Here is a 72,089-nt window from a genome sequence, read left to right as displayed (position 1 = left end):
GCTCTTAGGATATCTTTCCGACGGATGTATGATATGAAATTGGGGTTCGACGTCTAGTGGTCCGCCTATTCACGGTTGATTTTACAGTGGTCTCGTTGTGTCTTAAAGAGTCCTTGGCTATGCCGACTCGGGGACGCTTCGTATGTCATGTGCACTGCCTTGTACATGATGGTGCTGTATGATTGAGCCCGTGTAGGCCCCACCACGAAAACTTCGGACGAAATCTCTATCATATGTTTGTTCCGGCTTATTCGGCAAGCCAATCCTTCGTTTTGTTTTGAGTTGTGGTATTCGAGTTGCTTCGAAGTCAAATGTTGATCCCATACCTTTCCCAAATGGTGTTCTCATACTCCTATGTGAATACTAATCCTTCATGATAATCCAGATTGTCATGTCAATCCTTTTTTTAACCGATGTACTTCTCTTCAAGTGGATCCGATCATTTCAACAACCGCAAGATCAAGTATCGGTTCTTCTCAATGGTGTTTGTTTCATCCTTCTCCAAGTTGCCTTTGTTTTCCCACCCTCCCTCCCTTTGTTTCTTCAAGGACTCAGATTTCTTCATCAGGTATCCATTTTTTTCTTGTGAAGTCTCTCCATTCTTTTCCTTCATGTTCTTACCCGGTGATTCTAAGGAAGATGCTAACGAAGCTTCAAGTTCGTCTCTCGTCACTCATTTTCTTCTCCGGTGGAACCAATTCAAGCTTTCGGTGTTGATCATATCTTTTTCCTCATTTCAAATACCTTCTCATGCCGGTGCACCTCATATTCATTCACGTCTCGCTATTTAATTGTTCCGGAGTGCTGAAGATATCTCGAAGATTCGTGTATCCACTCTTCTTTCATTCAAGCTATTTCGAGGATGTTATATCATTCAAGCCTTTTTATTCAACCGGTGCATTCTCCTTTTCAAGTAATCATTTCAACGGTGTTTCTTTTGAGTGGGCCCTAACCCACAGGTCATTTTCCAGGATCTTACCTGACTCTTCTTATTTTCCCGGAGTTATTCTCAAATTCTTTTCGAAGTTTGACGTAAGAATGAATTTTTTTCATCAGTCAGATGTGTTTCTCCAAGATCTTTCAATTTCTTTTCATCGTTGGCTCAACTTTTCCATTCTTCATTCCAGAGTGTCTCAATAATTCATGGTGGTGTCTCTCATCGTCTTTCATAACACTTGAAGACCGAAGAAGAGTTTTCCCTCCATTTCTTGCTCCATTCTCTTCAAGATTCATGGTTCTAGCTTGTTGCCATCCTCTCGGTTGTTTTCGATTGTGATAATTCTTTTCACCTATCCGGAGTAATTCAAGATTCTTCTCAGTTTGTTATCCGGAGTCCACCAATTCTGGATTATTCATGTCAGCTTCCAGTTATCATTCTCCAATCATACCAATGCATCATTCAAGTATATTCTCTAACCAGCTCATGATCTTTTGTTCTCGTGGATCTAATTTCCCTCAAGTATTTTCATTCGTTCTCTAATTCCATTCTGGTGATTTATCCCTTTACTTCGTTCTTTGTCAATGCTTATGGTGGTTTGTTCAAGATTTTTCTTCTTTCTTATCATATCAATGCATTCGTTGTTTCCTAATTCTACCAGTGGTTCGTCGAAGACTTTCTCAAGTTTGCGCTATATCTATCTTAATCTTTCTACGAGGATAAGTAGTATGCCAAATCCGTTGCTTGTCAGCAATTAAATTGTTGAAGGATGCGCATAACATAATTCTTATTCTTGTTCCATCCAAGTGATTAATTCTTTTTCCGGAGTGGTTCATCAAATTCTCGATTCGAGATGCTTTATCTATCCTTTTCCTGGAGCTCCAAGTTATTTCAATTATATCACCACGGAGATTCATCTAAATCGTCGCAAGGCTTCGCTTGTGTTTTCAACTTCTCTTTTCGTTTTGATCATTCTTTTATTACCGGAGTTCTTCATGAAGGTTCTACATGATGGTTCATCAAGGATTTTATCCCTTCTCGAAGTTTTCATCGAGATTCTTTTCTAAGGAGATCAAGTATTCTTCATCTTGCAATCTGGAGTGCTATTCTTTCAATATTATCTTTTGAGGTGGTGTTATGTCATTGTTGACAATTTCCCTTCGTGTTTCATGATTCACAAGTTGTCCCGAATGACATATTTTAAACCCATCATTTTCAATTCGTTCATGAGTTCCTTGGTAACCCATCAATCTCTTCATTGGAGTTATCTTGGGTTATATTTCACCTAAACCCTTCCCTAAGGATTGTTGCTATTTATGGTGCTCATAAATGACCCAAGTTCTTCATTTATCCTCCCGGTGAAATAAGTTCTCGTCTCCTTGTTGATATCAATCCAATCTATTGTTTTTCGTTAGTGGCAGAATTTCACCTCAAGTTTTTCAGATGTTTTCATAAGCCCACGAGCAGCTTATTGTTTTCGTTGTTGATTTTTAACAACTCCGTTCAAGCCTTATTCATAAGGATGTTTTCTTTCAAATTCATCTGTGGGAAGAATTATCATTTTCTTCTCCATAATTTAATTCCAATGATCTACCTTCATTCCTTCATCCGGAGGCATTGTGATGTTTCTCTTTTCTCTCATCATCTCGAATTGTGAGGATCGTGTTCTTTCGTGCTTATCCATTTAACCGGAGTGTCATGCCCTCTTTCCAAGTTCCTATTCAATTCCTTTCTTTTTAATCGGAGTGCTGCCCGAAGTTGTTTCTTCCTTGTTCCTCTTTGCTAACGGAGTGCTTTCAACTTCATTTATCCCTGTTGTATTCTTTTTCTCGAAATGGCTTAACCTTTTCAAGGTTCTTTGGTTATACTCATTTGTCAAAGAAGCAACTTAGTTTTACCTCTTCTCTTTCTCTTCCGTTTGCCCTCCGGTGCCATTCTAGATCTTGGGACGAGATCCTCTCATAGTGGTGGAGTGTTGTAACGCCCCGAGACTGATGTGCCAGGTGTCCTCCAGTTATTCGCAGTCGTTGCCATGTCATTTGCTTGCGTGTCGCATCTTGTCATGTCATCATGTGCATTGCATCATCATGTTTTCAAAACTTGCATCCGTCCCGGCCTCCTCGTTCTCTCTGTTGTCCGTTCTGAGCCCAGACACACTTGCACGCGCCCGCGGCATGTCCGAAATAGTATTTTATAAGTGGCCGGAAAATGTTCTCGGTATGGGATGAGAGTTGACATGTGGTCTTATTATAGTGTAGATAGACCGCCTGTCAAGTTTCATCGCATTCGGAGATCGTTTGATGCCCCAACGGATAACTATAGCGGCAGTATAGCCGGTCTAACGTCGGACGTTTTCGTTCTCCGGAAACCGTGCCGGGCTGCATCTCTCCACTCTCTTCTCAGACCAAACCGCTCTCCATAGTCCTCCTAGGCCCAGCCTACCCCTCTTTGCGCCGCGCATAGACCTCTTGTGCGCGTCCGAAACTTACTCGGACCCGACCCGAGCAGTCGTCACTGTCGTGTCCAGATCATCCCCAAACATCTACAAAATATCACTATTTTCTTAATTGGGCTCCCTAACTATTTTATTCGCGACCGTCCGATTACGATCGTAGGGATGAGGTAGCCCCTAACCTAATCCACCTAATGTATATATATTGTCCAACCCTAAAATCTAGGGGGTTTGTCCCTGCCGCTGCCGCCACACTACATCTCCCACCTCGGGATCGATCCCCATCCAATCAGTTTGTGCGTCCCCGATCCAAAAATCATGTCGATCTCCCCCCACCAACCAGCGCCTCCCCTGATTCCCTCGTCCACCTCCTGCAGCCCCGAGAGCCCGAGGCCCCAACAACCCATGCACCAGCCGGCCACCGAAGCTCCTCCGCGGCCTCCTTCCTCGCCCGACGACCAGCGCCGCTGCCGGCAACCACCACCAGGGACAGCTCCACCCGGAGCGCCTCTGCTTTCACACAAGCTCCGCGTCCACCTTGCCACCGGCCGACCGATCCAGCAGGACCCGCCTCGTCTCCGCCCGCGGGCTACCTCCGAAGTCAGGACGGTGCTCCACCGTCGCCTTGGTTTCGGATCCAGCCATCTCCGACGCCTCCTTGCCGGAGCCTGTTGCAGCTCCGCCCCGCCGCCGTTTGTCTCCTCTACCGTCAGAGATGCCACGGCCGCACCCGAGCTGGCCTCATTCCCCAGCCGTCCTAGCGAGCCTTCGGATTTGGCTCGTCCACGCCGGGGTTTTCCCAGTCGTCGCCTACCTCGTCTTCATCGCGCCAAGGTAGGCGCCCATGTGCTCAGCTTGCCTCGCTGCTGCTTCCCGTGCCTGCTTCTGCCAAGCCTCGCCATCCTTCTGCCGGTGCCCACCCGGAGATGAACGCAACATCGTCCCGTTCGCCTCCTTCGTGCACCTGCACTCCATGCCGAGCTCGTCCTCGAGCCCGACGCAGGTCCCGCCGACAAGCCCTGCTCCTTTCCTCGCCATCTCTGTTTCCTTCTCCTGTATCTCTCTCTTCATTTCCTCCCTCTGTTCTTCCTCGCAGGGAACAACCAGAGCACCTCAGTGATCGCCGCCACCGGGATTCGCCAGGTCCGGCGAGGCCCTGCGTTCCCTGCCTCCTCCCCGCCAAGTTCGCTGCCGCCATCTTGTTTCTTCCCGACGGGCGCTTCGCCTCTGCTTCGAGGACGAGCCAGGCGCGCCCCGCGTTGACCCTCTGTATCGACCGCGCCAGGTAGCAGTGAGATTCGGCCCAAGCCGCTTCCCTACTACCACATCCCCACCGAGCTGGGCCAGGCCCATGGTGAGCCTCACCGCTGCGCCCCCTCCCACTGTTGGGCTGGACAGATCCGGCCCTTTTAGTATTTTTTTTCCTTGGGACGATTTTGCTATTAATCCAGAGTTTGCCTATTTTACAGAAAACCCCTTGTGCTTCATGAATTTAATAACTTCTCAACTGTGCATCATATGGAAAAACTTTATATATGAAATATGCTTAGAATTGCATCTAGTTTCATAATATGTCATTTCCATCCATGTTTAAAATGTTTAAAATGTTATTTGATTAATTTTTGCTCTATGCCATGCTAAAATGGTTTAATTCATAACTAAATAACCGTAACTCGGAATTTAATAAATTTTATATGTAAATGGGGTAGAAAAATGTCTAGTTTAACATGGTGTACTTGTTTTGCATGTTTAACAACTCTAAAATATGGTTTAGGGCAGAACAGCACCAAATCTAAAATATGCACATGAGGAGTTTCCGGACTTGTGGTTTGTTGTTCCGGCCTCATTTAAACTTGCCTAGTTAGGTAGTTTAATTATGCTTCACCCTCTTGCCATGCTAAGAACATTTAATATTGTTGGGTACATAAACGAGAGAGAACTAAATAAGTCACGTGGTGTTCCGTCAATATGCAACTCGTTGCATATTTGAGCTCCACTTAATTTGTAGGATTGTTTGTGCACTTTGCCATGCCATGCTTCATTAAATCGGACATGCATCATACTCGATTGTGCATCATGCCATGTTGATGTGTTGGTTGTTTACTATGTTGTTTGCTTCTTTCCGGTGTTGCTTCTTCGGGTTGGTTCCGATAACGTCGTGTTGTGAGGATTCGTTCGACTACGTCTGTTTGTCTTCTTCATGACTCGTTCTTCTTACTTGCGGGATCTCAAGCAAGATGACCATACCCTCGAAATCACTTCTATCTTTGCTTGCTAGATGCTCGCTCTTTTGCTATGCCTATGCTGCGATACCTACCACCTGCTTATCATGCCTCCCATATTGTTGATTGTATTTGGATGATGTAATGCTTTATTCATGTATTTGTGTGAAGTGGCGATTGTAAGCCAACTATGTATCTCTTTCCCTTATGTATTACATGGGTTGTGTGAAGATTACTTCACTTATGACATTGCTTTCAATGCGGTTATGCCTCTAAGTCGTGCTTCGACACGTGGGAGATATAGCCGCATCGAGGGCGTTACATACGGAGTCGAGCTCCTCAACCCAGTGCGTATATGATTCCTTCAAGGATCGCACCAACTGGGTTTAATGCCGCTCATAATAAGACCATTTGCTTGTTCGACTTGACCGTTTGTATGGGGTGATAGACGGAGGCATAATCGAGCTTAATGCCCATGTTGCCGCACCAAGTTTTTACCTCATCAGCTGTGAAGTTCTACAACCCCGGATATGAAGTCTATCACTGGTCCGGACTCGACCGTTTTAACTGGTTTGACTTCTATCCATTTGGTGAATTTATCCACCATGACCAATAGGTACTTTTTCTTATGGCTTCCTCCTTCAAGGGGTCCGATCATATCAAGTCCCCAGACCGCAAAGGGCCAAGTAATGGGGATTGTTTGGAGAGCGGTAGGTGGCATATGGCTCTGGTTTGCAAAAAGCTGGCAACCGACGCAATGTTGGATGAGGTCCTGTGCGTCTTCTCGGGCTGTCGGCCAGTAGAAACCTGTATGGAAGGCCTTGCTTACAAGAGCCTGAGCTGCCGCGTGATGGACGCCAAGTCCAGCATGAATTTCTGCCAAAAGTTGTCGTCCTTCCTCTTCGGAGATGCACCTTTGAAGTACTTCGGTAGCGCTTTTCTTATAAAGCTCTCCCTCGTGGACCTTGTAGGCTTTAGACCGCCGCACAATGCAACGTGCCTCGTTTGGGTCCTCAGGGAGTTCTTGCCTATTTAGGTAAGCCAAGAAGGGTTCTGTCCACGGGGCGATGACAGCCATAATCACGTGGGCCGAAGGTGTTATTTTGGTGGCGGAGCCTCCGATTACGTCAGAGTGTTCGGATCTGGTGTTGTGGCCGGATCCGGACTGTTGTTGCTGGTCTCCCCTTCCCACACAACGGATGGCTTAAACAACCTTTCCAAGAAGATATTAGGTGGGACAGGGTCGCGCTTAGCGCCGATGCGGGCGAGGATATCCGCCGCTTGATTGTTTTCTCGGACCACATGGTGGAATTCGAGCCCCTTGAACCGAGCTGACATTTTGAGGACGGCATTGCGGTAAGCCGCCATTTTTGGGTCCTTGGCATCAAAGTTTCCATTTATTTGAGATATTGCGAGGTTCGAATGCCCACGCACCTCTAGGCGTTGAATGCCCATGGAGCCTGCCATCCGGAGACCATGCAACTGGGCCTTATATTCTACTACATTGTTGGAGTCTGTGTATAATATTTGGAGTACGTATTGGACTGTATCTCCGGTGAGGGATGTCAGGACGACGCATGCCCCCAGACCAGCCAACATCTGAGAGCCGTCAAAGTGCATGATCCAATTGGAGTACGCGTCATACTCTTTAGGGAGTTCGGCTTCTGTCCATTCAGCGATGAAATCAGCCAGCACTTGCGACTTAATGGCTTGTCGTGGTCTGTATGTTATGTCGAACGGGAGGAGCTCAATAGCCCATTTAGCAATCTGGCCCGTGGCATCGCGGTTATTTATTATGTCATTGAGTGGTACTTCAGAGGCCACCGTAATTAAACATTCTTGAAAGTAGTGTTGTAGTTTCCGGGATGCCATGAAGACCGCGTATGCTATCTTTTGATAGTGTGGGTACCGTGATTTGCATGGAGTGAGGACAGTGGATACGTAGTATACCGGCTTTTGAAGCGGGAACTTATGTCCGTCCGTCTCTCATTCGACGACGAGCACTGCGCTTACACCCTGGTGTGTTGCTGCTATATATAACAGCATTGGTTTGCCGATATTTGGCGTGGCCAAGATTGGGTTTCTGGCCAAGAGGGCTTTTATTTCTTCCAATCCGGCCGTGGCCGCATCCGTCCACTCGAATTTTTCGGTGCATCGAAGAAGGCGATAAAGAGGTAGTGCTTTTTCTCCCAATCGGGAGATAAAGCGGCTTAAGGCAGCCACGCATCCAGTTAATTTCTGGATTTGCTTGAGGTCTGTTGGGATAGCCAACTATGACAGAGCTTGGATTTTAGCCGGATTTGCTTCAATTCCTCTATTGGAAACGATGAAGCCTAGGAGCTTTCCGGCGGGCACGCCGAAAACGCATTTTTCCGGATTGAGCTTGATGTCATATGTTCGGAGATTGTCGAACGTAAGCCTCAAGTCGTCTATTAAAGATTCGACATGTCTGGTTTTGATGACCACATCATCTATGTATGCCTCCACTATTTTGCCGATTTGTGTTTCCAGGCATGTCTGAATCATGCGTTGATAGGTTGCACCGGCGTTTTTGAGCCCGAAAGGCATAGTGTTAAAACAAAATGGGCCGTATGGAGTGATGAATGCCGTTGTGGCTTGATCGGACTCTGCCATCTTGATTTGATGGTATCCGGAGTATGTGGCGAGGAAACACAATGAGTCGTGTCCTGTGGTAGCGTCGATAATTTGATCGATGCGGGGAGGGGGAAGGGATCCTTGGGGCAAGCCTTGTTAATGTCCTTGAAATCAACACATAGGCGCCAGGATTTGTCCTTCTTTGGTACCATTACCAGGATTGCTAGCCAGTCCAGATGTTTTATTTCTCTAATGAATCTGGCTTTGAGTAACTTGGCTAGCTCCTCTCCCATGGCTTGTCGCTTAGGCTCTGAGAAACGCCGAAGAGTCTGCTTGACCGGCTTGTATCCCTTTAGAATGTTTAGGCTATGCTCGGCCAGCCTGCATGGGATTCCTGGCATGTCTGAAGGATGCCAGGAAAAGATGTCCCAATTCTCGCGCAAGAACTCCCGTAGTGCGGCGTCTGTTGTGGGGTTCAGCTATGCCCCGATGGATGCTGTTTTTATAGGGTCCGTTGGGTGGACCTGGAATTTGACTATTTCGTCCGCTGGTTTAAAAGAGGTGGACTTGGGCCTTTTGTCGAGTATCACGTCATCCCTGTCCACTGTGGAGTGCAGCGCAGTTAGTTCTTCGGCTGCGAGGGCTTTGGATAATGCCTCAAGGGCCAGTGCAGCGGTTTTATTTTCGGCGCGGAGTGCTATGTCCGAATCACTAGCTAGAGTGATGATTCCATTGGGCCCAGGCATCTTGAGCTTCATGTACCCGTAATGGGGTATAGCTTGGAAGATCATGAATGCCTCCCGCCCTAAAAGGGCGTGGTATCCGCTACTAAACGGGGCCACTTGGAATGTGATTTCTTCGGACCTATAATTCTCCGGCGTGCCAAATACCACATCTAGTGTGATTTTTCCCGCACATCGTGCCTCCCGACTAGGGATGATTCCTTTGAAGGTCGTGCTGCTTTGCTCAATGCGACTCTTGTCTATTTCCATTTTGCTAAGAGTCTCCTCGTAGATGAGGTTTAATCCGCTACCACCATCCATGAGCACTTTAGTAAGCCGGAAGCCGTCCACAATTAGACTAAGGACCAAAGCGACTGGTGCTCGGGCTGTTCGGAATTGAGATTCGTCATTGGCATTGAAGGTTATGGCAGTATCGTTCCATGGATTTATTGCTACAATGTGGCAGACTTCGTGGAGGCTGCGGAGTGCTCGCTTGCGCCTATTATTTGAGGCGAAAGTCTCGAAGACTGTCAATATTGTATTGTTATTTTCCATGGGATGGTGCTCTGTGGTATTGTTGATGAGGAGATCCTCGTCGCTCTTGGCCACCTGCCGGAGTATTCAACATGCTCTAAGCCTGTGTGTTGGCATGGTATCCGGTGTTCTGTAAATTTTGCATGCCCCATTGAGCCATCCCTCCAATACGGTTCCACGCCCTGTAGTGGGCTTTGGTTTCTTTGTAATTGGATCGGGTGACTTACGAGAGTACACCCTTTTAGTTCGGACAGGGGGTTTAGTGAGAGCCCGAGGATCCCAGAATTTTGTTTGGGTTTTCCAGGCGCTTTCCATCGCATAATACTTCTGTACTATGGCCGCCAAGTCGGCGAAGTGTGCTATGTCATGGCGACTTATAGTGTTAAGGATTCCCTTGTCCGTGCATTTTTTTCAAAAGTATGAAATTGCGTCTTCCTCGTAACAGTCCTTGACCTTGCTCATTACAAGGAGGAATCTGGCCCAATAGTGATGTACTGTCTCTTAGGGCTCTTGTCTAATGTGGGAAAGATCACTTATTTCTGGGTGGGTGGGTAGATTTAGGTCCAAACTCTGACACGATCTGAGACTCAGGGGCAGAGGAGTTTCCGAGCTTGGCAGTTCGGGCTCCGGGATGTTGCCCAATAGCTCTGGCCCGCTGTCCGATTCTAGGTTCGAAGCTTGGGCCATGTCCTCCCGTAGACGGGTATCCGGCTCGGAGAGCTCGGGAATCCGGACATAGTTTGTCCTCAAAATAGAGGAAGAATCGCTGCATTGCTCCTCCACCACCCCTATCTGATGGGTGACCGACGGAGAGTTAATCTCCCTTTGGTTGGGTTTAAGCCTGATCCGATCATAGTCCGTAGCGACTCCCAGGGCGGCGATGCGATCCAAGAGCTCGTTCAAGGAAGACAGCTCCATTGGATCCATCTGCTCGATGAATCCCGAGCCAACGTGGAGGTTGTTTTGATGACCCAAGAAGTCATCGTCGGCACGACGGCCGAACGAGCGGTCATGACGAAGCCGCCTAGTCGGAGAGTTTGGCCTACAGCCAGGGCTCTCCCAGAGGTAATGTTGTCCTTGACAACAAGACGAGCCATCAAGCCTTATCGTGATGGCACAGTGAAACTCTTAATGAAAGTACCAATGTCGGTGTCAAAACCGGCGAATCTCGGGTAGGGGGTCCCGAACTGTGCGTCTAAGGCTAATGGTAGTAGGAGGCGGGGGACATAATATTTACCCAGGTTCGGGCCCTCTTGATGGAGGTAATACCCTACTTCCTGCTTGATTGATCGTGATGATATGAGTATTATAAGAATTGATCTACCACGAGATCGTAGAGGCTATACCCTAGAAGGTAGCCTATGATTATGATTGTTGTTCTACGGACTAAACCCTCCGATTTATATAGACACCGGAGAGGTCTAAGGTTACACAGAGTCGGTTATAAGGGAGGAGATCTACATATCCGAATTGCCAAGCTTACCTTCCACGCAAAGGAGAGTCCCACCCGGACATGGAACGAAGTCTTCAATCTTGTATCTTCATAGTCCAACAGTCCGGCCAAAGTATATAGTCCGACTGTCCGAGGACCCCCTAATCCAGGACTCCATCACCGCCCGCGTATGAGGCAGGTTTGAGGCGCCCGGCTGTAGATGCTCTCGGCTAGACCTTAGCATCTGCATTACTTAGTGCAGGAATAGACCACATGGCATATATGATAAGCAATCCAAACATTAAAAAGAAAACTTAGTGCTGAAATTTGAAATTCTAGTCGTCACCAAAAAATGCTAGACGTACAGATAATTACGAGAGTTTTATAGATCCCTCTCTTCCCACAACTAATCTTTCCTCCCTGATTTTTAGGGTGGGGCCGGCTCTCATCTAACTACCAATTAAATCTGCACACGCCAGCCCGTCTGTAATCCTCTGTAAAATATTTCCGTATGTCTCGTTGATCACGACGTCTATGTACATGGAAGAAAATCTTATGCGACCCGGTCGCAGGGTCGCATAAGATTTTCTTCCATGTACATGCCCCTGTCGCTTGTGGGTCTCTATTGCCTATTGGCCGGCGGTGTCACTTGGTGGTGGAACTGGCTCCGTCCTCGCAATTGCCGCCGCCGCTCTGTAGCCCTAAGTCGAACATTCCCTGCAACACCGGCTGGTGGTGCACGCCTCCGTCAGCAAAGAGCAGCCTAGCGGGGAAGCCGAGGCGGAGGCTCGCCAGGTCGAAGTTGTCGGCGAACCGATTGCTGTGCGGCGACTCGCTCTTGGTGCAGAACATGGAGTGCTGGTGGAGACCCGGCGGTGCGGCGCCGATGCAAGAAGTAGTGTTGGGCTTCGTTGCCGTCAATGCGGACGATGGTGTCGCTGTCGCCGCGGGTTCTCCGGCGGAGGCCTTGGACTTGGCGCAACGCTTGGCGCTGCGTTTGGCGCTGCGCTTGGCGTGGCAGCTGGCGACGTTGCGGAGCGCGCCCCCGCGGGTCCAATAGCGGCGGCATGCGTGGCAGAAGTGACGGGGCTGGGTGAGGGAGTAGTTGTTGAAGTAGCAGAACTTGGTGTTGGTGGAGTCGCAGCGCGGGCACTTGAGCCCCGGCTCCGGCTGCGGCACCTTGGCCAACCGCGCCCGCTCCACCATCGACATTGGCGCAGATATGGCGCAAGTGGTGGCGGTGGTGCTGGGCTTCGTCGACGTCGACGTCCCTGACGTGGCAGCTACGTAGGCGGCGCGATCCGCGATGTCCCTGTCGGCGGCGGGTACCGCCGCCAGGCCAAGCGCGGCGCCCAGCCCAAGGCGGCATTCGCCGCAGAAGTTGCGGGGCTGTGTGACGGAGTGGTTGTTGAAGAAGAAGAACTCTGTGTTGGTGGAGTCGCAGCGCGGGCAGTTGAGCCCCGGCTCCGGCTGCGGCACCCGTGCCTGCTCCGACGACGGCGGCGGGGCTGGGAATAATAACACGCCGCTCCCGCTCTGTACTATGCTGTCATGGTCCTCCACCTTCGACGCCACCAAGACATTTCTCTGCGGCGACGACTGATCCTACAGCGCCGACGACACCATCCCAAACTTCATCTTAGTATAAAACGGTTATGAGAAATGTATATATACCAAAGGGAACCGGATCCTTAACATTGAGAAGGAATGTCACCGTGCTACAGTGTTAGGCTAGTGTAAAATGAAGAAGAAAAGTTAGAAACTGTTAGTAGATAATTAATAGGTTGTTTAGTGTTGGTATTTGCTGTAGATATAAATAATTTAAATTTAATTTTATTTCACCATCAATTTGTTTGCATATAATTACTATAAATGTATACGGTAGATCATTAAATTGCAAATTAATTTAAATTATTTTAGACATAATCATATGAATAGAAAGAAGGAAAGTTAGAGTATTGTAACTTCTCTAACATTCCTTTTTAATGTTAGAGGATCCGGTTCCATATCAAAGTGGGATAGAGCTAGTAATTACCGACGACGCGCGTTCCCTGGCATCGCACTGCAGCGCCCCGCAGACTTGTTTGGGCAATTCCATTCTTACTCTGAGCAACGCTTCGGGAGATGTGATCCGATGGTGACTTGATTCTACAAAGGTATAGATAAATAAAATAATGCTATGTCAATTGGAGTAGAGTACAAAATAAGGTGCAACTGCTTGCCATTGGCAAGGATTTACTGATCACGTGGACATGCCCAGCTCATCCAAAAAATTCAAACTAGAGAGAAAGAGATGGATAAGGAACTCTCTGGGTCAATCAAACTCCTCACTTACTGTAAGTGCTTTTATATTTGAAATGCTAAGAAACGACAGTCACACGTTTGTAGCAGGTCCAATTACTCAAGGGTTGAAGAGTTTCAGACAAACATGATTTATGAAAAGTGGCACAACATCAACTTGAATACTAGTCGTCTGCAAAGTACCCCAGTTTATTACTTATTTTGGAACGGAGGGAGTAGTATTTATTTATTTTTTTAGAAGTGTACATTAGGATTTAGAAAAATAAAACTGAAAAATAAAATACACGCATGAATCTTCACGTAATATCAATGTCATAGGATTTAGGTGTGCAATATTTAGAGCACATCTAGATGTGCTTTAGCAAAATCGTTTTATTAAATATCTTAATTCCTGGTCTAAAATGTTACTTACTACATTATTTTATGAAAAAGATAGTATAAGGACTGCAATGTCCAACGAGAGAAGATTAACCGAAAAAACTGTACCTTCCCCTTGACGAACTCTCACGAGAAATGGGCTAGTGATTCCTTGTTGAACACTCTCTTCTCGTACGTTTTTAATCTCAACACCCATCTTGAACTTTCCTGTTCTGGCATGGAAGGAGGAAATCTGGAAACTGACATTACCAAGGGCTGCCTCTCCATCAGTCAGTGCCAAGACACGGTCACCTCCCAGGGCTGGTGGTTCTTCTAAGGATTGTGAATGCACTAGGCAGGCACTGAACTCCTCTGATGTCCAATAATCTTGACCTTCGACATTGAAATCGCCATGAAGTAGTACGACCTCCACAGAAGCTGAAGACAGCGGACCAGATGTGACTACCCGATTATTCTCATCATACAAAGCTACCTTTAACAGACTCCCATCCCCTGATTTGATTTGTTCCTGGGTGTAGTAGTCATTGCAAACCCTATTGACAAACCGCAGTTGATATTTGGCATTCCTTTGCTTCTTAACTGGTGGCCTGAAAATGCTATAGGCACATGAATACCAGTTAGTAAGATGGTTGTCATGATTGACCACCGGCCAATGTGATCCTCTCAATTTCCAACAGAAGCAATGGAAACTTCTAAATAAAGAGAGAAAGTCTTGGATTAGCCAACGTACTCAGCGTTTGAATCATATGGCTCGATGGGACGAATGAGAACGCCTCTCCTCTGAGGAGTTTGCGTGGCTCGACTCGTAACACCAGTAATCATCTTCAAAACAGAATCACCTGATGAAGTACTGGCCAGTAATTTATGGGCTTTATCCATGAGGCTTGTACTGGGTAAACTTTCTCCATAAAACCTTGACTGTGTGCTATGCAGCGGCATGAGCTCGTCAAGAAAGTTCCAGTGTTCCTTGGGCTCCATATGAGGTTTATCCCATTGAAGTAGTACTTGACCACATCTAAATGACCCATCTACAGGACAGTCACACAACATAGTCACAGCTTAGCTTGGCACAAGCCCTTTGGTCAAATGCAGTTTGGCTCTAACAAGATTTTCCACAACTATGCTTATCTTTTATTGTGTACCACATGAATTTTGGAAAACATATCGAGACAAAAAAAATTAAGGTTTGAACATATTTTTAGTTTTGTGTCCAAACACCACCTATCAATTTATAGGTACAACAGTTCAATAATTGAGTCACCGACATGCACAACAAACAGTTTTTGAAACAGAGACACGACAAATAATGGCCCAGATAACCTCTTCTTCTATTCATTTTGCCATTTTTCTTGCCCCTGTATTCATGTACCACATGCCCATACAGCCCCTTTCTACTGAAACAGAGTTGGGTGAAGAAAAAAAGATAACTGACATGTGTCCCCGACATGTTAACCTAGTGGAATTTACTTGGGAATCAGTGAGTGAAGGTAATAGCGAGAATGAATATGTACAGCCAGGGGGCAATTTTAGGAACTGAGTAAAGTACTTTCCCCGTCCCAAAATAAGTGACTCAACTTTGTACTAGCTTTAGGGAGTATAAGGGTAAACATATTCTATGCAAATTAAGAAATATGAAAGGAGGAGGCAAGAGGGACCATGTTAAAATTAGGCATAAAACAAACATATTAATGTTTTGATGAATTGTAATAATTATTCTGTACTCATCAAGTAGATAAGTCCAAAATTATGAAGGTGACACATGCAAATGCTATCAGAATGATTATTAAGTTTAAGACAAACAATATTTGCCTCTAATTTGAACTTACAAGTCTCTTGAATTTGTGTCGGGACAATTAAAGGATGTACATCTTCCACAGATATCTCCCCTTCAGGGATGGAAGTCCACTGAATAAAGTAAACAAATTATGTCAAAAGAGAATTTACAATCCCTATGATATAAAGTAAAGCACTTACAGAATTCATTAAAATGTCACATTTTTATATACTTGTTATTTTTATTTTTTTGCGGGGGAATCTTTATATACTTATTGCTCTCTGAGTAATTGCATTAGATATAATCATCGTAATACCCACGACAAGTGAAACTGCTAACGAAAACACTTAGACACAATCACACAAGGTAATGTAGCAAAACAAACCCAAAATTCAAAACCATTTCATGTGTTTGGTAACACCATAGCATACTGTAGAAAAGTTTGGGCATAATGGTCTGCTATCCCTTAGGATCACACACCCTTTACAGATACAGAAACAATGGTAACTGAACTAGTGGACTCTAATACATACTCCCTCTGTCTCAAAATTCTTGTCTTAGATTAGTCTAGATATGGATGTATCTGATACCAAAACGTGACTTGATACATCCGTATTTAGACAAATCTAAGACAAGAATTTTGGGACGGAGGGAGTATTTCTGTAACTTTTGTTAGACTACAAACCTGGAGTTAGTGACGGAGACAGGCTTAGGGAAGCTATGGCTATAGCCCTAGGCCTAGTAAAAGCAACCCTTGTAATTCCTTCTTATAAAGTATAGAAAAGCACTAGAGTGCATCACTCAACCTAACTTAGCCCTAGGTGTAATACAGTGCTAGCTTTGCCTGGAGTCTTATTGTACAAATTAGTAACTCCTCAATGCATATCACAGTTACCTGGCGAATATCATTCAATGTCGTGTATGCTGAAAGGTTCGGAAATGCAAGTTGAGAACTTGCATTAGAGAAACTAGTGTACTGATCTTGTCCACGAGCAAGTAAGGGTTGATAGACTGGACAATATCCTAGAGGTGCATACAAAGTATTATATCATCTGCAATCATTCATTCATTTTGGTGGTAGAGGAGGCTTGAAGCACTAACTATTACCTGCTGCCTGCGATGGATTTTGAATGCTTGTTTGTTGCATATTGTAGTCTTGACCTGTTGGCGAGCCGAAACCCAATCACTTTCATTTACTTTGGGAAACAGAGAAATAGACAATACCTTATACTAGCATTTACCATTTTGCATTATGTGTGCATTGGTTGGCTGCCACAAGATTTGCATTGGGATTTGTTGCGAAAATTGTTGACCATTGCTGTTTAGGGCTCGCCCTGAAAAAAAATAACATTTGTATTAACTAACGTAAACAAGATAAAGAAGACTGAGGCAGAAGGCTTCACCATTTCCCTCAACCATCTGTGGCACAATAGCCGGTGGATAACTCAGTCGATTATCCTCTGCAGTGTCATCAGTCAGAAATTCTGTATGCTTTCCATGGTCTGCGAAGTTTGGATTCAATAAAAGTAAATAAAATGGAAATTACACTACCGAATTCTTGCACATGAGGATAGCGGAGGCTTATCATCTGCAATCATTTTCTTTTACTCGTTTAGTGGTAACGGAGGCTTCAAGCACTAACTTGTTACCTGATTTCTGCAATACGTCTTGAATGGCAGGTGGTGGAAGACTATGTTGCTCGTCTGGAGTAAAAGGACTTTGGCCTGTTGGTGATCCATAAACGAGTTAGTTGATATAAACAGAGAAATAGAGAAAGAAAAACGATAGTTACAAGCCTTCACCATGTTGTGTTGTGTGGGTGCTGGTTGTCTGTGCCAAGTTTCGCGTTGGAACTGGAGAAGGCTTTTTACCCTTTTTCTTAGACCCTGGCTCTGGAAAAAAAATTCCCTTCAACTAGCGTAAACAAGATAGAGGAATACAATGACAGAACGTTTCACCATTCCCTCAATCAAAGTTGTGATCACTTTGAGGCAACAAAGTAACAAAAGGAAATTGTGGTAGTATCAAACTTGCTCCTATTTATGAGAGTAGATCATGTAACATATCACATAGAAAATGTTGATCATGTTTTAATTAATACTGAGATTAAAGTAACTGGTAGAATATTAAAAAAAACATTACTTTTTGTCTTGCCTTCTTGCACTTTGAAAGGATTTGATACTCCTTCAAGAACTCTTACTTCTGTAGGTACTGCAATCATTACTCCAAACTTAACTTCCCTTTGTTGCGAATTATCCATAATAATGGCACCTTCATGATCACAACACCCATCACTCAGATCAAATGTATCATTTTTCACTAGCCTTGTGATTCCTTTTCGTGGTTTTATTATGCTTTCCTCAAAATCCTCTTTAGACCAAGAATCTCGCTTCGGTTCGTTGAACCATCCTTCAATGACAACTAGGTAAACTTTTGCTGAAGCAAGAAGGTGGTCAGGTGCGATTCGATTGCCGCCATCATACATGGCAACTTTTATGTGACCTCCGCCATCCTCGGTCTCTATAGTTTCCTTTTTGTAAATTGTTCTGCTCACATTATTTTCAATTACTAGTCGAAATCTTGTTGATTGGCTTACTTGCGATCTGACAAACACATATCAGAAGATAAGTTAAATTCTAAAAGAGGAGAGCAACAGTGAAATGTTCTTATTTTATAAGACACATAAGAAAAAACTTATCTCGTGAACTATGTTTTCTCTTTATACGTCACTAGATAAGTGTGTAGCTTAGGCCCATCTTACTTGCAACACTCGTTATTTGGATGCCTATTTCAGTTCTGACATGTCATCCTTCCTAAAGTGGGTGGTAGTGGCACCATCTTAGTAGTTTAGACTACATCATTAGATAATTAGACTAAAGAAGCTTCGAATTGATTGAGAAAGAACTGGAACACAAATAAGAGAATTTGGTTCAAAAATTCAAATTATACTATGTTGTCTACATAATCAGTACTAGACCCTAGATTGTATAACATGAACGATTGTGTGAATTTCCATGAATTGCTCAACAAAACTAGTACACTTCTATAATTTGGTCCAACAACTATGATATAAGAAAGTACAAATTATACTTGTTTATTTAGATTGTTTGTATCACTTGCAATATCACACCTAAATTAGTACACTTCTATCGAAAGTGCTACTGTATCAACATGTATGGTAGGGCGGAGCCATAATTTTTGTGGAGTCTGGGCGAGTTTGAGTCTAATTGTCTATCTGAAGATGAATACCGTCCCTCAAAAAAAAATACCGGATGTTCAGATACACAACATATAAAATAGCATCAAACTCCCAAACCAACAATGCACATATAAATAATGTAGTAAAAGTATAAACACAATAGCCCTATAAATGTAATTATAAAATGAACTAATAGATAACATATCAATGTTCGGCTTCATACACCGAAATCCCTCATCTATGAAATTTAATGCTTTAAATTTTGAAGGTAGCATCTACTTAGAACAAACCCTCAAACCAAAGACTAAGCTCATGAAGGCGTGATCTTCCCCAATGGCCAATCCCCCCTGCCCCAACCTCAAAATTTAAATCCTAAGCCTATCTATTCTAAATCAAAACTTACCTAATCAGAAAGGATGGGACAAGTGGTCCGATCCTGGGGATGGATCCGCACCGCCCGTCATCGGCCGAGTGCGGTATCGCGAAGCTCTATTTTTGTTGACATCTTGGGACATGTCTGCACCAAGATTTTCATGGGATCAACACATGTGGAGAATACCGTGGCATGATTGGAGGACCTGCAAGTGGTGAAGGTGGGTTTGGATGGGATTAAGACTTTGCTTCACAGGCAGTTGTTCAGACTTGGCTTGCAGGGTATGTTTCTATCCAGACCGGACATGAGTTCTTGTGAGCCTGGTGGTACGTGATTTGTAGTAGTAGCCTCTGCGAGTGGGGCCATTAGCATTGGATGACTTCTTTGTTGGTGGTGCTTCTTTGAGTATCGAGTCGTGATTTCCAGAGTGAAAACCCAAGGTCTGGCCATTATTGATTGTGTATGGCAGTGGCCTTGTTGAATGCATTGTTTTGGGAACACGGTCTTTCTCTAGGGTGAAAACCTACTATCTTTGATTGGGCAACGACAACATTTGTGTATTGTTTCCTTCCTGAAAACGTTTTTGAAGAACCTTCTTTATAGTCCGGATGCTGTTTTTGATAGTGGTTAGAGTGCTGCTACTGCGGGTGCGGGTGAGTGCGGTGCGTGGATGGTAGCCTCAGCTCGCCGCCGCCGGTCTGTCTGCACGATGGGTGAGAAATGAACAGGTTCCATATTCTGACTGCTCGTGTTGTTTAGTATAAAGTTGGGTCATCTATTTTGAAACGGGGGGAGTAATAGTTTTGGAAGTAAAATGTGATGTGGCTGCTAAACTCGGGATGCTTGGTACGCCAAGTTAATTAGATCACTACTCACTGGTTAGTTACCCCATTATTTTACTAAGGAAAGCCTACTAGAGTATGCCCGGGTAAATCACACGATTCCACGATGTCAAACAAGATTTGCCCATTGTTTATTATACGTACGTCCACTGTCAAGTAGAGCCCAGGGTCGCCGGCCGCTGGCTCCGCCCTAGATAAATGTCCTGATATTTGGTAAATCTAAAATCGTAAACATATCACTGGAAGAAGTTCAGTGCAGGTTTTTTTCTTAGAATTTAAAATTGGTCCAATCTTCCAGTTCTATAAATGGGGCCTGTTTACCATCCACATTTCAAATACTATCTCACACCTATGCTATGATGATAACGACTGATGTAATAGAGTCCACATCTCGACGACACACCCTTCTAAGTATCCTAGTCAAACCATAGCTAAAGAAACTCCTCACCTCTGAGATGGAGATTTATCGTAATGATTTACTTCAGCACGCCCTTCTTTTCGCATCTCTTGGATTTTTGAATTGAGCTCTTCATGAGATTCCTTCAGTATTTTGAAATATTCTTTGAGTATTGTGAAATCTTCCTTGAGTATTCTGATATCTTCCTTATGTTTGTTCTTATCTTTTTCCCTCTTTTGCTTAAGCTTTATAATTTTTCTTTCGAACTTTTCCTCCGTGGACACTTTAACCTGTAAAGGAAACTAACTGAAAATAGGCACAGTCTATAATAAAAAATTGCTGAAAGTTTCATTAAGTCCATGCTGCTTAGTCAATTATAGAGAAAGTGAGTAAAGAAAATATTGAGACAGGAACAAAAAGAGACACCCCTTAGCTATTCTGATTCCTAATAAGCATTCCTGAACTTTTGGTTTTTTTTTTAAAAAGGAGGATAACCCCTGACCTCTGCATCAATTGATGTATGCAGCCATATTATTAAATAAAAATGTGATAAGGTCTTAGGGTTTAAAGAAGCTCATAATCTGAGCAAAAAGGTCGAAAAAAATAAATCTGAAAAGTGCCACATCCGGCCATTAAAAACAGACTACGATGCCTATACACCTAGTCTATTATTAGTTTGCCATGCAAATCGGCTGAAGATAATCCGTGCTACCGTTTCCCAGCGGTTGCACCCAATAACCAAAAGCTCCCGAAGTTCTGAACTTCTGGTATGCATTAAAAACAACGTACTTAGGTGAGATCATAACCATACGGTCCCATAACCCAGCTCGTAGGTGATTTATATGCTGTGCGTTCCATCACACGAATATGATTAAGGCTATTGTGTCTTCAAGAAGAGCATATCAGTAACAGAAATAGGGTTCAAGCTTAATCCAGAGTGTCAAACTAACGTTGGCGCAAAGAAAAGCCCAATCAGTGCAATATTTATCGACAGAGAAAAGAAAAACTCCGGTTTTCCGGTGAATCAAGAGATGAAGATACCCGTATGACGTCTTTCAGTTCGATTACTGCCTCACATAAGGTATCTGAAAACCCCTCCCGAGACATCCCGTCACTTAACATCCTTCTACATTTTTTTATGTCAAAATGAAACAAAGAAAAATTAGAGAAAACAGCAGAGCCAACAGTAAAAGGGAGAGAGGAGGGAAACTACTAACCTGTTCTGGCAGTGGCAAGACCTGTACCGCTTGGCATCGGAGGAGCTCGACTCGTCGTCCCTTCCCTGATCATGTTTCCTCTTTTTCCCCATGATGAAGACCACCCAAGCTGTCCCTCGGCCGAGTTGTGTGGAGGCTCCTCGCCACTATAGCTAAGCTTACTCTGTTTGTGTTGGGTTCTCCTTTTACCCAAGCAGGGCACCACACGGCTGCCAATTTTTTCCACTACGGTGGGCTCCACAGGACGACTTTAGCAGCCAAGGCCTCTACTCAGAATTTACCTTAATTCGAAAAGATCCATGTCGAATCTCCCTTCTATTAATAGATAGTAGTATTTTTTTTCATAATAAAATACGTGTGATTCTGGCTATGCGTTACTTTTATCTGTTCAATTTTATTCTTAGATGCTTTTGGGAGTATTATCCACCCCTTCTTATTATTATGTGCCTGTTTTCCCTCGTCGGATTTTCAATTTTTCAAATAAAAGAAAGGTTGTGCTCTCCTTGTTTTGCTTGATTTCAATAGAACGGGCATGCAACAATCTAATTCCTGTGTAATCGTTACGCTACCATGAAGATGAGTGAAGTTTTACCCTTTAGAAAGGGATATTCATTTTTTAGTTTTGCTGCACAACTTAGAAATGTATAGTTTTTCGCAAAAGAAAAAAAAAGAGAGAAGGGGATATTCATTTTTTTAGTTTTTTTGCACAACTTAGAAATGAATAGTTTTTCACAAAAAAAGAAGAGAGAAAGGGATATTCATTTTTAAAAATTTCTGCACAACTTAGAAATGAATAGTTTTTGGTCCAAATTCAGCGACCATTTAGCTCATTTCACAGTATGTGTCCATTTGTAAAAATAAATAGAAAAATGAACTCTGATTTCTGAGAACTTTTAAAACATATAAATCCGTAAATCTAGAAATAGATGTATTATTGTGCACTATAAAGTTTTCTTTTCACTGTACGTATTCAAATAAAAAAGGGGTTGTGCTGCCACTCAAAGTGTATTCTGAATTTGTCAAAGAAAAGGACATGCAAAGCGAATCTAATCCATTATTTTCCATCTTTGGGTTTCCATTACATTTTTTTGACAGGGACAGTGATTCATTGCATTGCTTCTTGAAACCGGGTCTGCAAAGGCACAGAAGTTAGTGGGATGGGTCCAAGGAATTCATTTTCATGATCAAGGAACAGAGAGAAGTTCTAGAAAGTTCCTTGGAACTTCTGCTGCTCTCCGCTTCTTGTTCCAGTGCTGGAACTCATGCTGCTCTCCCTCCTGGGAGGTTCCGTGTCACCCCTCGCCACGGAGGGCGTCATGGTGTGTGCTGCACTGCTGAGTAAGAGCCAGTGGGTCCTGCACTCCTGGGGCCCACTATCGGTGTAAAAGTCAGGGCTCAAATGATAACACCTACACGTGACACTTATCAACACGCCCACACGTACTCGATGCAGTTCGATCTATTTGCACGAATTTTAAACCAGTTGTCATTTTGATGGAGAGCCACGTAAGCATCCAGCATTGTGTGGGCGCTATCATTTAGTGCCACACGTGTGACGCTCCTTGCCTGAACGGCACACAGGATGCTCGCTCGAGCGTGTGGGCGAAATTGCTCTTCGCCCACACGACGCTCACACTGTGATAAACGGCAACTACTGGCAACTATAGTTTGACCACACATGGCAACTAGCTAATCACACACGGCAACTATGGTTTGATCACATGTGGCAACCACCGTTAATTAGACATGGCAACTATAGCTAACCCGAACGGAACAAAAAAAACAGAGAAGTTGTCATGCTTTACAACTAAAGTTGTCATCCCGGGGTAACTAAAGTGGCCATCAAAAAATATCAGGGCGGAATTGCTTCATGCCACACGTGCGGGTTGGGGTGAGTAGTTGTTGTTGGTTCGACGTGTGGCACGAAGTAGTTACATCCGGACGTGTGGTCAGTTTTAATGTTCACCCACACAGAATCATGTGGGCTGCCTGTTGGATATGCCACACAAAGTCGTGTGGTCGGGTGTTTATTGTGTCACACGTGTGACAGTTATCAGTGTCTAAAAGAAATGAAAGATTGGGCATTGTGCAGCCAGTTAATTGTTGGCCTTCTGTTAATTTGTAATATTTAATTGGACATTGGGTGGCAGGAAAGACATATTTGGAATTGGTATACGGCCGAGATGCTTACATGAAATTCGGGGAAGCTTTAGATAAATAGAGACTTTTTGGAAATGAAGGTGTATCTCCGGCCTCTGCATGATAATAATGCATGCAGTCATTTTATTAAAATTTCATGAAGTATCACAAAGTCTTAAAGTATTACAGCTTGCAAGAGGAGTGAAAGTAAAAAAAAATCAAATTACATGCTGACAATGACAACTGGTATGGCAATATGAAGGATAAGCTCCCTAGACTCCTATCCTGTTATGTGACCGCCATCCGAACCGGTTGAATATAGCCCGTGCTACCATCTCCCACTGGTTGCACTCAGTAACCAAAGGCTTCCTGGATTTCATAGGAGTGAGTAAGGACCATGTACGAATCCAAGCGGTAGCTCTGAAGATGACCTGCAAGAAAGTTAAATCGTGTTGTCTGTTAAATATCAAATCAGAGGACAAAACCTTTTTCTCTAAGGAAGGCCAGACAAGTGGTTTTGCAAATAATATAGATGTGCTTTAGCAAAATTGAATAATATACTTTCCGCCACCGATCCGCCTCGTCTTCGGTGGCCTTAGGGCCACTGCGGCATGGTGGATCCCGACCATTGCCGACGGGATGGCTTCATTTTTAGATGTTCCTTCGGGTTTTGTTAGGGTTTATGTCCTGCTCAGGAAGACGAGACAACGACGACTCCCTGAGATAGAATAAAGTTCTCCCCGCCTAGCTCTCGTCTCAGTGGTGTGTCTAGCATCGTCGGTAGGCGTTGCTACCTCTTGAGCTTGCGTTGGATTTCTCCGAAGAGGAAGGGATGATGCAGTAGAGTAGCGTAAGTATTTCGCTCAGTTTTTGAGAACCAAGGTATCAATCTAGTAGGAGGCCACGCTCAAGTCCCTCGTACCTGCACAAAACGATAGCTACTCGCAACCAACACGATTAGGGGTTGTCAATCCCTTCACGGTCACTTACGAGAGTGAGATCTGATAGATATAATATTTTTGGTATAGAGATGCAAAGTAAAAAGTAAAGGAAAAGTAAAAAAGCAAAGCAAGATTAAAGTGATGGGGATTCATATGATGAGAATAGACACGGGGGCCATAGGTTTCACTAGTGGCTTCTCTCAAGAGCTTAAGTATTCTACGGTGGGTGAACAAATTACTGTTGAGCAATTGACAGAATTGAGCATAGTTATGAGAATATCTAGGCATGATCATATATATAGGCATCACGTCCGTGACAAGTAGACCGAAACGATTCTGCATCTACTACTATTACTCCACTCATCGACCGCTATCCAACATGCATCTAGAGTATTAAGTTAAAAACAGAGTAACGATTGAAGCAAGATGACATGATGTAGAGAGATATTCATGCAATATGAAATAAACCCCATCTTGTTATCCTTGATGGCAACGATACAATACGTGCTTTGCTGCCCCTTCTGTCACTGGGAAATGACACCGCAAGATCGAACCCAAAGCTAAGCACTTCTCCCATGGCAAGAACTACCAATCTAGTTGGCCAAACCAAACGGATAATTCAAAGAGACTTGCAAAGATAACCAATCATGCATAAAAGAATTCAGAGAAGATTCAAATATTATTCATAGATAGACTTGATCATAAACCCACAATTCATCGGTCTCAACAAACACACCGCAAAAGGAAGATTACATCGAATAGATCTCCACAAGAGAGGGGGAGAACTTTGTATTGAGATCCAAAAAGAGAGAAGAAGCCATCTAGCTACTAACTATGGACCCGAAGGTCTGAGGTAAACTACTCACACTTCATCGGAGGGGCTATGATGATGTAGAAGCCCTCCGTGATGACGGCCCTCTCCGGCGGAGCTCCGGAACAGGCCCCAAGATGGGATCTCGTGGATACAGAAAGTTATGGCGGTGGAATTAGGTTTTTGGCTCCTCTCTGATCGTTTGGTGGTACGTAGGTATATATAGGAGGAAGGAGTACATCGGTGGAGCTCCGAGGGGCCCACGAGGCAGGGGGCGCGCCCTAGGGGGGGACGCCCCCCACCCTCGTGACCGCCTCCCTGATGCCTTGGCGTAGGGTCCAAGTCTCCTGGATCACGTTCGGTGGGAAAATCACGTTCCCGAAGGTTTCATTCCATTTGGACTCCGTTTGATATTCCGTTTCTTCGAAACACTAAAATAGGCAAAAAACAACAATTCTGGGTTGGGCCTCCGGTTAATAGGTTAGTCCCAAAAATAATATAAAAGTGGAAAATAAAGCCCAATATAGTCCAAAATAGTAGATAATATAGCATGGAGCAACCAAAAATTATAGATACGTTGGAGACGTATCAGGCATCCCCAAGCTTAATTTCTGCTCGTCCTCGAGTAGGTAAATGATAAAAAGAGAATTTTTGATGCGGAGTGCTACTTGGCATAATTTCAATGCAAATCCTCTTAATTGTGGTATGAGTATTCAGATTAGGAAGATTCAAGACAAAAGTTCATATCGACATAAAGAATAATAATACTTCAAGCAAACCAACAAAGCGATTATGTTTTCTTAAAGTAACATGGCCAAAGAAAGTTCATCCCTACAAAATCATATAGTTTAGTCATACTCCATTTTCGTCACACAAGAATGTTCTCATCATGCACAACCCCGATGACAAGCCAAGCAATTGTTTCATACCTTAATAATTTCAAACTCATAAACTTTCACGCAATACATGAGCGTGAGCCATGGATATAGCACTATGGGTGGAATAGAATATAATGATGGGGGTTATGTGGAGAAGACAAAAAAGGAGAAAGTCTCACATCAATGAGGCTAATCAATGGGCTATGGAGATGCCCATCAATTGATGTTAATGCAAGGAGTAGGGATTTCCATGCAACGGATGCACTAGAGCTATAAATGTATGAAAGCTCAACAAAAGAAACTAAGTGGGTGTGCATCCAACTTGCTTGCTCACAAAGACCTAGGGCACTTGAGGATGCCCATTGTTGGAATATACAAGCCAAGTTCTATAATGAAAATTTCCACTAGTATATGAAAATGATAACTCAAGAGACTCTCTATATGAAGAACATGGTGCTACTTTGAAGCACAAGTGTGGAAAAAGGAATAGTAGCATTGCCCCTTTTTTGGGCCTTCTTTTTCTTCTTTGGCCTTTTTTTGGGACAATGCTCTACTAAATGATGATCATCACACTTCTATTTATTTACAACTCAATGATTACAACTCAATACTAGAACAAAGTATGACTCTATATAGATGCCTCCGGCGGTGTACCGGGATATGCAATGAATCAAGAGTGACAAGTATGAAAAATTATGAACGCTGGCTTTGCCACAAAATACTATGTCAACTACATGATCATGCTAAGAAATATGACAATGATGGATGTGTCATGATAAACTGGATGGTGGAAAGTTGCATGGCAATATATCTCGGAATGGCTATGGAAATGCCATAATAGGTAGGTATGGTGGCTGTTTTGAGGAAGATATAAGGAGGTTTATGTGTGAAAGAGCATATCATATCACGGGGTTTGGATGCACCGGCGAAGTTTGCAACAACTCTCGATGTGAGAAAGGGCAATGCACGGTACCGTAGAGGCTAGCAATGATGGAAGGGTGAGAGTGCGTATAATCCATGGACTCAACATTAGTCATAAAGAACTCATATACTTATTGCAAAAATCTACAAGCCATCAAAAACCAAAGTATTACGCGCATGCTCCTAGGGGGATAGATTGGTAGGAAAAGACCATCGCTCGTCCCCGACCGCCACTCGTAAGGAGGACAATCAAATAACACCTCATGTTTCAAATTTGTTACATAACGTTCATCATACGTGCATGCTACGAGACTTGCAAACTTAACTCAAGCACTTCTCAAATTCACAATTACTATACTAGCATGACTTTGATATTACTACCTCCATATCTCAAAACAATTATCAAGCATCCAACTTTTCTTAGTATTCAACACACTCAAAAGAAAGTTTCACAAATCTTGAATACCAAGCATGTTATTATTAAGCAAATTACCATGCTATTAAGACTCTCAAAATAATTTAAGTGAAGCATGAGACATCAATAGTTTCTTTAAAACAAATCCACCACCGTGCTCTAAAAGATCTAAGTGAAGCACATAGAGCAAAATTATAACACTCAAAAGATATAAGTGAAGCACATAGAGTATTCTGTCAAATTCTAATTCATGTATGGCTCTCTCAAAAGGTGTGTACAGCAAGGATGATTGTGTCATACTAAAACACAAAGACAAAAATAATACAAGACGCTCCAAGCAAAACACATATCATGTTGGTGAATAAAAATATAGCTCCAAGTAAATTACCGATGGAAGTGGATGAAAGAGGGGATGCCTTCCGGGCATCCCCAAGCTTTGACTTTTTGGTGTCCTTGGATTATCTTGGGGGTGCCATGGGCATCCCCAAGCTTAGGCTCTTGCCACTCCTTGTTCCATAATCCATCAAAAGAATTCACCCAAAACTTGAAAACTTTACAACACAAAACTTAAAGTAGAAAACTCGTGAGCTCCGTTAGCGAAAGAAAACAAAAGACCACTTCAAGGTACTGTAATGAACTCATTCTTTATTTATATTGGTGTTAAACCTACTGTATTCCAACTTCTCTATGGATTATAAACTATTTTAGTAGCCATAGATTCATCAAAATAAGCAAACAACACACGAAAAACAGAATCTGTCAAAAACAGAACAGTCTGTAGTAATCTGTAGCTAGCGCAAGATCTAGAACCCCAAAAGTCTAAAATAAATTGCTGGACGTGAGTAATTTATCTATTAATCATCTTCAAAAATAATTAACTAAATATCACTCTTCAAATAAAAATGACAGCAGTTCTCGTGAGCGCTAAAGTTTCTGTTTTTTTACAGCAAGTTCAACAAGACTTTCCCCAAGTCTTCCCAACGGTTCTACTTGGCACAAACACTAATTAAACACAAAAACACAACTAAAACAGAGGCTAAATAATTTATTTATTACTAATCAGGAGAAAATAAAATCAAGGAATAAAATAAAATTGGGTTGCCTCCCAACAAGCGCTATCATTTAATGCCCCTAGCTAGGCATAAAAGCGAGGATAGATCTAGGTTGTGCCGTAGTAATAAGATAGATCGGTGAAACTCATTTCATATTATCTACGTTTGGCAGCAAGTTTTCTTTGAGGCAAGCAAAAGTAATCAAAAGGGCTAAATTTAATAGGACAGAAGTCCCCAAGATCAATTTTAGGAGGTATAGGTTCCTCTTTCGGCCCTTCGTATTGTACAACCAATTCATCATTATAAGCATTCTTTTGACAGAACCTTGTGAGCCTAGACTCAAGAGAGCATCCTAGCTCATTATCTCGAATAGCCAAATCATCATTAAGTTCAGAGATTCTATCAATTAAAATATTGATTGGCACCTTTTTTCTAAGGTTTTCATTAAAAGCAACATAGTCAAGAGATTGAAAGCGCATAATTTCTTCTTGATTGAAGAGGATAGATTCTATGGGAGGACGATCAGCGTCCACCCTATAGTGCGCAAAGATTTCTTTGGCTTCTTTTATTATAAATCTGAATTCATGAGCCAAAAAGATAGTAGCGGCACGCTTAACAGAGGAATGCTCGATATTAGAAAATTCTAGGAAAACTCTTTGTATAGATGGGTGCATATGCATAAATTGCCTTTCAAGTTCAACGATGAGCATAGCAATAGTGTCCGCAAGACTACTAGTTCTATGGAGAATAGAACCACCCATAGAGGGCAAAGCACCGACACAAGTAAAGAAATCTTGAATAACTCATTTTCTAATAATATTACCACTACCGATTCAAAATCTTTTTGTATGGTAGGTAGGGGGTTCTTCAGCAGGAGTATTAGAATTTTCCATGATATTGTTATCGCCCATATTGGCGATAACTTCCCCAATTTCAGACATAACAACAAGCAACAAACTAGCACACGAGCAAACAAGAGCAAATGGGCAAAAGAGGCAAATAGAGAGGGAGGATAGAGAGAGAGAGGGCGAATAAAATGGCAAGGGTGAAGTGGGGGACAGGAAAATGGGAGACAAATGTCAAATAATGTAATACGAGAGATAGGGATTGTGATGGGTACTTGGTATGTTGACTTTTTTCATAGACTCCCTGGCAATGGTGCCAGAAATCCTTCTTGCTACCTCTTGAGCTTGCGTTGGATTTCCCCGAAGAGGAAGGGATGATGCAGCAGAGTAGCGTAAGTATTTCCCTCAGTTTTTGAGAACCAAGGTATCAATCCAGTAGGAGGCCACGCTCAAGTCCCTCGTACCTGCACAAAACGATAGCTACTCGCAACCAACGCGATTAGGGGTTGTCAATCCCTTCAGGGTCACTTACGAGAGTGAGATCTGATAGATATAATATTTTTGGTATAGAGATGCAAAGTAAAAAGTAAAGGCAAAGTAAAAAAGCAAAGCAAGATTAAAGTGATGGAGATTCATATGATGAGAATAGACCCGGGGGCCATAGGTTTCACTAGTGGCTTCTCTCAAGAGCATAAGTATTCTACGGTGGGTGAACAAATTACTGTTGAGAAATTGATAGAATTGAGCATAGTTATGAGGATATCTAGGCATGATCATGTATATAGGCATCACGTCCGTGACAAGTAGACCGAAACGATTATGCATCTACTACTATTACTCCACTCATCGACCGCTATCCAGCATGCATCTAGAGTATTAAGTTAAAAACAGAGTAACGCTTTAAGCAAGATGACATGATGTAGAGAGATAAATTCATGCAATATGAAATAAACCCCATCTTGTTATCCTCGATGGCAACGATACAATACGTGCCTTGCTGCCCCTTCTGTCACTGGGAAAGGACACCGCAAGATCGAACCCAAAGCTAAGCACTTCTCCCATGGCAACAACTACCAATCTAGTTGGCCAAACCAAACGGATAATTCGAAGAGACTTGCAAAGATAACCAATAATGCATAAAAGAATTCAGAGAAGATTCAAATATTATTCATAGATAGACTCGATCATAAACCCACAATTCATCGGTCTCAACAAACACACCACAAAAAGAAGATTACATCGAATAGATCTCCACAAAAGAGGGGGAGAACTTTGTATTGAGATCCAAAAAGAGAGAAGAAGCCATCTAGCTACTAACTATGGACTCGAAGGTCTGAGGTAAACTACTCACACTTCATCGGAGGGGCTATGATGATGTAGAAGCCCTCCGTGATGACGGCCCTCTCCAGCGGATCTCCGGAACAGGCCCCAAGATGGGATCTCGTGGATACAGAAAGTTGTGGCGGTGGAATTAGGTTTTTGGCTCCTCTCTGATCGTTTGGGGGTACGTAGGTATATATAGGAGGAAGGAGTACGTCGGTGGAGCTCCGAGGGGCCCACGAGGCAGGGGGCGCGCCCTGGGGGGACGCCCCCCACCCTCGTGACCGCCTCTCTGATGCCTTGGCGTAGGGTCCAAGTCTCCTGGATCACGTTCGGTGGGAAAATCACGTTCCCGAAGGTTTCATTCCGTTTGGACTCCGTTTGATATTCCGTTTCTTCGAAACACTGAAATAGGCAAAAAACAACAATTCTGGGCTGGGTCTCCGGTTAATAGGTTAGTCCCAAAAATAATATAAAAGTGGAAAATAAAGCCCAATATAGTCCAAAACAGTAGATAATATAGCATGGAGCAATCAAAAATTATAGATACGTTGGACACGTATCAGGCGTGTGGAGGTGTGTCTCCGGCGGATCTGTCCTAGGTGGATTTGCTCAGATCTGGTCGTAGTTCGTCTATGTTCGTGTATCTTTAGGTTGGATACTTCTGATCCACGCTACTCTTCAATGGCGGTGATTGTTGTTCTGATGCGTTGGTCCTATGTGGCCTTAGAGCATCTCCAATAGATGGTCCAAAATTTGGCGATCCAAAACCGGAGATGTAAAATTTGGACTGCCAAAAAGTGTGTTTTGGAGCTTCGAAAAAAGCTCAACTCCAACAGATGGTCTAAATTGATGGTCCAAAAGAGCAACTCCAATAGATGGTCCAAAATAAAGATGTAAAATTTCTTAAAACGACATACTACTAGTCCATTCAACATAGTTCAAACATCAAATTCAACATAGTTTCATACATGAACTTCAACTACTACTTATTCAAACTACTAGATAAACTACTCCTCATCGTCGGAGCTGCGGAACTGCGCCCAGAACTCCTCCTTCGTTGGGTCGTCGCACCCCTCCTCCTCCTCCTCGTCCGAGAAGTCTGCCCAGTCCTCCTCGGAAGAGGAGGACTGGGGATCACCGTCGAGGGACCGGCCTCGTCCTCCTTCTTCGGCCCCTTCTTCTTCTGCTCCACCTCACGCTTCCAGTAGTACTCCAGCTCGGCCTGGACGTACTCCGGATGCTCCCGAGCAAACCTCGCCATCGCCTCCTCATTGGTCTCGCCAGCACTGACGACAACCGACGGCTTCTTCGTCTTCTTCTTCTTCGTCGTGGTCTCCTTCATGTTGATGCCCTGCGGCACAAGCATCTCCGCTTCCGCCTGACTCCCGATCTCTGGGAAGTTGACGTGCGACCGAGGCCTCTCGGCACGCCACACCGGCACGTCGTAGGCAGGCGCGGCCTCGTGGGCGGAGGGGTACGTGCCGATCCACCAACGCCTTCCGGCGTTGGAGAACTCCAACCCCAATTACCGGAGGGCTTCTGCCTCACGTCGAAGAAGCCCGACTTGCCCTTTGGCGCCATCGAAGAGCGGTGGAGCGGCCGGGGCGGTGGCGGAAGGAGCCGGGTAGGGTGGAGCTGCGGGGCGGTGGCGGATGGAGCCAAGCGGGGCGGAGCTGCGGGGCGGCGGCGGCGTGCGGGGCGGTGGCGGACGGAGCTACAGCGGGCAGGGCGGTGGCAGACGGAGCCGGGCGGGGCAGATCTGTGATAACCCACAAGTATAGGGGGATCGCAACAATTTTCTAGGGTAAAGTATTCAACCCAAATTTATTGATTCGACACAAGGGAAGCCAAAGAATACTCTCAAGTATTAGCAGCTGAGTTGTCAATTCAACCACACCTGGAAACTTAGTATCTGCAGCAAAGTGTTTAGTAGCAAAGTAATATGATAGTAGTGGTAACGGTAGCAAAAGGTAATGATAGCAAAAGTAATGTTTTTGGTATTTTGTAGTGATGATAGCAATAGCAACGGCAAAGTAAATAAGCGAAGAACAATATATGGAAAGCTCGTAGGCAAATGGATCAGTGATGGAGAATTATGCCGGATGCGGTTCATCATGTAACAATCATAACCTAGGGTGACACAGAACTAGCTTCAGTTCATTGATGTAATGTAGGCATGTATTCCGAATATAGTCATACGTGCTTATGGAAAAGAACTTGCATGACATCTTTGGTCCTACCCTCCCGTGGCAGCGGGGTCCTTACGGAAACTAAGGGATATTAAGGCCTCCTTTTAATAGAGTACCGGAACAAAGCATTAACACATAGTGAATAAATGAACTCCTCAAACTACGGTCATCACCGGTAAGTATCCCGATTATTGTCACTTCGGGTTAACGGATCATAACACATAATATGTGACTATAGACTTGCAATGTAGGATCAAGAACTCTCATATATTGATGAACACATAATAGGTTAAAATCTGAAATCATGGCACTCGGGCCCTAGTGACAAGCATTAAGCATAGCAAAGTAATAGCAACATCAATCTCAGAACATAGTGGATACCAGGGATCAAACCCTAACAAAACTAACTCGATTACGTGATAGATCCCATCCAACCCATCATCGTACAGCAAGCCTATGATGGAATTACTCATGCACGGCGGTGAGCATCATGAAATTGGTGATGCAGGATGGTTGATGATGATGATGGCGACGGATTCCCCTCTCTGGAGCTGCGAACGGACTCCAGATCAGCCCTCATGTGAGGTTTTAGGGCTTGGCGGCGGCTCCGTATCGTAAAACACGATGAATCCTTCTCTCTGATTTTTTCTCCCTGAAACACAATATATAGAGTTGGAGTCGGAGGAGCTCTAGGGGGCCCACGAGGTAGGGGGCGCGCCCTAGGGGGGCAGGCGCGCCCCCCACCCTCGTGGACAGGTGGTGGGCCCCCTGGCCTTCATCTTTTGCAGGTATTTTTATATTTTCCAAAAAGTTGCTCCGTGAAGTTTCAGTTCATTTTGAGAACTTTTTTTTCTGCACATAAATAACACCATGGTAATTCTGCTGAAAACAGCGTCAGTCCGGGTTAGTTCCATTCAAATCATGCAAGTTAGAGTCCAAAACAAGGGCAAAAGTGTTTGGAAAAGTAGATACGACGGAGACGTATCAACTCCCCCAAGATTAAACCTTTGCTTGTCCTCAAGCAATTCAGTTGACAAACTGAAAGTGATAAAGAAAAAACTTTTACAAACTCTTTTTGCTCTTGTTGTTGTAAATATGCAAAGCCAGCATTCAAGTTTTCAGCAAAGATTATAACTAACCACATTCGCAATAACGCTTAGGTCTCAAGTTTACTCATATCAATGGCATAATCAACCAGCGAGCAATAATAATAAATCTCAGATGACAACACTTTCTCAAAACAATCATAATATGATATAACAGGATGGTATCTTGCTAGCCCTTTCTGAGACCGCAAAACATAAACGCAGAGCACCTTTAAAGATCAAGGACTGACTAGACATTGTAATTCATGGTAAAAGAGATCCAGTCAAGTCATACCCAATGTAAACTAACAACAATGAATGCAAATGATAGCAGTGCTCTCCAACTGGTGCTTTTTAATAAGAGGATGATGACTCAGCATAAAAGTAAATAGATAGGCCCTTCGCAGAGGGAAGCAGGGATTTGTAGAGGTACCAGAGCTCGGTTTTGAAATAGAGGTGAATAATATTTTGAGCGGTATACTTTCATTGTCAACATAACAACCAAGAGATGGCGATATCTTCCACGGTACACACATTATAGGCGGTTCCCAAACAGAATGGTAAAGTTTATACTCCCCCTTCCACCAACAAGCATCAATCCATGGCTTGCTCGAAACAACGAGTGCCTCCAACCAACAAGAGTCCCTGGGGGAGTTTTGTTCGCAATTATTTTGATTTAGTTTGCATAAAGCATGGGACTGGGCATCCCGGTGACCAGCCATTTTCTCGTGAGTGAGGAGCGGAGTCCACTCCTCTTTAGAATAACCCGCCTAACATGGAAGATACGGACATTCCTAGTTGATATATGAGCTCTTCGAGCATACAAAACAGGATATTTATTTGAAGGTTTAGAGTTTGGCACATACAAATTTACTTGGAACGGCATATAGATACCGTATATAGGTAGGTATAGTGGACTCATGTGGAATAACTTTGGGGTTTAAGGGATTGGATGCACAAGCAGTTTTCCCGCTTAGTACAGGTGAAGGCTAGCAAAAGACTGGGAAGCGACCAGCTAGAGAGCGACAACAGTCATGAACATGCATTAAAATTAATCAACACCGAATGCAAGCATGAGTAGGATATAATCCACCATGAACATAAATATCGTGAAGGCTATGTTGATTTTGTTTCAACTACATGCGTGAACATGCGCCAAGTCAAGTCACTTAAATCATTCAGAGGAGGATACCACCCTATCATACCACATCATAACCATTTCAATAGCATGTTGGCACGCAAGGTAAACCATTATAACTCATAGCTAATCAAGCATGGCACAAGAACTATGATCTCTAGTTGTCATTGCAAACATGTTTATTCATAATAAGCCGAATCAGGAACGATGAACTAATCATATTTACAAAAACAAAAGAGGTCGAGTTCATACCAGCCTTTCTCATCTCAGTCAGTCCATCATATATCGTCATTATTGTCTTTCACTTGGATGACCGAACGATGTGAATAATAATAATAGTGCGCGTGCATTGGACTAAGCTGGAATCTGCAAGCATTCAATAAACAGGAGAAGATAAGGCAATATGGGCTCTTTTGTCAGATCAACAATAATGCATATAAGAGCCACTTCAGCAATTTAATCATGGTCTTCTCCTATCAACCCCCAAAGAAAAGAAAAGAAATAAAACTATTTACACGGGAGAGCTCCCAACAAGCAAAAGAAGAACAGGAAATATTTTTTGGGTTTTCTTTTTAATTACTACTACAAGCATGGAAAGTAAACTAATTAAAAGCTACAACTAATTTTTTTGGTTTTTCTTAAGGTTTATTAAACACACAAGAAGAAAGCATAAAAAGGAAATAAACTAGCATGGATGATACAATGAAAAAGTATGAGCACCGACATCTAGCAATGAGTGTGTGAACATAAATGTAATGTCAGTGGGAAATACGTACTCCCCCAAACTTAGGCTTTTGGCCTAAGTTGGTCTATGGCCATGGCTGGCCTGGCGGATATCCATAATAGTAGTTGGGGTCGTACTACGACGAAGAAGAAGACTCCGACTGCCACTGGTTGGCAATCATCTCCGGATCCCACTGGTAATTAGACTGTTGTGAAGGATCAACTTGTGGTTCCGGCTCTGGCTCCATGGCTGGTGCAGGGTTCCGGTAGGTGTGAATAGCCTCTAACGGAACAAGGTACTGGCCTGCAGATAAATCAAACAAAGAAGGAGCAGCAGGGTAATAGTCTCAGGATGATGTTTATCAAAGAACAATTTGTATTTAAGCTCTCCTTCCCTATTCTTAACAATAAAATCATGTGCCACCATACTCTTATAATCTAAATAAACACGAGGCAACACTTTTTATTCCTTCTCATAATGCCTAATAGGTATGTTAAAATGTGCAGCTAGGCGTGAAACATAGATGCCTCCAAAGATGGGGCCCTTTGTACGGTTCAGACTTAACCGTTTAGCAATAATGCCGCCCATACTAACAGAGTTATCACCGAATAAACCGTCGAGCAAAATAATAATATCAGGAACACTAAGGTTTCCATAGTTTCCGCGACCAATTAAACAACGACTAGCGGATAATGCAAAATAGCGTAAAACAGGAAAATGTATGCTAGTGATTCGTGCGTCGGAAACCTTCCTTGTTTCCCCTACAGTGATGGTATCAATAAACCCATCCACATCCTCGAGACGTGGTTCCTCTGTCTTTCCCTCGAAAGGGACCAAACAAACCCGACAAAAATCATAAAGTGACATCTCCTTATGCTCATCATATAAATAAAACTCCACCGTAGGTGGTGAGCTCCTAGAATGGAAATGAAAGTTTTGCACAAAGATATTTGTGAGTAAGAGATACTGATCGCGTTGGTCGTGGAGGAAAGCAGCGAGGCTTGCATTCTTAGCCAATTCATAACAATCTTCATAAATACCGGTTGCTCTCAAGAAATTATCGGAAGGCCATTCACACGACCGAACCTCCGCGGTGCGAGGCAGATTATACTTAGCTTCTGTGCCTTTTCCTTCGAGCTTCGGCTCGATGAGCCCCTCAAAGTCTCTTCATCATTTAAAAAATTCTGAAATTTTTAGTAACTTCAAAATAAAAGTAAACCAAACTCAATAATATTGATAGCAACTACTCCTACAAGTGCCTAGAGCCTATATCATGCATCAAAACTACTTGGAACCATATAAATTTGACATGCAAGCTCAAGAACATGGTCACCAAGGAACAATCTCCCCAAGCAGTTTTGTGAGAGGTGCTTTGAGAAAGCAGATCAAAAATGGCAGCAAAACGAGCTTGGACTCGGTTTTGAGCTGGATATTCATGTTTGTGGGAGGAAGAAGAAGTGTGTGGGTAAAAGGATAAGTGGAGGAGGGCCACCATGGGCCCACGAGGCAGGGGGTGCGCCTAGGGGGGTAGGGCACGCCCTCCACCCTTGTGGGCAGGTGGGTGACCCCCCTGCTGTGTTCTCAGTGCCAAATATTCTCAAATATTCTAGAAAAAATCATATTTAAATTTCAAGGCATTTGGAGAACTTTTATTTTCGGGGTATTTTTATATTGCACGGATAATCAGAGAACAGAGAGAAAAATACTTATTTTTATTTTATTAAATATAAATAACAGAAAGTAAAAGTGGGGTACAGAAGGTTGTGCCTTCTAGTTTCATCCATCTCATGATCATCAAAAGGAATCCACTAACAAGGTTGATCAAGTCTTGTTAACGAACTCATTCCGAATAACATGGAACCGGAGAAATTCCGAATAACACTATGTTACCTCAACGGGGATATGCACATCCCCAACAATAAGAATATCATATTTCTTCTTGACAGTAGGAAGAGGAAATTCAAAACCTCCAAATATAATCAATGGAATTTTTCCAATAGAATTGATACTGTGGATTTGAGGTTGTTTCCTCGGAAAGTGTACCATATGCTCATTACCATTAACATGAAAAGTGACATCGCCTTTAGTGCAATCAATAACAGCCCCTGCAGTATTCAAAAAGGGTCCTCCAAGAATAATAGATATACTATCGTCCTCGGGAATATGAAGAATAACAAAGTCCGTTAAAATAGTAACGTTTGCAACTACAACAGGCACATCCTCACAAATACCGACATGTATAGCAGTTGATTTATCAGCCATTTGCAAAGATATTTCAGTAGGTGTCAACTTATTCAAATCAAGTCTACGATATAAAGAGAGAGGCATAACACTAACACCGGCTCCAAGATCACATAAAACAGTTTTAACATAGTTTCTTTTAATGGAGCATGGTATAGTTGGTACACTGGGATCTCCTAGTTTCTTAGGTATTCCACCTTTAAAAGTATAATTAGCAAGCATGGTGGAAATTTCAGCTTCCGGTATCTTTCTTTTATTAGTAACAATATCTTTCATGTATTTAGCATAAGGATTCATTTTGAGCATATCAGTTAATCGCATACGCAAAAAGATAGGTCTAATCATTTCAGCAAAGCGCTCAAAATCCTCATCATCCTTTTTCTTAGATGGTTTGGGAGGAAAAGGCATGGGTTTCTGAACCCAAGGCTCTCTTTCTTTACCATGTTTCCTAGCAACAAAGTATTTCTTATCATAACGTTGATTCTTTGATGGTGGGTTATCAAGATCAACAACATGTTCAATTTCTATATCATTATCATTACTAGGTTGAGCATCATCATGAACATTATCATTAACATTATCACTAGTTTCAGGTTCATTACCATATTGTGTTTCAGCATCATAATTAGAAATATCATTTGGATTCTTAGGTGTTTCAGTAACAGGTTCACTAGAAGCATGCAAAGTCCTATCATTTTTCTTTTTTGTTCCTTTTAGAAGGACTAGGTGCATCTATATTATTTCTCTGAGAATCTTGCTCAATTCTCTTAGGATGGCCTTCAGGATACAAAGGTTCCTGAGTCATTCTACCAGTTCTAGTAGCCACTCTAATAGCATTATCATTATTCTTACTATTCAATTCATTGAGCAAATCATTTTGAGCTTTAAGTACTTGTTCTACTTGAGTGGTAACCATAGAAGCATGTTTACTAATAAGTTTAAGTTCACCTTTGACATTAGCCATATAATCACCCAAGTGTTCAACCATATTTGAATTGTATTTCAATTGTCTACCAAAATAAGCATTGAATTTTTCTAGTTTAACGATGAAATTGTCAAACTCATCTAAGCATTGTCTAGTAGACTTATAACGACGGATATCACCTTCATCAAATATATAGAGAGAATTTACCTTTACCACCTATGTCGGGTTATCAAGACCATGAGTTTCTTCAATAGGTAATGGATTAGGATCATATGTTTCTTCAATAGGCGGTAAATTAAGACCATGTATTTCTTCAATAGGAGGTAAATTCTTAACATCTTCGGCTTTAATACCTTTTTCTTTCATAGATTTCTTTGCCTCTTGCATATCTTCAGGACTGAGAAATAGAATACCCCTCTTCTTCGGAGTTGGTTTAGGAATAGGCTCAGGAATTGGCTCCGAAGGTGTCCAATTATTTCCATTTGTCAACATATTATTCAATAGGATTTCAGCTTCATCCGGTGTTCTTTCCCTGAAAACAGAACGAGCACAACTATCCAGGTAATCTCTGGAAGCATCGGTTAGTCCATTATAAAAGATATCAAATATTTAATTTTTCTTGAGAGGATGATCAGGCAAAGCATTAAGTAACTTGAGAAGCCTCCCCCAAGCTTGTGGGAGACTCTCTTCCTGAATTTGCACAAAATTATATATATCCCTCAAAGCAGCTTGTTTCTTATGAGCAGGGAAATATTTAGCAGAGAAGTAATAAATCATATCCTGGGGACTACGCACACAACCAGGATCAAGAGAATTAAACCATATCTTAGCATCACCCTTTAATGAGAACGGAAATATTTTAAGGATATAAAAGTAGCGAGTTCTCTCATCTTTAGTGAACAGGGTGGCAATATTATTTAATTTAGTAAGATGTGCCACAACAGTTTCAGATTCATAGCCATGAAAAGGATCAGATTCAACCAAAGTAATTATATCAGGATCAACAGAGAATTCATAATCCTTATCAGTAACACAGATAGGTGAAGTAGCAAAAGCAGGGCCAGGTTTCATTCTAGCATTTAGTGATTGCTGATTCCATTTAGCTAATAACCTCTTAAGTTCGTATCTATCTTTGCAAGCTAAAATAGCTAAAGAAGCTTCCTTATCAAAAACATAACCCTCAGTAATAACAGGAAAGTCTTCATCATCAATTTCATCAGTATTATCAGATTCAATATTTTCATTCTCTCTAGCCCTAGCCAGTTGTTCATCAAGAATTCACCAAGTGGCACAGTAGTATCAAGCATAGAAGTAGTTTCATCATAAGTATCATGCATAGCAGAAGTGGCATCATCAATAACATGCGACATATCAGAAAATAGCAGAAGACAGTTTAGGTGTCGCAAGCTTACTCATAACAGAAGGTGAATCAAGTGCAGAGGTAGATGGCAGTTCCTTACCTCCCCTCTTAGTTGAGGGATAAATCTTTGTTTTTGGATCTCTCAAGTTCTTCATAATGATAAGCAGACATAAATCCCAAGTGACTCAAAGAATAGAGCTATGCTCCCCGGCAACGGCGCTAGAAAATAGTCTTGATAACCCACAAGTATAGGGGATCGCAACAGTTTTCGAGGGTAAAGTATTCAACCCAAATTTATTGATTCGACACAAGGGGAGCCAAAGAATACTCTCAAGTATTAGCAGCTGAGTTTTCAATTCAACCACACCTGGAAACTTAGTATCTGTAGCAAAGTGTTTAGTAGCAAAGTAATATGATAGTAGTGGTAAAGGTAGCAAAAGTTAATGATAGCAAAAGTAATGTTTTTGGTATTTTGTAGTGATGATAGCAATAGCAACAGAAAAGTAAATAAGCGAAGAACAATATATGGAAAGCTCATAGGCAATGGATCAGTGATGGAGAATTATGTCGGATGCGGTTCATCATGTAACAATCATAACCTAGGGTGACACAGAACTAGCTCCAGTTCATTGATGTAATGTAGGCATGTATTCCAAATATAGTCATACGTGCTTATGGAAAAGAACTTGCATGGCATCTTTTGTCCTACCCTCCCGTGGCAGCGGGGTCCTTACGGAAACTAAGGGATATTAAGGCCTCCTTTTAATAGAGTACCGGAACAAAGCATTAACACATAGTGAATACATGAACTCCTCAAACTACGGTCATCACCGGTAAGTATCCTGATTATTGTCACTTAGGGGTTAACGAATCATAACACATAATAGGTGACTATAGACTTGCAAGATAGGATCAAGAACTCTCATATATTGATGAAAACATAATAGGTTCAGATCTGAAATCATGGCACTCGGGCCCTAGTGACAAGCCTTAAGCATAGCAAAGTCATAGCAACATCAATCTTAGAACATAGTGGATACTAGGGATCAAACCCTAACAAAACTAACTCGATTACATGATAAATCCCATCCAACCCATCACCGTCCAGCAAGCCTATGATGGAATTACTCACGCACGGCGGTGAGCATCATGAAATTGGTGATGGAGGATGGTTGATGATGACGATCGCGACGGATTCCCCTCTCCAGAGCCCCGAACTGACTCCAGATCAGCCCTCCCGAGAGGTTTTAGGGCTTGGTGGCGGCTCCGTATCGTAAAACGCAATGAATCCTTCCCTCTGATTTTTCTCTCCCCGAAACACAATATATAGAGTTGGAGTTGGAGTTGGAGTCGGAGGAGCTCTAGGGGGCCCACGAGGTAGGGGGCGCGCCCCCACCCTCGTGGACAGGTGGTGGGCCCCCTGGCCTTCATCTTTTGCAGGTATTTTTTATATTTTCCAAAAAGTTGCTCCGTGAAGTTTCAGGTCATTCTGAGAACTTTTGTTTCTGCACATAAATAACACCATGGTAATTCTGCTGAAAACAGCGTCAGTCCGGGTTAGTTCCATTCAAATCATGCAAGTTAGAGTCCAAAACAAGGGCAAAAGCGTTTGGAAAAGTAGATACGACGGAGATGTATCAATCTGCGGGGCGGCGGCGGCTTGCGGGGTGGTGGCGGACGGAGCTACGGCGGGCGGGCAGGCGGCGTGGAAACTGTTAGATGATTCTACGTATCCCCAACCGGATCGACCACGTGTTGTAATTGATCCTGTATAGTTGGTTACCATATAAGGTTAAAACCGACTTGATGAACTTGCGATACAAGTTTTGTAACCCTGTATATATACCAATCAATGAGATCAATCGAGGCGTGCACTTTAGCAGCCCGATCATATTACATTACATGGTATCAGACACCAGCCGTATCCTCCCTCCTTTTGAAATCCTAATACACACAAGCCTCCCCAATCGAATCCCAACCTAGCCTTCTACCTGCACCATGACAGCCGATGATCTCAAGAAGCTCGAGACCGAGTTGAAGGAACGTGAGTCTCTCCTGCAGACTCGCCAGGAAGAACTTGATCGTCGCGCCGCCGAGATGGGCAAAGCTCCCGCAACCTCCCCAGCAGCCTCCACGCCCAGCCTTCCACCTATGCCACATCCATCAAACTTCATGTACCCATCACCCTCGACCTGACCGCCTCCAACTACACCAACTGGCGTGAGCTGTTCCTCGTCGCCCTTGGCCGCTATGGCCTTACAGCTCATGTCATCGGCGATGCCGGTGCTACTCCCTCCGACACTTCGCCGGCTTCGGATTGGGGCCACGACGACTACACGGTTCTCTCTTGGATCTATGGCTCTATCTCCATCGACCTCTTCGGCATCGTCATGCGCCCCGGCTCCACCGCGCGCACGATCTGGGACGCCATCGAGAATCTCTTCCGCGACAATAAAAAGCACCGGGCAATCCAGCTGGAAGCGGAGTTCAGGAACACCCCTCAAGGCGATATGACCGTCAGTGACTACTGCACAAAGCTCAAGTCCCTTGCTGATTCTCTCGTGGATGTTGGCCAGACGATCAGTGACGAAACACTCGTCCTCACCCTCCTGCGTGGCCTCAACGACAGTTTCGCCCACCTCCGCTCGTTTCTTCCGTTCCAGGTGCCCTTCCCCTCGTTCCTGCAGACCCGCTTGGCGTTGATCCTTGAAGAGAGCCAGAAGAAAACTGATGCCAAGAACGCGGCATCCACTGCCATTTGGGCTAGCGGGAACATCATCATCCCGAGCGCTGGCGGTGAACGTGCTCCTCTCCCTATCAGCTCCGGGGGCGTCGGCTCTGGAGGGCACGGAACGGGCTCCACCTTCAACCGCGGTAGTGGCCGTGGACGTGGCGGACACAGTGGACGTGGCCGTGGCCGAGACAATCCGTGGCAGTTCAACCCATGGACGGGTGCTCCGACGAGGGCATATCTTCAGCAACAACACACACAGGCTCCATGGCAGCAGCCCTCCTCTTCCTGGCAGTCACGTCCGTGGCAGGCTCCTGCTCCAGGTCTACTTGGTCCTTGCCCCAACACTGCTCCTCAAGCTTACACTGCGTACGGCCATGCCAACAACAACTCCGACATGCTGCAGTCACCTTCATCAAGCTTGGCGGTCGACCCTGCGCTTCTAGCGGCTCTCAACAACATGCAGATTCCCGGCACACATGAGTGGTATATGGACTCTGGTGCATCCTCCCACATGGCATCCGATCATGGTAATTTCGACTCTAATACCATCTGCTTCTCAATCTGTCACTGTTGGTAACGGTGCTACTCTACCCATTACACATATTGGTTCCTACTCTCTAACTAGCACATCTATTCCTCTTTATTTACGCAAATTCTCATCGTTCCACAAATTATCAAAAATCTTGTCTCTGGTCGTCAATTCACCACTGACAACTCTTGTTCCGTCGAATTTGACCCTTATGGTTTCTCTGTGAAGGATCTTCTCACCGGGATCGTGATTCTTCGATGCAATAGCTCCGGTCCCCTCTATCTAGTCTGCCAAGCCAGCCATGAAGCCCATGTCACCACATCTCCTTCGGATATTTGGCATCGTCGCCTAGGTCACCCCGGCTCCCACACCATGTCGCGTCTTCATCAACTTCAGCACATCCCTACAATAAAGCCGGCTCTACTTTATGTCATGCTTGTCAATTAGGAAAACATGTTAGGTCACTGTTTTTTCCATCACAGTCCTATACTATTCGTCCGTTTGAGCGTCTACATTGTGATCTTTGGACATCCCCTGTACCCAGCTCATCTGGCTATTGCTATTACTTAATAATTGTCAATGATTTCACTCAATATTTTTGGAGCTTTCCTCTTCGAAAAAAATCCGATGTTTATAACACATTTGTCGCCTTTCATGCTTATGCCTCTACACAATTTAATCTCACTATTCAATCCATCCAATGTGATAATGGCAGAGAATTTGACAATACTAAATTAGATGTTTTCTGCGGTAGCCATGGCATTCTATTCCGTTTTTCCTGCCCCTACACATCTCAACAAAACGGCAAGGCCGAGCGAGCTATTCGTACAACCAATGATGTTGTTCGTACCTTACTATTTCAAGCCTCTCTTCCTTCTTCTTTTTGGGCTGAAGCTCTACACACTGCCACCTATCTCATTAACATTAGACCAACCAATTCATCTAACCTTAGTACACCCTTCTTTCTCCTCCACGGTCATCATCCTTTGTATCATGATCTCCGTGTGTTTGGATGCCTTTGTTATCCCAACACCTCATCCACCACACCACATAAATTAGCTCCTCGTGCCACTCGTTGCTTATTTCTCGGCTATCCTTCTCGGCATCGCGGTTACCGATGTCTTGATCTTGAAAGCCGGCGAATCATCATCTCCCGTCACGTTACATTTGATGAGAACACCTTCCCATATGCTCCAACACCTAGCCCTCCCAACCCACCTCACCATGACATATTCGATCCTCTAATCATTGACCCAATTCATACCACGACAACCAAAACTCCTCCATTCCCTACAGCAGCAGCCGACCCATCTGCCGTGGCAAAGAACACCTCCACTATTCCTGCCGCGGCAGCGCCCCCACCCAAACCATCCTCTCCTATTTCTCGTACCGCCTCCATATTACACACTCCCAACAACTCACCAACCCCTTCTCCTATCCCTACCCCGCCACCACCACCTCCTATACATCGCACTCGTCGCACAACCGGTAAGCTACCCGGTCCCATCGACCGTCTTAATCTTTCCGTCACGGTTGGCTCCCCTCTTCCACATAATTATCTTGTTGCTCTTCGTGATCCTTCATGGCGTCAAGCCATGCAAGACGAATATGATGCTCTCATGACAAATGGCACTTGGACTCTTGTTCCTCCCCCTTTGGGTGCTAACATTGTTAGTGGCAAATGGATATTTCGCCACAAATATAACTCCGATGGATCTCTTGCTCGTCATAAGGCTCGTTGGGTAGTGCGCGGATTTACACAACAACCCGACATTGACTACGACAAAACCTTCAGCCCTGTTGTCAAACCTGCCACCATACGTGTTGTTCTTTCTCTCGCGCTTTCTAAATCTTGGCCAATTCATCAACTAGATGTAAAAAATGATTTCTTGCATGGAAATCTCAATGAAGAAGTCTATAGTCAGCAACCATCTGGATTTGTCGATGCTTGCTTTCATACACATGTCTGTCGTCTTCAAAAGTCTCTCTATGGTCTCAAACAGGCTCCCCGCGCATGGTTCCAACGCTTTGCCACCTATGCTCGTTCCATTGGATTTATTGAATCTAAGTCTGATGCATCTCTTTTTGTCTTACATCATGGCACGGCCACTGCCTATCTTCTCCTTTATGTAGATATTATTCTTACTGCTTCTTCTCAAACCACTCTTCATCAAATAATTGTTCAACTTAGCCGTGAATTCTCAATGAAAGATCTTGGTCCTCTTCATCATTTTCTTGGCATCTCCGTCACCCGCACTCCCTCCACTATTCATTTATCTCAACGTCAGTACATCATCGATGTTCTCCGTCGTGCTGGCATGATTGATTGTAATCCTTCTCCAACACCTATAGACACCAAATCCAAACTTTCTGCTTCTGCCGGTGCACCGGTCTCTGATCCTTCTCAGTATCGTAGTCTTGCTGGGGCACTCCAATATATCACTCTTACCTGACCAGAAATTTCATATGCCGTCCATCAAGTATGTCTTCACATGCATGATCCTCGAGAACCACATCTTCTTCTAATCAAACGTATTCTTCGTTATCTTAAAGGAACACTTGATCTTGGTCTCATTCTTCATTCCTCCTCTTCACACACTTTTGTTGCCTATTCGGATGCTGATTGGGCTGGATGCCCGGATACTCGCCGCTCTACGTCCGGTTTCTGTGTATTTTTGGGAGACAATCTAGTCTCATGGTCTTCTCGCCGACAGCCAACAGTTTCTCGCAGCAGTGCTGAAGCTGAATATCGAGCAGTTCCTACAGCCGTAGCCGAGACTTGTTGGCTGCGTCATTTGTTACTTGAGCTAAATTGCCCGCTTGACAGTGCCACCGTCGTCTACTGTGACAACATATCTGCAGTATACATGTCCGCAAACCCAGTGCAACATCGCCGTACTAAACACATTGAGCTGGATATACATTTTGTTCGCGAGAAAGTTGCTATTGGAGCCCTGCGTGTACTACATGTTCCATCGTCATCACAGTTTGCGGACATATTTACTAAAGGATTGCCGATACCATTGTTCCTCGAGTTTCGATCCAGTCTTCACATCGGCGACGGCATGTGTCCACGTTCAGACTGCGGGGGCGTGTTAGATGATTCTACGTATCCCCAACCGGACCGACCACGTGTTGTAATTGATCCTGTATAGTTGGTTACCATATAAGGTTAAAACCGACTTGATGAACTTGCGATACAAGTTTTGTAACCCTGTATATATACCAATCAATGAGATCAATCGAGGCGTGCACTTTAGCAGCCCGATCATATTACATTACAGAAACAGCGGTGGGCGGCGGGGTAATAACCCACAAGTATAGGGGATTGCAACAGTTTTCGATAAGTAAGAGTGTCAAACCCAATGAGGAGCTAAAGGTAGAACAAATATTCCCTCAAGATCTATCGACCACCGATACAACTCTACGCACGCTTGCCGTTCGCTTTACCTAGAACAAGTATGAAACTAGAAGTACTTTGTAGGTGTTTTCGGAAAGGCTTGCAAGAAAGTAAAGAACACGAAAATAAAACTAGGGGATGTTTAGATAAAGAAACAATAAAGTAAATATAGCGAGTGTGTAAAAGTGGTGGTAGGAGTTTCAAAATTGCCCCTAAGCAATTGACTACTTTACTAGACCGATAGCAAGTATTATGTGGGAGAGGCCACTACTAGCATGTCATGCCTGACTTGGAATTCTATGCACTTATGATTGGAACTATTAGCAAGCATCCGCAACTACTAATGTTCATTAAGGTAAAACCCAACCATAGCATTAAGATATATTGGTCCCCCTTCAATCCCGCATGCATCAATTTCTATGCTAGGTTGAAGCTTCTGTCACTCTTGCCCTCCAATACATAGTCCTATCAACATACAACTAACCCTATGGTGTGATCCACGCGTGCAATCATATGATGGGCACCAAAGGACAGCAACATAACCACAAGCAAATTAAATCAATCATAGCAATTCATCAACCACCGATAGGACAACGAAAATCTACTCAGACATCATAGGATGGCAACACATCATTGGATAATAATATGAAGCATAAAGCACCATGTTCAAGTAGAGGGTACAGCGGGTTGCGGGAGAGTGGACCACTGTAGATAGAGGGGGGAAGGTGATGGAGATGTTGGTGAAGATGGCGGAGGTGTTGGTGTAAATCGCGGTGATGATGATGGTGGCCACGGCGGCGTTCGGCGCCACCAGAGGAGAGGGGGAGAGGGGCCCCCTTCTTCCTCTTCTTCCTTGACCTCCTCCCTAGATGGGAGAAGGGTTTCCCCTCTGGTCCTTGGCCTCCAAGGCATGGGAGGGGCGAGAGCCCCTCCAAGATTGGATCTATCTCTCTATTTCTCTCTGGTTCTGTGTTCTGTTCTGGCTCTGTTTCACCGTTTCGTATATATATGGAGATCCGTAACTCCGACTGGCCTGAAACCTTCACCGTGATTTTTTTCCGAATATTAGCTTTTTTGTGGCAAAAGAAGAACATCAACCGCCTTACGGTGGGCTCACGAGGGTAGGGGGGCGCCCCTGCCTCGTGACCACCTCGGGCACTGGTTCGCGTTGATTTTCCTTCCGAATTTTCCATATTTTCCAAAAATTAGCTCCATCCGTTTTTTTCCTGTTTGGACTCCGTTTGATATGGATATTTTGCGAAACCAAAAACATGCAACAGACAGGAACTGGCACTGGGCACTGGATCAATATGTTAGTCCCAAAAATAATATAAAAAGTTGCCAAAAAGTATATGAAAGTTGAATTATATTGGCATGGAACAATCAAAAATTATAGATACGACAGAGACGTACCAGCATCCCCAAGCTTAATTCCTTCTCGTCCTCGAGTAGGTAAATGATAAAAAAGATAATTTTTGATGTGGAATGCTACCTAGCATAATCTTAGTCATATGTCTAATCATGGCATGAATATTAAGACACGAGTGATTCAAAGCAATAATCTATCCTTTGACATAAAGACAATAATACTTCAAGCCTACTAATAAAGCAATCATGTCTTTTCAAAATAACATGGCCAAAGAAAGTTATCCCTACAAAATCATATAGTCTGGCTATGCTCCATCTTCACCACACAAAATATTCACATCATGCACAACCCCGATGACAAGCCAAGAAATTGTTTCATACTTTTGACGTTCTCAAACCTTTTCAACTTTCACGCAATACATGAGCATGAGCCATGGACATAGCACTATAGGTGGAATAGAATGGTGGTTGTGGAGAAGACAAAAAGGAGAAGATAGTCTCACATCAAGTAGGCGTATCAACGGGCTACGGAGATGCCCATCAATAGATATCAATGTGAGTGAGTAGGGATTGCCATGCAACGGATGCACTAGAGCTATAAGTCTATGAAAGCTCCAACTGAAACTAAGTGGGTGTGCATCCAACTTGCTTGCTCATGAAGACCTCGGGCATTTGAGGAAGCCCATCATCGGAATATACAAGCCAAGTTCTATAATGAAAATTCCCACTAGTATATGAAAGTGATAACTCAAGAGACTCTCTATATGAAGAACATGGGTCTACTTTGAAGCACAAGTGTGGAAAAAGGATAGTAGCACTGCCCCTTCTCTCTTTTTCTCTCATTTTTTATATATTTTTTTATTTTTTTGGTGGGCTTCTTTGGCCCCTTTTTTGGGCTTCTTTGGCCTCTTTTATTTATTTTTAAAGTCCGGAGTCTCATCCCGACTTGTGGGGGAATCATAGTCTCCATCATCCTTTCCTCACTGGGGCAATGCTCTAACAATGATGATCATCACACTTTTATTTACTTACAACTCAATCTTACAACTCGATATCTAGAACAAAGATATGACTCTACATGAATGCCTCCGGCGGTGTATCGGGATGTGCAATGATCTAGCGTAGCAATGACATCAAAAAACGGACAAGCCATGAAAACATCATGCTAGCTATCTTACGATCATGCAAGGCAATATGACAATGAATGCTCAAGTCATGTATATGATGATGGTGGAAGTCGCATGGCAATATATCTCGGAATGGCTATGGAAATGCCATGATAGGTAGGTATGGTGGCTGTTTTGAGGAAGGTATATGGTGGGTTTATGGTACCGGCGAAAGTTGCGCGGTACTAGAGAGGCTAGCAATGGTGGAAGGGTGAGAGTGCGTATAATCCATGGACTCAACATTAGTCATAAAGAACTCACATACTTATTGCAAAAATCTATTAGTCATTGAAACAAAGTACTATGCGCATGCTCCTAGGGGGATAGATTGGTAGGAAAAGACCATCGCTCGTCCCCGACTGCCACTCATAAGGAAGACAATCAATAAATAAATCATGCTCCGACTTCGTTACATAACGGTTCACCATACGCGCATGGTACGGGAATCACAAACCTCAACACAAGTATTTCTACAATCCACAACTACCCACTAGCATGACTCTAATATCACCATCTTTATATCGCAAAACTATTGCAAGGAATCAAACATATCATATTCAGTGATCTACAAGTTTATGTAGGATTTTATGACTAACCATGTGAATGACCAGTTCCTGTCATCTCTCTAAATAGATATAAGTGAAGCAAGAGAGTTTAATTCTTTCTACAAAATATATGCCCATGCTCTAACAAATATAAGTGAAGCAAAAGAGCATTCTACAAATGGCGGTTGTCTAAGTGAAGAGAAACATGCAATCCAAACTTCAAATGATATAAGTGAAGCACATGAAGCATTCTATAAAGCCATACTCAAAGAATATAAGTGAAGTGCAAAGAGCATTCTATAAATCAACCAAGGAACCAGCATGGTGCAAAAAAGAAACATGAAAACTAAAGCAAAGACGCTCCAAGATTGCACATATCGCATGAACGAAACGAATCTGAAAACATACCGATACTTGTTGAAGAAAGAGGGGATGCCTTCCCAGCATCCCCAAGCTTAGACGCTTGAGTCTCCTTGAATATTTACTTGGGGTGCCTCGGGCATCCCCAAGCTTGAGCTCTTGCCTCTCTTCCTTCTTCTCACATCGAAATCTTCTCTATCATCGAACACTTCATCCACACAAAACTTCAACAGAAAACTCGGTAAGATCCGTTAGTATAATAAAGCAAAACACTACTTTAAGTACTGTTGCAAACCAATTCATATTTTTTTTGCATTGTTTCTACTGTAATATAACTTTTCATGGCTTAATCCACTGATATAAATTGATAGTTTCATCAAAACAAGCAAACTTTGCATCAAAAACAGAATCTGTCTAAAACAGAACAGTCTATAGCAATCTAAACATTCACCATACTTCTGATACTTGAAACATTCTGCCAAAATTAGGAAACATAAACAATTTGTACAGAAAGACAGTGCAAAAAGAATCAGAACCATTTGACGTTCCAGCAAAAAATGTAAACTCGCGCACTACAGCCAAAGTTTCTGTCCTGCACCGTACAAACCATCAAGCAAATGTAAACATCCTAAAGGCAAACCTTGGCACATTATTTTTATAATACAATGGAATTGTACAAGGGTATAATTATTTTTGTTGAAAAGTTTCTGTAATCAAGATTCACAAAGTTGCCGTGAGCATGAACAAAGTTCAAGGAGCTCTCCCACTTCAACAGTGCTTGTCTTTCTCACTTTCACTTTCCTTTTTGAAAAGTTTTGGGTTCCCCTCTTTATTTTTGTTGTTTTTAAACTATATGAAAGCACTCAACAGAAATAAATGACTCTCTAAAACTTCCGGGTTGTCTCCCTGGCAGCGCTTTCTTTAAAGCCATTAAGCTAGGCATATAGTGCTCAAGTAGTGAATCCACCCGGATCCCAAGGTATATCAAAGCCAATTTTAATTTACAATGATTTGTAATTTAGTAGTGAGCACAAAGCAACATATATCAAGCAATGACAAAATCTAACTCTCTTCCTATACATCAGCATGTCATAAAAGAACAATTCATGCACACCTAGTAAAGGCCAATGCATAGTGTCGGTGTCAAAACCGGCGGATCTCGGGTAGGGGGTCCCGAACTGTGCGTCTAGGCCGGATGGTAACAGGAGGCAGGGGACATGAAGTTTTACCCAGGTTCGGGCCCTCTTGATGGAGGTAAAACCCTACGTCCTGCTTGATTAATATTGATGGTATGGGTAGTACAAGAGTTGATCTACCACGAGATCAGAGAGGCTAAACCCTAGAAGCTAGCCTATGGTATGATTGTTGATGTGTATGTTGTCCTACGGACTAAAACCCTCTGGTTTATATAGACACCGGATAGGGTTAGGGTTACATAGAGTCGGTTACAATGGTAGGAGATCTGAACATCCGTATCGCCAAGCTTGCCTTCCACGCCAAGGAAAGTCCCTTCCGGACACGGGATGGAGTCTTCAATCTTGTATCTTCATAGTCCAGGAGTCCGGCTTGAAGGTACAGTTCGGCTATCCGAACACCCCCTAATCCAGGACTCCCTCAGTAGCCCCCGAACCAGGCTTCAATGACGATGAGTCCGGTGCGCAGATTGTCTTCGGCATTGCAAGGCGGGTTCTCCTCCAAATTCCGTGTACCTGTTTGAATAAAGTCCGGTTTCTTGTAGATGTTGCACTCCTCGGCTTCTACGCCCAATAATGGTCGCTTTCCACGTGCCAAACGGATATGAAAATCTGAGTGTTTTTATGTTCACACCCCTCGCCGTGTAAATGAGTTTCCCTTTTTAAGGGGATGAGGATTTAGATCCAATCCACACCTTCTCCCCTCCACGAGTGTTCATCAGAGCGCATCCGCCAAAGGTCCATTCCACCATGGCCAGGCGCCGCAACTCCTCCTCTCGTCATTCTAGCCCTAAGCCTGGATATTGGGAGAGATGTTATACTCCGCATAGCGAGCTAGTGATGCTTCAGACCAAGGGATTTCTCCCCCCGGCCGATATGGTCCCGGTCTGAGCCGGTCTTGCCGTCTACAACAGCGGAGAGCAAGCAGAGAATGCCCCTAATCCATCCAAAGGAGAGCGGGTGTGCCTCGTTCCTTACTTAATAAGGGGGCTCGGATTTCCTATCCACCCGTTTCTCCGGGGGCTGCTGGAGTTCTACGGCCTCCAGCTACATCATCTCACGCCTGCCTCAATATTGCACATCGCGGGCTTTGTAGCCCTCTGCGAGCTGTTCTTGGGTATTGAAGCTCATTTCGGACTGTGGAAGGAGCTATTTTCCCTCGTGCCCCGTTCCAAGAAAGGGTCAATGTATCAAGTGGGCGGAGCCGAAGTATGGCGCATTGCCGGGACCGGATATCTGTCCGGAACCCCAAAGAAGGCGTCCGAAGACTGGCCCTCGGAATGGTTCTATATAGAAGACGTCCCGTTGCCGGATCCTATCCGGATCGGCCTCCCAGAGTTTGACAGTGCCCCTTTAAAGAAGCGCCTAAGCTGGCGTCCACGGAGCCCTCAAAGGGAAAGTGACAGGGACATCGTTTATCTTATGGGCCGAATAAGATTGTTGGCCCATTCCGGACTAACCATGATCGGAGTTATGGCCGAATGCATCATGCGGGGGGTGCAGCCGCTTCAGTACAGAAGCCACCCCATGTGGGATTTCAACGGGGAGGACGACGCCACCTGCTACGGCCGCAAAGGGCCAGATTCAGTTGCCTCTCTATTAAAGATCTTGTCCACTTTGTACAAGGGAGAAGAGGAGGAATTTCTCCGCGTCAACCCACAGGGCGGATTCTCTATGCACAATCCCCCAAGCTGGGTAAGTGGTCGCATTTACTTGCTCATCCGTTTAGTGTTCCCATTGTTAAATACTTAGTCTGATGACTTCAACGCAGGAACTGCGCCGGGCCGTTAAGGACATAAGCAGCCCGCCTCCACAACCCGAGGACTCAGGACGGTCTCTCGACCCGGCCTCTCAAGAGGATCCGGACATATCTGTGAAGCTGATCGTTGGAGTGTTCCATCAATTGAGCGAGGACAACGCCCTGGTGGCCATTACGGCTGATTATCCAGGGCTAATCCGAACACCCAAGGTACCTGAGACCAAAGTCCCTGTACCCTGGACAGGGGTTCGTCCATGCGTGTTTAATTTCCTGATTGCAACCGAACTTTGCAGGGGAGGTTTTTACGGCAGAAGGCCGAACCTGCAGCGACAAACCAACTAGGGGCCGCAGGGCCCCAAGGGCACAAAAGAGGCGCAGTCCGGACCGAGGCATCAACACGAAGGTATGGCGCGCCCCTTTATCCCAGTTGTTATACCTTCGAGGCACACTTGACACTCGTGCCCTTTTCAGGACAAAGAGACCTCGCCGGACTATATCCGGAGAGGCGGTTAATCGCGCCTCCACCAGCCAGGCTCCAAAGCCTGGTCCGGGGGCGGAGGCGAACGCAAGGCGTGTGCCAGACGTTCCTCCGATGGAGTATGCGGACGAGTTATCTGCCACCAACTCAGAGGTGGAAAGTGCCTTGAACCACAGGCGTCGCCGGACCATTCTTTGCGACGCTTGCTTCTCCCAAGAGGCATTAGATGCCTTCAATTCGGGAGATGCGCACCTCCATGCCGCTCAAAATGGTCTGCCAGAGCCACGGAGCAATATGTAAAAGACATACGGGTAAGAAAATTTTGGTAAATATATATGTAGTAGTAGCCCCCGAGACTGAAAACAGTTAGAATAACCGGTTTAAGGATCATTTGAAATGCAGGTTCTTACAGAAAAGAATTCCCTACTGACCCAGGAGCTGGAAGAGTGCAAAGCCCAACTCAAGGCCGCACTAGCCGCAGCAGGGGAGCCTAAGGAGACCCCCTCTAGTAATATACATTTCGAAAGATAAGTATGTGGCGAAGCACGGCTTTTGTGCGAATCTGACAAATAAAATTGCAGATGGTGCCAGATTGAATCCGGAAAGGCAACACCTCGAACGCCAACTAAAGGCTGGTAAGAGGGTGTTGTTAAAGGTGATGGGGGAGAATAACGTTCTCCAAGATGCCAACACCCGGCTGGGCGTCGAGCTAAAAGATGTTCGTGCCCAGCTGTCAGACTCCGTGAAGGAGAATCATCGGCTTCGGTGCGGCATATTTAGTAAGTGCTGGAACGAACCTTTTAAAAGAAAGTTCGGCGGTGCCGTTGATTAACAGAGCAATGTCCGTAGGTATGTTAATAGGTCGTCCTGCAGAGGAGATGCCCGGTTCTACGGGTGACCTTCTTCCCGAGCTCTTGCAATTGCTCGATTGAGCTCGGCAGGTGATGCGAGGTGTCGCCCAGGTCCTGTGGCCATCCGTCTCGACACCCGAAGGTCTTGGAGAGCTTGCGGAGAAGCTGAGGGGAGCACGACGGCGCTTCCAATTGTGGAAGATATCAGCCTGCCGTCAAGGCGCTAGGGAGGCCTGGGCCATGGTGAAGACGCGGTATTCACAGGCCGACCCCAACCATATGGCCGAGGTTGGTCCTGTAGGCCCCGATGGGAAGGAGATCCCTGTGAGCTTAGTATATGACCAAGTAGAGTTGGCCGCAAAGTATTCCCAGCAGGACTGTAAATTAGATAGCCTGTTAGATGGTATTGAAGAGGAGTACAGTCAGTCAAAATGACTATGTAATTTAATTGACATTTATAATGCCTTCTAGCCGGATTGTAGATCGTTTGTCATGGCCGACCTTTTCGCTTCAGCCTCGGGACCTGACAGTCCGGAGTGTGTCCGAATTCCCGTGCGGTTATATAGGAATCAGGAAATGCGTGGAGACCAGGCGTAGGGGTCATTATGGCGTGAACAAACAAGTGCCCGACTAGTTATGTTATATTACATGGTTAGTAAGAAACATCTTCCAGGGAGAATAGTTCCATTAGGGGTTCCTTTCCCTGGGGGGCATGCCCTAAAGTGCATGTCCATGCTGCGAAAAGAAACGCAGGAAAAACGCCTGGGGGCACATAGATAAATAAAAAGATCATCTTTTAGTTCACCGACCGAATCTCTTAAGAACGCTAGCTTTCGGCTTCACCCAGTCTGAGGTACACGTCCGGCTGATCCGGCAGTAACAATCACAGAGGTGCTCCCTTTACAACCTAGCCGAATTATCGGGAACATAGGGGTAAGCACAGGAGCCAGGCAACCCAGCTTGGCCAAAACTTAAGTCATATCGATGCATATGATGGTGAATAAAAGGTACATGCGGAAGTTTGACACATGTGTTAGGCATGAAGCCCGTATAAATAAGCTTCTGTTTAAAGAAGCCCCCAGGTTTACTGAGCGCGGATAGCGCGTCAATTTGTGAGCCTTTAAAGGTTATAAGAGAGAGAAAACGGGAGAAGGAGAGAAATGTACGACGGACAGTATATAAAAAATGGACAGAGTAAGGAGACGAACATAGGATCCGGCGCTAGGCATAGAATCTTCGGAGACGGGCTGCGTTCCATGGGTTCGGCTCGAGTCGGTTATCCGATGCGTTTCGCAGGCGGTATGCTCCACCAGTCAGGACTTGGTCAATTATGAAGGGACCTTCCCACTTGGGCTTGAGTTTGTCCTTTTTCTTGTCCGGCAGGCGTAGAACTAATTCGCCAACGTTGTAATTTTTGGCCCATACTTCTCTGCTTTGGTATCTTCGAGCTTGCTGTTGATAGAATGCGGAACGGGCTTTCGCCACATCACGCTCCTCCTCTAATGCGTCCAAACTGTCCTGCCGATCGAGCTCAGCTTCTCTTTCCTTGTACATGCGCACTCGAGGTGAGTCATGAATTATGTCGCAAGGCAGAACTGCCTCTGCACCGTACACCATGAAGAATGGTGTGTATCCGGTGGTGCGATTCGGCGTGGTCCGCAGCCCCCAGAGTACGGAGTCGAGCTCCTATACCCAGTGCGTGTTAGATTCCTTGAGGGACTGCACTAGTATGGGTTTGATGCCGCTCATTATATGACCATTTGCACGTACGACCTGGCCGTTAGTTTGTGGGTGATAGACGGAAGCATAATCGAGCTTTATGCCCATGTTTTTGCACCAGAGTTTTACCTCGTCGGCCGTAAAGTTCGTGCCATTATCAGTGATGATGCTGTGGGGGACGCCGTAACGGTGTACGACCCCAGATATGAAGTCTATCACAGGTCCGGATTCGACCGTCTTAACAGGCTTGGCTTCTATCCATTTGGTGAACTTATCCACCATGACCAGTAAGTATTTGTGCTTGTGGGTTCCGCCTTTAAGGGGTCCAACCATATCAAGCCCGCAGACCGCAAAGGGCCAAGTGATGGGGATAGTTTCAAGGGCGGTGGGTGGCATATGGCTTTGGTTTGCAAAGAGCTGGCGGCCGGTGCATCGTTGTACTAAGTCCTGAGCGTCTGCCCGGGCCGTCGGCCAATAAAAGCCTGTATGGAAGGCCTTGCTTACCAGGGACCGGGCTGCAGCGTGATGACCGCCGAGTCCGGCATGGATTTCAGCCAAGAGATTCCGCCCCTCTTCTTCGGAGATGCACCTTTGAAGGACTCCGGTAGTGCTTTTCTTATAAAGCTCTCCCTCGTGGACTCTGTAGGCTTTGGATCACCGCACTATGCAGCGTGCCTCATTTTGGTCCTCGGGGAGTTCCTGCCTAGTAAGGTAGGCGAGGAATGGTTCTGTCCAAGGGGCGATGACGGCCATTATTACGTGGGCTGAAGGTGTTATTTCAATGGCAGAGCCTCCGATTGTGTCAGAATGTTCCGTGTCGGGTAGTGCGGTTGGGTCCGGGCTGTTATTGTTTGGCTCCCCTTCCCATGCCACGGATGGCTTGAACAGCCTTTCCAAGAAGATGTTGGGGGGGACTACATCGCTTTTTGCGTCGATGCGTGCCAGGACATCCGCCGCCTGATTATTTTCCCGGGCTATATGGTGAAATTCAAGTCCCTTGTAACCGAGCTGACATTTTTAGGACGGCGTTGCGGTAAGCTGCCATTTTCGGATCTTTGGCATCGAAGTCTCCATTTATTTGGGAGATTGCGAGGTTCGAGTCCCCGCGCACCTCTAGGCGTTGGATGCCCATGGATACTGCCATCCGGAGGCCATGTAGAAGGGCCTCATATTCGGCTGCATTGTTGGAGTCCGTGTACAGAATCTGTAGTACGTATTGAACTGTGTCTCCTATGGGGGTTGTCAAAACGACGCCAGCCCCCAGTCCGGCCAACATTTTGGAGCCGTCGAAATGCATGATCCAATTTGAATATGTGCCGTACTCTCTAGGGAGTTCGGCCTCCGTCCATTCTGCGACGAAGTCGGACAAAACTTGTGACTTGATGGCTCGCCGTGGCTTATAAGTTATGTCGAACGGGAGGAGCTCGATGGCCCATTTCACAATCCGGCCCGTTGCGTCACGGTTGTTTATAATGTCGTTGAGTGGTACTTCCGAGACTACTGTTATTGAACACTCTTGAAAGTAGTGTCGTAGCTTCCGGGATGCCATGAATACCGCGTACGCAATCTTTTGATAATGCGGGTACCGTGATTTGCAGGGAGTGAGGACAGTGGACACATAATAGACCGGCCTTTGAAGGGGGAATTTGTGTCTGTCCGCTTCTCGTTCGACGACGAGCACTGCGCTTACCACCTGATGTGTTGCTGTGATGTACAATAGCATTGGTTCGCCGGTGTTTGGCGCGGCCAGGACTGGGTTTGTTGCCTGTATGGCTTTTATTTCATCGAGTCCGGCCGTGGCTGCGTCCGTCCATTTGAAGTGTTCGGTGCGCCGAAGGAGGCTGTAAAGGGGAAGGGCCTTTTCTCCTAAATGGGAGATAAAGCGGCTTAGAGCCGCCACACATCCGGTTAACTTTTTTATTTGTTTGAGGTCCTTTGGGATATCCAGTTGCGACAAAGCTCGGATCTTGGCTGGATTTGCTTCAATTCCTCTACTGGATACAATGAAGCCCAAGAGCTTTCCGGCTGGAACGCCGAAAACGCATTTTTCCGGCTTGAGCTTGATGTCGTATGTTCGGAGATTATCAAATGTGAGTCTCAAGTCGTCTACTAGAGATTCAACATGTCTTTCTTTGACGACCACATCATCTACATATGCCTCCACTATTTTACCGACCTGGCTTGCCAAACATGTCTGAATCATGCGCTGATAAGTTGCGCCGGCATTTTTGAGCCCGAAGGGCATCATGTTGAAGCAGAATGGCCCGTATGGTGTGATAAATGCCGTTGCGGCTTGGTCTGGTTCTGCCATCTTGATTTGATGGTAGCCAGAATATGCATCGAGGAAACACAACGAATCATGTCCTGCGGTCGCATCGATAATTTGATCGATGCGGGGGAGGGGGAAGGGATCCTTTGGGCAAGCCTTGTTAAGGTCTTTAAAACAACACACAGGCGCCAGGATTTGTCCTTCTTTGGTACCATCACCAGGTTTTCTAGCCAGTCCAGATGTTTTATATCTCTGATGAAACCGGCCTCTAATAGCTTTGCTAGCTCCTCTCCCATAGCCTGTCTCTTAGGTTCGGAAAAACGTCGGAGAGCCTGTTTGACAGGTTTGAATCCTGTTTGGATATTTAAGCTGTGCTCGGCCAGCCTGCGTGGGATTCCTGGCATGTCTCAAGGGTGCTAGGCAAAAATGTCCCAGTTCTCTCGTAGGAACTCTCGCAATGCGGCGTCTACATTAGGGTTTAACTATGCCCTGATGGAAGCTGTTTTATTGGGGTCCATTCGATGGACTTGGAATTTGACTATTTCGTCCGCTGGTTTAAAGGAGGTGGATTTGGATCTTTTGTCGAGTACCACATCATCCCTATTCACCGTAGAGCACAGCGCAGTCAGCTCCTCAGCCGCTAGGGCTTCGGATAGTGCCTCGAGGGCCAGTGCGGCTATCTTGTTTTCGGCGCGGAGTGCTACATCCGGATCACTAGCGAGAGTGATGATCCCGTTAGGCCCGGGCATCTTGAGCTTCATGTACCCGTAATGGGGTATTGCTTGGAAGATTGTGAATGCTTCCCGCCCTAGCAAAGCGTGATAACCACTGCTGAACGGGGCCACGTGGAATGTGACTTCAGACCTGTAATTGTCCGGCGTGCCGAACACCACATCTAGTGTGATTTTTCCTATACAGCGTGCTTCCCGACTAGGGATTATTCCTCTAAAGGTTATGCTACTTCGCATGATGCGGTTCCAGTCTATATCCATTTTTTGGAGAGTTTCCTCGTAGATGAGGTTCAATCCGCTGCCGCCGTCCATGAGTACCTTGGTGAGACGAAAGCCGTCCACTATTGGACTGAGGAACAATGCGGCTGGTGCTTGGGCTGTTCAGAATTTAGGTTCATCACCGGCATTGAAGGTAATGGCCGTGTCACTCCATGGGTTTATTGTTGCTACTTGGTAGACTTCGGCAAGGCTGCGGAGTGTCCTTTTTCGCATGTTATTTGATGCGAAGGTCTCGAAGACTGTTAATACCGTATTGGTGTCTTTGGGGTGGCTTTCTTTGGCTTCCGGGATTAGGAGGTTTTCGCCAATTTTGGCCACCTGCCGGAGTATCCAACATGCTCTAAGGCTGTGAGTTGGTGTGGCGTCCTCTGTACTATGAATTTTACAGGGTCCATTAAGCCATCCTTCCAATACGGTTCTATGCCCTGTAGAGGGTTTTTGCCTTTTGATGTTTGGCCCGGGTGTCTGGCGATGATGCACCCTTTTATTTCGGACTGGGCTTGCATTAAGGGCCGGATTGTCCCAAAATTTTGTTTCGGTTTTCCAGGCGCTTTCCATCGCACAGTACTTTCGTACTATGGACGCTAAGTCAACAAAGCATGTAATATCATTGCGACTTATGGCGTTGAGTATTCCCTTGTCTGTGCAATTATTGCAGAAGGATGAAATTGCGTCTTCCTCGCGGTAGCCCTTTATCCTGTGCATAACCAGGAGGAATCTGGCCCAGTAATGATGTACTGTTTCTTTGGGCTCTTGCTGGATTTGGGATAGATCGCTAATGTTCGGGTGGGTGGGTGGAATTGAATCCGAAGCCTTACCCCTTCTGAGGCTCAGAGGCCGAGGAATTTCCGAACTCGAAAGTTTGGATTCCTGGGTGTCGTCCAATGAATCCAGTCCGGAGCCTAATTCTCGGTTCAGGTCTTGAGTGATATCCTCCCCTCCGCGGTCATCCGGTTTGGAGGGATCGGGAATCCGGACATAGCAAGTCCTTAGGATAGATGAAGGGTCGCCGCACTGTCCTTCTACCACGGCAACGTGATGGGTGGCTTGGGGAGAGTTAATCTCTCTCAGATAGGTTTTAGGCCCAATCTGGTCGTAATCCGTAGCGACTCCCAGGGCGGCGAAGCGATCCAAGAGCTCGTTTATGGAGGAAAGCTCTATTGGATTTAACTGCTCGGCAAGTTCCGAGTTGACATGAAGATTGTTTTCGATGGCTCGAGAGGTCATCGTCGGCGTAGAAGCCGAACAGGTGGTCATAAGAAAACCACCTAGCCGGAGGGTTTGGCCGACAGCCAAAGCTCCCTTAGCAACGGTGCCTTCTTCAAAGACGGGGCGAGGCATCCTTCCTGATGGCGACGACACAGAGGAACTCTCAATGAAAGCACCAATGTCGGTGTCAAAACCGGCGGATCTCGGGTAGGGGGTCCCGAACTGTGTGTCTAGGCCGGATGGTAACAGGAGGCAGGGGACACAAAGTTTTACCCAGGTTCAGGCCCTCTTGATGGAGGTAAAACCCTACGTCCTGCCTTATTAATATTGATGGTATGGGTAGTACAAGAGTTGGTCTACCACGAGATCAAAGAGGCTAAACCCTAGAAGCTAGCCTATGGTATGTCCTACGGACTAAAACCCTCCGGTTTATATAGACACCGGATAGGGTTAGGGTTACATAGACTCGGTTACAATGGTAGGAGATCTGAACATCCGTATCGCCAAGCTTGCCTTCCACGCCAAGGAAAGTCCCTTCCGGACACGGGATGGAGTCTTCAATCTTGTATCTTCATAGTCCAGGAGTCCGGCTTGAAGGTATAGTTCGGCTATCAGAACACCCCCTAATCCAGGACTCCCTCACATAGTATAAACAGTTTCTTGCAATTTTATCATGTTGGAAACATAGAGAGGTGGAGATATAGTTCCTCTCTCATAATAATTGCAAGTAGGAGCAGAAAGCACATGCATATTATATTTATCGAAGTCATCATGTGCAACGGTAAAAGGCAACCCATCAATATAATCCTTAATAAGTGCAAACTTCTCCGATATAGAGTAGTCGGGACAATTCAAAAAGATAATAGGACTATCATGCGTGGGTGCAATAGCACCAATTTCATGTTTAACATAAGGAACTATAGCAAGTTCATCTCCATAAGCATAATTCATATTGGCATCTTGGCCATAAGCATAGCAAGCATCATCAAAAAGGGATATTTCAAAAGAATCATAGGGATCATAACAGTCATCATAGCAATCATCCTTCGGTAAGCATGAAGGGGAATTAAACAATGTATGAGTTGAAGAGTTACTCTCATTAGAAGGTGGGCACGGGTGATCAATCCGCTCTTCCTCCTTTTGTTCTTCGCTCTCCTCCTCATCTTTTTCATCCAATGAGCTCACAGTTTCATCAATTTCTTCTTCCATAGACTCCTTCAAAATATTAGTCTCTTCTTGGACAGCGGAGTATTCCTCAATATATGGTTTAACATAAGCATTAGAAGCATAATTATCAACGCAATATTTAAGTATGGCAAAATTTTCAGATTTGTGAAGAGTAGCGTCATACTTTTCAATCAAAGAAGCAATTTCAAAAGCACCCTTAAAAGCAACAAATTCTTCAATTTGTTGAACATCATAGTAATTATAAACACCCTTAGCATACGAAGATACAATTCCATTATTACTAAACTCACATTGATAGGGAAGGTGTTTCTTAGGGTTTTCTGAAAAACAAGTAAAATCATATATTTCACATAAATTCCAAGCATAGCATTGCAAACGTTGAATTTGACCCCATAATAGTTTCCCTTTTTCAGATATACGGTGTCGGACATAACATGCATGCTCATCTAAAGATTTGCCCTCAACTAAGCTAGTTGTGGTTTCGGCACGAGCACAAAGGGATCGAAGATGATCCAAGTAAAAAGCTTCAGCAGTGTGATAGATTTTGAGTGGTACTTCAACCATTAGTTCAGTAAGTACAACTAATTTTGTTGGTATTTTGCGTTTCCTACCCATAACTAAAGGTAGAAAACAACTAAGAACAGCAAATAAAAATTACTTAGTGATAAAGCAAACAAGCACACACGAGAATATTCACCCCACGCTATTGCTCCCCGGCAACGGCACCAGAAAAAGGTCTTGATAACCCACAAGTATAGGGGATCGCAACAGTTTTCGATAAGTAAGAGTGTCGAACCCAACGATGAGCTAAAGGTAGAACAAATATTCCCTCAAGTTCTATCGACCACCGATACAACTCTACGCACGCTTGACGTTCGCTTTACCTAGAACAAGTATGAAACTAGAAGTACTTTGTAGGTGTTTTGGGAAAGGCTTGAAAGAAAGTAAAGAGCACGAAAATAAAACTAGGGGCTGTTTAGATAAAGAAACAACAAAGTAAGTATAGCAAGTGTGGAAAAGTGGTGGTAGGAGTTGCGAAATTGCCCCTAAGCAATTGACTACTTTACTAGACCGATAGCAAGTATTATGTGGGAGAGGCCACTGCTAGCATGTCATCCCTGACTTGGAATTCTATGCACTTATGATTGGAACTATTAGCAAGCATCCACAACTATTAATGTTCATTAAGGTAAAACCCAACCATAGCATTAAGATATATTGCCCCCCTTAAATCCCGTATGCATCAATTTCTATGTTAGGTTGAAGCTTCTGTCACTCTTGCCCTCCAATACATAGTCCTATCAACATACAACTAACCCTATGGTGTGATCCATGTGCGCAATCATATGATGGGCACCAAAGGACAACAACATAACCACAAGCAAATTAAATCAATCATAGTAATTAATCAACCACCGATAGGACAACGAAAATCTACTCAGACATCATAGGATGGCAACACATCATTGGATAATAATATGAAGCATAAAGCACCATGTTCAAGTAGAGGATACAGCGGGTTGCGGGAGAGTGGACCGCTGTAGATAGAGGGGGGAAGGTGATGGAGATGTTGGTGAGTATGGCAGAGGTGTTGGTGTAGATCGCGGTGATGATGATGGTGGCCACGGCGGCGTTCGGCGCCACCGGAGGAGAGGGGGAGAGGGCCCCCCTTCTTCCTCTTCTTCCTTGACATCCTCCCTAGATGGGAGAAGGGTTTCCCCTTTGGTCCTTGGCCTCCAAGGCATGGGAGGGGCGAGAGCCCCTCCAAGATTGGATCTATCTCTCTGTTTCTCTCTGGTTCTGCGTTCTGTTCTGGCTCTGTTTCACCGTTTCGTATATATGTGGAGATCCGTAACTCCGATTCGCCTGAAACCTTCACCGTGATTCATTTCCGAATATTAGCTTTCTTGCGGCAAAAGAAGAACGTCAACCGCCTTACGGTGGGCTCACGAGGGTAGGGGCGCGCCCCCCTGCCTCGTGACCACCTCGGGCACTAGTTCGCGTTGATTTTCCTTCCGAATTTTCCATATTTTCCAAAAATAAGCTCCATCTATTTTTATCCCGTTTGGACTCTGTTTGATATGGATATTCTGTGAAACCAAAAACATGCAACAGACAGGAAGTGGCACTGGGCACTGGATCAAGATGTTAGTCCCAAAAATAATATAAAAAGTTGCCAAAAAGTATATGAAAGTTGAATAATATTGGCATGGAACAATCAAAAATTATAGATACGACGGAGACGTATCACGGGGCCGAATCCGCTGCGGGCGGGCAGGGGGCGGCGGGGGGCGGGGCGGCGTGCGGCGGGGCGGTGGCGGGGCGGGCCGGAGGTTGCGGGCAGGCGGGCGGGAAAGGAAATGAAGTGGTGGTTGGGCGTTTGTGGGTGGCGGCTGGTTTTGGACCAGATGCACCTCCTGATGTAAATTTGTATCGCGAGGTGTTGTATTTTACATCAACGAGGAGGCTGCGGTCCAATTTTTTTTTACATATGGACCCGTCTGTGGAGCTGCGTTTTTGGCCTCAGACGGTCCAAAAGTTAGTTATTTTTACATTTGGACCATCTATTGTAGATGTTCTTAGCATGATGACTGCCTGACTGTCTACTACAACAAGTTTTGCCCAGCTCCGGTGATGAAGGGGTGATGACGGCGGCACGCATCTGGCTCGCTTCAGTGCTTGTAGTTGTCGCTAGGCGGTATATGAATCTAGATGTAATTTTTATTATTTCTGGCGTTCGTTGTACTGTCATGATGAAAGATAAATAGATCAAAAGTTTTCTCGTAAAAAAAGAGAAGCGGTCATTAAAATCAAATTTGCAACTAATAGCGAAATAATTATTTTTCAGAAAACCAAGGGATAGTAAATCAAAATCAAGATGGTTTTTTTGTTGGCCAAGGGCTTGCCCTCCTTTTGGAAAAAATGGGAGTTTTTTTTCTGGAACCTCGCGAGAGGGCCAAGAGCTCTGGCATTACATTATGAAGAGAATTTTTTACTCGTGTCAAAAAACATCTTATCTTATACTTTATAAGTGAAATTAGACCGAAAACCTAACGGAGTGGCCCTCTTTATGATAGAAACTATAAGGAAACCAAGACGAAAACCTCCATAAATAACGAAGCCCCATCGAACGCACAACCCTAGGCCACAATCGCAATAAAAACACACCTTAGGCTCCAGAGTCACTGCTCCGACATCCCTCACCACCACTTGAGCCGTAACGTCACACAATCTCAAGCGCCTTGTAGAACTTGATGCACGGGAATACTGTCGCGAACCACAAACGCCACGCCAAACTTCTGGGGCCGCCACCCTGACATACCAGCCAGATCGAACCCTCGCTACCCTCGCACCACCAGGTAACCACACATGTCATGCCTACCCATGAGCCCATCCCATAGAGCCGTTGTTGCAGGGTCACCCGAGGTTGATGTCACTACTTACACTACAAAAAAGATACACTTCCGTGATGATACGTGTTTGTCACAGTAGGTCGCATTTTCTGTCATGCATGTACATCCATGACGATTTTATGACAGAATCAAGATAGTCATACCTGTGCTGTCGTAGAAGTGTTCCATGACATTACCAAAATTATCATCACGGAAGTGTCCACTTCCATGACGATAAATCGCGCGTCACAAGTGCTTTCGTCAAGGGTGACTGACACGTGGCATCCACCGTAACGCAACGCTGTTAAGCTATCGTGTCGGGTTTTGGATCCGATAACCCGTTAACAACCCCGACCAATGGGGATTTTCCACGTGTAAAATCATCATTGGCTGGAGGAGACACGTGTCAGGTCCGCGTTGGCACATGTGCCACTCATCCAATGGGCGAGACGCGCCTATGGTATGTTGACACATGGACCGGCCCATCAAGTTTAAATGGGCCGGCCCAACTGAAGGCCCACAAGATTTTGCAGACCATAATGGGCCGGCCCAGCTAAAGGCCCACGAGATTTTGCGGACCATAATGGGCTGGCCCAGCTAAAGGCCCACAAGATTTTGCGGGCCATAATGGGCCGGCCCAGGTAAAGGCCCACAAGATTTGTGTGTGCCATAATGGGCCGGCCCAGGTAAAGGCCCACAAGATTCTTGCGGATCATAATGGGCCGGCCCAGCTAAAGGCCCACGAGATTTTGCCGACATTAATGGGCTGGCCCAGCTATAGGCCCACAAGATTTTGAGGACCCTAGTAGGCCGGCCCATTAACTGGCTGCCATGTTTTGGGCCAAATGCTGGCCCATATTTGATCCGGTGCATTAATGGCCTGCCACACTCCGGGCCTAATAGTGGCCCATATGAGATCCGGCCCATTAAAAGCCTACCACGTTCTGGGCCAAATTACGGCCCAGATCAGGTCCGGTCCTTTAAGAGGCTTTGGGCTCAATTATGGCCCATATCAGATTCAGCCCGTTAACTGGACACTATACTTTTGGGCCCACTTGCTAAAGGCCCACTTAGTAGTTCGGCCTGATATTAGTTTTGGCCTGTTAAGGGCCCGTTTAACATTTTGGCCCTATATTAATTTCGGCCTGTTAAAAGCCCATGATATAGTTGGGCCTAGCTACGGCCCGGTTTGCATCCGGCCTGCTCGCAGCCGATATCTGATTGGGCCAAACAAGGACCGAGACAATTTTGGCCTGTTAAAAGCCCATGATTTGATTCGCACAATCATGGGCCGGGGTTCATTTCGGGCTGCTGCCGTCCCGTGAGCTGTTCGGCACGTTTCAGGCCCAACCTACATCGTGATTGCATGACGGCCCGATTATGTACCATAATTTTACGGTTTGGCCGGTTTACTGCGAAGACATGATATATATATATATATATATAGTAAAATAACTGCAGCATCGTGAATAGGAAAAAACCAAGACTATACAATAAAGAAATTATGGCATATTACATCCACTGGGCATCAAAGTTCACCACTATGATAATAAAGCACAAGCAGACAGCAGATTACATACATTGGGCATCAAAGATCGCCACCAATGCAAATAAACACGCCGACAAAATAATATACAAAACCGACAGCACTTCAATAGAGTTCAAGAAAGGTTAGCCCTGCTGGGGAGCTACAGCGCAAGCAGCTGAGCAAGATGATGAGACTGCGCTTGTTCAACACTTATATCTTCCTCACTCTAAAAGATAAACAAGTAGACAGATGACAGGTTTTGCACATAAAAGTATCATTGCTAACAATTCATGACATTTCTTACTGACGAATAAAGTGACATAGTTTAAAATTGCATTAACACAATATGGTATTGTTCAGGTCAAGACATGGCAGGAAATGACATTGTGAAGGAGTTGGCAGCTTCACGACACCACTGGATTACAGATCAAGAACTCACAAGGATCACTGGTTAGTGTGCTGTCAATTTATACCATTTCAGATTGGCAAATAAAGAGACGGTTTAAATAATAGTAGAATGATATGACATTGTTCATAGTTAAGACATTGCAGAATATGACATTGTGATGTAGTGGGTAGGTTCACCACACCACTGGATTACGGATGAAGAACAGAAGCATACATGCACTGCAAACGAAGATCACTTGCTCTGTATAGTTTAATTTACATGGTATGAAGAAGGAACTTGGTTGTACAACTAAAAACTTAAATTGAGAAAGGACAAACTTTTGTTTATGAACTACATAATAAACTTTAAACAAGCAATTTGATGCAAACACCAAAAATAAACAGCTGTTGCAGTCATGCCTAACCAAATATATACAACAAAGTTTGAAGGCTTGAGATGGACAAACTTACATTATTGGTGAAGACAGGCTCTATAAAGGCCTTGTCCATGCTGATGGGGGGGGGCAATTCAAGAAGTTTACCACAGAATCTTGTTCAAAAGCATTGCCTTTATTCTACATTTTGTTAAGAGTAAATATAGATGTGATAATATACGAAAAATGGATAATATTTAAGATAATATGAAGAGTGATGCTACATAACCAAGTAGCTATAAATGTAAGTGCAGCGATACAGGCAAAAGGTACAGCCAAGAGGAATGCACAACTAAACTTCTTTAGTACCAACCTTATGGTAAGAGTAAATATAGATCTGATGTGTAGAAAATGGAGGGCAAAGGAAAATAAGCTACAGAGTGATGGTACATGAACAACTACCTGTCATTATAAGTACACTGATAAAGGACAGCATGTACTTACAAGAACAATGCAGAGCTAAAAAAACATTGGCATTGGATATATTCTACACTAATGTAACCATTCATAAAGATCAGATAATTTGGAGCGAACAATTGATAAGCAAGCTATCATGCATACTGCTGTCACATAATGAACCAGGTCTGTATGCAAGTACAGTGATACAGGACAACAGGTACTAACAAGAGCAAAGCAGCGGGCAGCATATTTGCGATATCCTGTCGTTCTTGTCAAACCAGAATTCTTCTTCGAGCAGATTTCCTACAGAAAAGATCCGTAAGGCACATGCGGAAAAGTAGAAGTTCAAATTGTCATGCAATTTCATAGACAGTACCTCATCCTGGGAATGAGACCAGTGCATAACAAGGTTTTTCCATTCAATGTCTTCTAAATTTAGCACAAGAGACTTCACAGGAAATACGTTTATAGACTTGCCATCAAAGTGTGATTTCCTCAGGTAACACCGATACTGCTGCAATGCTTCCTTGAAAAGCACAAGCAAGCTTTGCTCGTCATGACTATCCTAATTGACCCTCGCCTAGTTACAACAATGTAATGTAAATCATTGATGTGTTCTATCAGCAGAAAACAGGAAAATAATAACCATGAATAATAGCACTTACACGTAAGTTGGATAGGAAGATGTGAAAATGGTGTTTGTCTTCACAATAATCTTCCCATGATGGGAATATATGCACGTAGTCCCTAACAACATTGAAAGCATTGTCTTTTAAACTGGAAATAAATGGAATGGGGTTCCAATCTGCAGGAATTGGCCGTCTCTGCAGTTGGGATAGGTCTTCGGCCGATGGACTTGATGTACTTTTTGCTAGAGTGGGATTTTTCTGTGGTACAGCTGGTGCTATGGCAAATGAAATTGGTATACCTTTTGCTGGAGTGCAGGTCCTGTGTGGTGGGGCTAGTGGTGTGGCCAGTGAAGTATGGGCACAGTCTGCTGGAGTTGGTCCTACGTTTTGTGTCACTGGTTGTACAGCCAATATAAGTGGGGTGTTGTCTGATTTCTCCGACACCACCACGTTTATCAAGGACTTTGCTGGTGCTCCTTCAGGTTCGGCAATCACCCTCTTCCTTTTTGATGTCTGATGCACAAGAACAAAATTTGAGTGGAAAAACATGGTATGATGATAGATGGAATATGTATTGATAATGGATGGGCATGGCATCTCGACATATATGATGAGTAAACTAAGCAGATGGCGGTGCAACAAAATAGAAGAAATGCAAGACAACATATGCAAGATACCTGCAATCAATAAAACATTGCCAAATTAGAACAGGCACCTTGATGGGTGAACAGGACAGGCCATCTGCCTTTGACTCCTCGAGGTTAGAATAGTCATTAGGATCATATTCTGAACAAAAATCAACAGGTGGGGAGCATATGAGTTTCATTGCATCCAGAATGGCACTCAATGCCTTGGTGCCAATTTTGTAAGTCATTGTAGTGTTTAGCTTCAAGAGTGGACTGCTGCTAGTGCGACACAAAGCAGCTACACAGATCATAGTGTAGATATAACGGGAAAACCTTAAGCATCAGAGTAAAATCAGCAAAGTGGAACTTGCTAGAATATATGTGCTAGTATTGCCAGTACGGCTAGAAAGGCTTCGGATACCAGCTCTCTTCAAGTGAAGGTGCGGTACTGTTAATATCAGTGTAACTCTCAAAGGCGACACAGCTGCCCGCATTTGCTTGCTATTCTTATAGGATTCAAGTGGGCAGGCCACTACAAATCCTATTCCTATGTCTACAAGATCCTACGAATCAAAGAGGCTCAAAGTGTCCATCACAACCGACCGTATAGACCTCTACACTGCAAATGTCCCTGCTCATCTTCAGTACAAGGAACATACTATACTACTATCATACTCCCTCCGTTCCAAAATATAAGTCTTGGTAGAGATTTCCACTATGGATCACATACAGATGTATCCAGATACATTTTAGAGTGTAGATTCACTCATTTTGCTCCATATGTAGTCCATGGTGGAATCTATACAAAGACTTGTATTTAGGAACGGAGAGAGTACATATTAAAGAAGAACGGAAGAGGAATATGGTAAAGAAGAGCAAGCAGATTTTGGATAATAAAATGTTGGTTGCGCAGTGCCCACACATGATGAACCAGAGCGCATTAAGAATGCAACTCCCACCTGTCTCACGACCATTTCAAGTGGTTGGATGAAGATCCTACGTCTCCTAACCCTTCTTCTTCCTCGTCTTTGATTCTTCACATATAGAACACCGCACGGGCTGCCGGCCGGACCACCGGCCCCCACCGCTTGTGTTCCTCCGCCCCCCCCCCCCCCCCCCCCCCCCCCCCCCCCCCCCGCGTTGAGTTTTCTTCGTTTGGCGAGGCCCCACAACCACCCGAGCCCCTTCGATCGCACCGGGGAACTCCGGCGAGCTTTGAAAAATCGACTGACCCAATTTTGAAATTTACTCTACTGTGATTTAACTAGTGTGGAATATAAAAGGGGAAAACCATAAGCATTGGGAGTATAGTATTGGGCATGCCATGGCGGATCTGAAGGTGCAAACCAGACAAAGGCAACTTCGCAACCAAGATAAGAAATCTGAGTAAAGCAGTGGCGATCTATTTTCTTGCTGCGATAAATAAGTTGAGCAGATACGAAAGAGTACCGCCTCTGGTGTGACGCCATGTATGCATCTGCTGAGAATTTGACGGTGCTGCAGTAGCGATGGCTGTCGGCGGCGTGGAAGCAGATCTAGGAGGGTAGACGGTGGCGGCGGGGCGCGGTGGACGAGACGGTCGTAGAAGCGGCGCCGGCAAGGTGGACGACGACATGGATGAAGCGAGAGGACGGGATGCAAGGATCCCGGATCGAAGCCGTGGATGAGAGAGGTCGATCTCTTGTAATGGACGGCAACGCCGGCATGGTGTAGGAGGACGGCGGTGGATGGGGTGGCGGACGGCGGCGGACGGAGGAGGGTGGGGTGGAGAGGGTGTTTTGGCGCCCACGGAGTACGAATGGGGAAAAGGGAGGTAGAGAGGAAGGGGTGAACCATGTATTTAGGGCGCGCTTGTCTCAAATGCAAGGAAATTTGCAAACTTAGCCCCCGTTTCAAATTTCTACTACATCACAACAACATTAGTCGGTTGGGGATAGGACGGTAATCTCGCATACACCGAATATTTGCCGACGAGAGTTTGTTTTTGGCGCCCACCGTGTATGAATATGAATCGGGGAGGGAGTCGATTTCGGCCGAGGACACACTGTGTTTTGACGCCCACCGTGTTTGAATCCGGGTAAGAGGCGGTTACGTCATGTTTGGGTGAAATTACAAACCTACCCCTATCGAAACCTATAGAAATCCAGCAGATAGGCTTCGCGTGGCAGGGATAGGCAGTAGTGATTTCTATCTCGCAGATTTTGGTTTTAGGCGGTTACTACGACTTTTCCCGCTTCGTTCAAATTTTGCAGAGTGCACGTTTACTGTGCCAACTCAATTCGAATCCCGTGTGTATTCTATTTTTTTCGGGCGGGATCCATTTTCAATTGGAATTACATTCTATATACATCATTTTTTATATATACTTTCAAAAGCACAACCAAGAATTCTTCTCCTTTATATGTATAATATGATTTACAAATACAACGATCTCGAAATCTTAAGGTTGAATTTGAAAAAATTTAACCAAATTATGTTCTACTAAAATGTATGGATCAGTAATATCTACATATTAAATAACATAGATGTGGGTGAATTCATATGAGTATGCATG

General features: G+C 44.5%; 1 protein-coding gene and 1 pseudogene across 5 annotated transcripts; both read right to left on the bottom strand.

Moving 5' to 3' along the window:
- Window positions 1-11,455: 11,455 nt before the first annotated feature.
- LOC125545570 lies at window positions 11,456-21,541 on the bottom strand. 5 transcript variants are annotated; one of them, XM_048709565.1, is made up of 15 exons: window positions 21,376-21,541; window positions 21,200-21,284; window positions 20,210-20,448; window positions 17,490-17,950; window positions 17,150-17,239; window positions 16,997-17,071; window positions 16,751-16,849; window positions 16,589-16,681; window positions 16,455-16,508; window positions 16,243-16,370; window positions 15,400-15,478; window positions 14,304-14,601; window positions 13,682-14,169; window positions 12,930-13,042; window positions 11,456-12,499 (listed from the first exon to the last, which is right to left on the bottom strand). In XM_048709565.1, exons 1-15 carry the CDS (start codon window positions 21,465-21,467, stop codon window positions 11,540-11,542), a joined length of 3,354 nt encoding a protein of 1,117 aa, XP_048565522.1. In that variant the 5' UTR covers window positions 21,468-21,541; the 3' UTR covers window positions 11,456-11,539. The 5 variants fall into 5 exon arrangements, with proteins under 5 accessions (XP_048565522.1, XP_048565523.1, XP_048565524.1 ...); XM_048709566.1 differs by having other exon boundaries at window positions 17,502-17,950; XM_048709567.1 differs by having other exon boundaries at window positions 20,948-21,284; window positions 21,376-21,540.
- A 10,061-nt stretch (window positions 21,542-31,602) lies between these two features.
- On the bottom strand, window positions 31,603-32,281 carry LOC125547076 (annotated as a pseudogene).
- Window positions 32,282-72,089: the final 39,808 nt, after the last annotated feature.

Source organism: Triticum urartu, chromosome 3 (assembly GCF_003073215.2).
Source record: "Triticum urartu cultivar G1812 chromosome 3, Tu2.1, whole genome shotgun sequence".
NCBI lineage: Eukaryota > Viridiplantae > Streptophyta > Magnoliopsida > Poales > Poaceae > Triticum > Triticum urartu.
This window is presented reverse-complemented; position numbering and strand designations above follow the sequence as displayed.

Coding starts and splice junctions, on each gene's coding strand:
- LOC125545570 (XM_048709565.1), bottom strand. CDS start 21,467: ATGGGGAAAAAGAGGAAACATGATCAGGGAAGGGACGACGAGTCGAGC. Junction 17,072..17,149: donor CACCCACACAACACAACATG/GTGAAGGCTTGT, acceptor GATCACCAACAG/GCCAAAGTCCTTTTACTCCA. Junction 14,170..14,303: donor CCATATGATTCAAACGCTGA/GTACGTTGGCTA, acceptor ATGTGCCTATAG/CATTTTCAGGCCACCAGTTA.